This window comes from Myodes glareolus, chromosome 8 (genome assembly GCF_982192425.1).
Source record: "Myodes glareolus chromosome 8, mMyoGla1.1, whole genome shotgun sequence".
NCBI lineage: Eukaryota > Metazoa > Chordata > Mammalia > Rodentia > Cricetidae > Myodes > Myodes glareolus.
In genome coordinates, this window is record NC_142033.1 from 109,104,043 (window position 1) to 109,172,177 (window position 68,135).

The 68,135-nt window shown below is 53.6% G+C and overlaps 4 protein-coding genes across 12 annotated transcripts in view; 1 reads left to right on the plus strand and 3 right to left on the minus strand.

Moving 5' to 3' along the window:
* Nucleotides 1–7,908: 7,908 nt before the first annotated feature.
* On the minus strand, nucleotides 7,909–18,476 carry Misp (mitotic spindle positioning). Of its 2 annotated transcripts, none has more exons than XM_048459527.3 (5): nucleotides 16,967–18,476; nucleotides 10,839–12,547; nucleotides 10,307–10,437; nucleotides 9,086–9,124; nucleotides 7,909–8,452 (listed from the first exon to the last, which is right to left on the minus strand). In XM_048459527.3, exons 1-5 carry the CDS (start codon nucleotides 17,236–17,238, stop codon nucleotides 8,363–8,365), a joined length of 2,241 nt encoding a protein of 746 aa, XP_048315484.3. In that variant the 5' UTR covers nucleotides 17,239–18,476; the 3' UTR covers nucleotides 7,909–8,362. The 2 variants fall into 2 exon arrangements, with proteins under 2 accessions (XP_048315484.3, XP_048315492.1); XM_048459535.3 differs by lacking the exon at nucleotides 16,967–18,476 and adding an exon at nucleotides 15,497–15,589.
* Palm (paralemmin) lies at nucleotides 17,167–40,446 on the minus strand. Of its 4 annotated transcripts, none has more exons than XM_087909437.1 (9): nucleotides 40,291–40,446; nucleotides 29,419–29,470; nucleotides 29,022–29,102; nucleotides 28,698–28,828; nucleotides 26,693–26,843; nucleotides 25,400–25,421; nucleotides 22,436–22,495; nucleotides 20,880–21,011; nucleotides 17,167–19,073 (listed from the first exon to the last, which is right to left on the minus strand). In XM_087909437.1, exons 1-9 carry the CDS (start codon nucleotides 40,293–40,295, stop codon nucleotides 18,550–18,552), a joined length of 1,158 nt encoding a protein of 385 aa, XP_087765563.1. In that variant the 5' UTR covers nucleotides 40,296–40,446; the 3' UTR covers nucleotides 17,167–18,549. The 4 variants fall into 4 exon arrangements, with proteins under 4 accessions (XP_087765563.1, XP_087765564.1, XP_087765561.1 ...); XM_087909438.1 differs by lacking the exon at nucleotides 40,291–40,446 and adding an exon at nucleotides 29,937–30,077; XM_087909435.1 differs by lacking the exon at nucleotides 40,291–40,446 and adding an exon at nucleotides 29,637–29,752.
* An 11,442-nt stretch (nucleotides 40,447–51,888) lies between these two features.
* On the minus strand, nucleotides 51,889–65,441 carry Fstl3 (follistatin like 3). Of its 4 annotated transcripts, none has more exons than XM_087909445.1 (6): nucleotides 65,363–65,441; nucleotides 57,339–57,596; nucleotides 55,458–55,643; nucleotides 54,318–54,533; nucleotides 53,167–53,424; nucleotides 51,889–53,084 (listed from the first exon to the last, which is right to left on the minus strand). In XM_087909445.1, the coding sequence occupies exons 2-6, from the start codon at nucleotides 57,343–57,345 to the stop codon at nucleotides 53,041–53,043; spliced, it is 711 nt and encodes a 236-aa protein (XP_087765571.1). In that variant the 5' UTR covers nucleotides 57,346–57,596; nucleotides 65,363–65,441; the 3' UTR covers nucleotides 51,889–53,040. The 4 variants fall into 4 exon arrangements, with proteins under 4 accessions (XP_087765571.1, XP_087765570.1, XP_087765569.1 ...); XM_087909444.1 differs by having other exon boundaries at nucleotides 65,359–65,421; XM_087909443.1 differs by lacking the exons at nucleotides 57,339–57,596; nucleotides 65,363–65,441 and adding an exon at nucleotides 56,794–56,941 and having other exon boundaries at nucleotides 53,167–53,394.
* Nucleotides 65,442–65,745: 304 nt separating this feature from the next.
* Nucleotides 65,746–68,135, plus strand: part of Rnf126 (ring finger protein 126) — a 7,068-nt gene continuing 4,678 nt past the window's right edge. The window contains exon 1 of one of the 2 annotated variants that reach the window (XM_085692540.2): nucleotides 65,746–65,903. In XM_085692540.2, coding sequence (XP_085548666.1) covers nucleotides 65,829–65,903 — 75 coding nt within the window. In that variant the 5' untranslated portion in view covers nucleotides 65,746–65,828. Of the gene's footprint in view, nucleotides 65,904–68,111 lie in introns of those variants that run through there. The other variant, XR_015738638.1, reaches the window with a different exon arrangement.

Consider the following 68,135-nt stretch of genomic DNA (forward strand, 5'->3'; position numbering starts at 1 on the left):
GGATAGCCAGGGCTGTTACACAGAGAAACCCTCTCCAAAATCAGACAAACAAAGCAACAATATGTTCTCCTTTTTGTTGTTGTTGTTTTGTTTTGCTTTGTTTTGTTTTTGAGACAGGGTTTCTTTGTGTAATCCTGGATATCCTGGAACTTGCTCTGTAGACCAGGTTGACCTCTAACCCTGAGATGGATCCATCTGCCCCTGTCTCCTGAGTGCTGAGACTAAAAGCATGTGCTACCACAATCTGACACAATAAGTTCTCTTAATATCTGAGCCACCTCTACAGTCCCTATCCATAGGGTGGGAATCAAGAGGAGCAAGAGAAGAGGGGTTTATCACATGGTACTATTGGGGGAGGGTGGGAGAGGGTGGTGAGGGATGGGGAAGGGTGGTGGGGGATGAGGGAGGATGGGGAGGGATGAGGGAGGGTGGTGGGGGAGGGTGGGGGCTGAGGGAGGGTGGGGGAGGGTGGGAAGACAGTGGGAGGATGATGGAGACCCTGCTACCTCCTAGGTCTTAGCTCTCTCTGTCTTCTGAATCCTGCCCAGCCATGTCTTCATCCTGATGGCCTGTCCTACTTGCTGGACGTCACTATTTCAGCTTTGAATTCTCTGGTGTTGCTAAAATTGCCCCTTTGGTCCCTCTGTTGCAGAAACTCATGCAGATAATTCAATGGAGTTAGATCTTAATTAGCTGTATTGTTGTTGTTTTTTAAAATTTATTTATTATGTGTACAACATTCTGCTTCCATATATGCCCACACACTAGAAGAGGGCGCCAGATATCATTACAGATGGTTGTGAGCCACCATGTGGTTGCTGGGAATTGAACTCAGGACCTCTGGAAGAACAGTCAGTGCTCTTAACCTCTGAGCCATCTCTCCAGCCCCAGCTGTATTGTTGTTGTTGTTGTTTTGTTTTTTGTCTTTTCTTTTTCCTGGTTTTGAGGCAGGGTTTCTCTGTAGCTTTGGAGCCTGTCCTGGAACTAGCTCTTGTAGACCAGGCTGTCCTCGACCTCACTGAGATCCGCCTGCCTCTGCCTCCAGAGTGCTGGGATTAAAAGCGTGTGCCACCACCATCTGGCGTAATTAGCTGCCTTAGGGATACTTTAAAAGTTTAGACACTTTAAAATTTATTTTATTTCATTCTAGAAATGGGTCTCATGTAACCCAGGCTTGCCTTGAGTTTCCTTTGGACCCTTGGATGACCTTGAATTCTTTATCCTCCTTCCTCTACCGCCTGAGGGCAGTGCCCTGGTGACAGGCTGGCACATTTGATTTACACGGTGTGGGGGATGGAGGAGGGCCTCCTGCAAGGTAGGTGAGTCAGCTCACCCAGCTACAGTCATGTATGTGTGTATGTATGTATGTGTGTGTGTATGTATGTGTGTGTGTATGTATGTATGTGTGTGTGTATGTATGTATGTGTGTGTGTGTATGTGTGTATGGAGACTAGGTCTCATTGTGTAGCTGAGGCTAGTCTTGAATTCACTGCAAGTCTCCCTGAAGTCCGCTCTTGAGTTTTGGCTTTAGAAATACATACCATTATATTTGACTTAAATTTATTTATTTATTTCATGCGCATTGGTGTTTTGCCTACACATATGTCTATATGAGGGTGTCAGATCCCCTGGAACTGGAGTTATAGACATTTGTGAACTGCCATGTGGGTGCTGGGGATTGAACCCGGGTCCTCTGGAAGAGCAGCCAGTGTTCTTAAACACTGAGTCATCTCCCCAACCCCCTGACTTAATTTTTTTTTTAAAGTTCCTGGGCCTGGTGGTGTATGCTTTTAACTCCAGCCCTTGGGAGGCAGAGGAAGGTGGATCTCTGTGAGTTCAAGACCAGCCTGATCTACAGAGTGAGTTCCAGGACAGCTAGGGCTACACAGAGAAACCCTGTCTCAACGTCCTCCTGAAACAAAACAAAACAAAATAGGAGCTGGCTCAGTGGCTAAGAGCATTGGCTGCTCTGGCTTCAAATCCCCACAGGACAAAAAGAAAAATAAAATTCAAGAACAGCAAACATCAGGTAGCGAGGATTGTGGAGCAGGCAGTGGCGCTTGCTGTGTAAGTCAGGTCCGCGTGCCACCCAGAGAACCTGTGCCAGGCAGAAGCAGAATGCCCTCTGCTCCCCACGTCGGTCTGGCGTCGCGCCATCCCACACTAAAGACGAGTACCTAAAACTCAAGATCCCAAGAAATATGCTCCGGTACACCCTGCGTGCAACCCCAACCACATCTCCGTTAAATACTGTGACTTTGTACCTGGCTGACTTTCCTGTTGTCTGTGCAGCCCGGGCTGTTCCAGGCCCTGGCCGCAGCTGCTCCTCCTGCTTGGGTACTTGGAGGGGGACACCTTTCAGGCTCCAGAGAGGGAACTCTACCCCTACCCCAACCCCAACAGAAGCTCCTCCCCAGCCCAGCGGGAAACTATCTGCTGCTTGTGTTTTGCCTCCCTCTAGTGGCCGAGTGTAAACGCTGACTCGAACCCGGAGGCCAGAAAACCAGCATTAATTCTGCTCCGCCAGTGTGCGTGGTGCAGGGTAACCCCAGTAACATATCCTGAGAGTGGAGCGTAGTCACCGCTCCACACAGAAGAGGAAACTGAGTCTGGGAGAGAGGAGTCATTTGTGGGTGACTGGGTTCGGAATTTGTCCTCGACTTGGCCTGTGTTCTCAGACAGGGGACAAGAACCAATAAATCCTGTTTTGTCCAAAGCCAGCTTGAATTGTTTTTGGTTGCGTTGTCTTTTTCTTTCCAAAGACCTTCGAGTCTTCCCACATCTCGTGTCAGTATTCCTGCGTCCAGCCATAACTTCGTTACCCTAAGGGAATACCACAACCTACCTCTCTGATTTCCCGAGCATACTTCACACAGCAAGGGTTTCACGGAAGGCTGTTGTGGAGCATTATTTTAACTAGGCAAGGACGTGTTACATTGGTTTATGCCCCAGACTATTACTTCAACCGTGAAGAGGCGTGTTACACTGTTTATGTTGCTTTTATTTACCCATGTAAGGATGTGTTATATTTGTTTAATTATGAAAAGATGTTTGGCCGGGGGGTGGTGGCGCACACCTTTAATCCCAGCACTCAGGAGGCAGAGGCAGGTGGATCTCTGTGTAGTTTGAGGCCAGAACGAGGTTCAGGACAGCCAGATCTGTTACACATGGAAGCCCTGTCTGGAAAGGAAAAAAAAAAAAGATGTGTTACATTCGTTTATGAGTGGTATATTTGTTTAATGAGATGTAAAGATGTGTTGTGTTCTTTTATGTTGCAAAACTGTGTTACTCTGCCTGTCTAAAACACCTTGTTTGTCTACTAAAGAGCTGAACGGCCAATGACCAATAGTTGGACAGGAGAAGGACAGGTGGGGCTGCTGGGGGGAGAATAAATAGGAGAAATCTGGGTTCCAGAGAAGAAGAGGGGGAAGCGAGAAAAGGAGAGGAGGACACCAGGAACCAGCCACACAGCCAGCCTCGGAGTAAGAAGGAAGAAAGATATATAGAATAAAGAAAGGTAAAAAGCCCAGAGGTAAGGTGTAGTAGAAGAGAGGAAGACAGGTCAACTTAATTTAAGTTAGAAAAGCTGGCTAGAAATAAGTTAAGGCCGGACATTCCTAAGTAAGAATAAGTCTCCATGTATTTATTTGGGAGCTGGGTGATGGGCCCTCAAAGAGTAAAAATAACCATCTATAAAAGAGAGGGAGACGCTTGGGGCCAGCCAGGCAGCCACCAGCCAGCAGATGCAGAGTGTACAGAATATGACATATAGAAAGGAAGGAGAAAGCCCCGAGGAAAAAGGAAGGTTAATTTAAGTTAAAGGAGCTAGCCAGAACCGTGCCTAAGCTAGGCTGAGCATTCATGACTAATGAATGTCTCCATGTCACACACCTTTAATCCCAACACTAGGGAGGTGGAGATAGGAAGGGATATAGCTGGGCAGAGAGAGGAATATAAGGTGGGAGGAGACAGGAGCTCAAGGCACCCAGTCTGAGGATTTGTAGAGACAGGATACCCCTTTCGGCCTGAGGATTTTGTAGAGGTGAGAACTTTAGTGACTGGCTGTTTCACTTCTCTGATCTTTCAGCTTTCACCCCCAATATCTGACTTCGGGTTATTATTATTATTATTATATTTATTATGTATTCAATATTCTGTCTGCATGTATGCCTGCAGGCCAGAAGAGGGCACCAGACCCCATTACAGATGGTTGTGAGCCACCATGTGGTTGCTGGGAATTGAACTCAGGACCTCTGGAAGAACAGGCACTGCTCTTAACCTCTGAGACATCTTTCCAGCCCCCGGGTTTTTATTATTAAGACCAATTAGATTTTCGCTACATCTGGAACCCAACATGGGGCGTGAGTTCCTAAGGAAACTGCTTGCCTGTGGCTTTGCTGGAGCTACAAGCAGCTGGACTCACCACCCTGCCAGCTAGGTTTTCCTTTCTTTCCTCCTGGTGGGTGGTGGGCTCTCCCTGGACCCCGTTCAGCTGCCCTGAAAGCCCCTCAGGCTTCTCCTGTGCTATGCAGCAGCAGTCAGCCTCATCTTCACCGTCAGCTTCGGCATATTTGGGGAGAAAACTGGGAATTCTTTTTTTTTTTTTTTAAATATTTATTTATTTATTTATTATGTATACAATACTCTGTGTGTATGTCTGCAGACCAGAAGAGGGCACCAGACCTAATTACAGATGGTTGTGAGCCACCATATGGTTGCCGGGAATTGAACTCAGGACCTTTGGAAGAGCAGGCAATGCTCTTAACCACTGAGCCATCTCTCCAGCCCCAAAACTGGGAATTCTTAAAGGCAGGAATTAGTTAAAAAATAGAGGTTATTCCAAGTTCTAAAATGGGAAGCACTATTACGATGGAAAGAGTTGGGTCTCTGTATGGCTATACAATGCATGCTCTAAGAGTGGACAATCAGATGAAGAGAGTCAACCGGGACTGACATTTTAACTATCATTTTGATAATCTTCATTCTTGGTTTATCTCTAATAAAGTTGGTTGATATGAGTGCCAACATACAGGCCTTAGAAAAACTTAGATATTCAGATCCGGACAGAGGAAGTTTTTTGTTTTTGTTTTTCGAGACAGGGTTTCGCTGTAGCTTTGAAGCCTGTCCTGGAACTAGCTCCTGTAGACCAAGCTGGCCTCGAACTCACCTGTCTCTGCCTCGTGAGTGCTGGGATTAAAGGCGTTTGCCCCCACCGCCCAGCTTTGAACAGAGGAATTTAAAGGAGAACCAATCTCAGCGATATAGGGTTAGAGAGGAACAGCCTAAGGTTTTCAAACAACCAATCTTAATACATCCTTACAGGAACAACTGCCAAATGATAGATACCCCAAGACTGTTTAAGCACTCAGTGGAATCCTGTGGAAACATTAGATTAAGGAGATTCAAGGAAGCAATAGCCACATATGGCATGCATTCACCTGGTACATAAGGCAAGCTATATACTTGATGCTCATGGGATTAGGGTTCCTTTTGACATCGATGGATTTTTTTGGAATTAGTAGATACAACATGGCAATTGGAGGTGAAAGAACACCCCAGCCTCAGACGGCCCTAAGACCCAGGTTTGCACCTGAGGACACCCAGGGCCTCAAGTCCTCAGTTTCCTGTTTGTGACTGGGTCTCCGTGGCCCTGCAGGAAGAAGCACAAGAAGCTGGAACCCGAGAGGAGGGTTCAGTCATGTGTGGATGACAGTGAGGTGATGTCCCAGGGCTGGGGTGGAGATCAAAGTAGAGGCATAGAAAGAACACAAGATCGGGAGACAGGCGAGAGGCAGAGGTGAGAGACGCAGGGGCAAAAGGAGAGAATGTGGGCTGGGGATACTCTCTCCCCGGGCTGCAGGGTGGCAGGTGGCCCAGTCCTGTGTGCCCTGTGGCCACCAAGGAGAACGAAGCTGTGGCCTAAGTCAGGCTTGTGACATCTCTAGACAGGAAGGGCACTCAGGGGCCTCTGTGCCTCTGGGGCCTGGAGAGCTGACAGAGCCTGCTGTGGCGTGGGGAGAGACAGCATCTGTAAAAAGGCTGTGTGAGGCGCTTTTGTTTTTGTTTTGTTTTTCGAGACAGGATTTCTCTGTAGTTTTTTTGGAGTCTGTCCCGGAACTAGATCTTATAGACCAGGCTGGCCTCGAACTCAGAGTTCCGCTTGCCTCTGCCTCCCGAGTGCTGGGATTGAAGGCGTGCGCCACCACCGCTCTGCTTTTAAGGCCATACCAGCCTTGTGGACCCAGCACCACAGCCTTGGTCAGGTGCCCTGTGCAGGGCAACCTGTGCACCAGACCTTTTCATGTGTGTGCCTGAGTGTGCATGCACGTTTCTCATGTGTGGGTGCACCTGTGTCTGCAGGTCAGAATGTCTTTCTTGATGGCTCTCCACCTGGCATCCTGACACAAAGTCCCTTGCTTGAACCCAAAGTTCGTGGATCTGACTGGTCTAGCTGGCTGCTGGCCTGGCTCCTTTGTGTTAGGACGGCAGATGAGCCAACATGCCCACCTGGCATTTGCACGGGACTGGGCATGCACACATGGGTCCACACGTTTGTGTGGGAAGAACTTTGACCTCTCAGCCCAACTCAGGGAATCGAAGCGAAGGCAATGGTTGATCGATGAAGAAGAGGGGAGTCCAGACACCCTAGGAAAGCTCCAGAACTTCCACCACGAAGTCCTGGGCACCGGGGCCCTGTCACCTGCTGTGGAAGGGACCTGCAGATGAGCTCAAACTGAGGGCCTGGTCATGGGATCATCCGGGATCGTTCTCAGTTCAGGTCCCCACAGGTTACTCAGAGGGAGATGGGAGGGTCAGAGGCACAGAGACAGCAAGCGCCAGGCTGCTGAATCTGGAGAGTGGGGGAGCCAACGGACACAGAACCTGCCCATCCCACTCTGCGGGAAGAGGATGACCGGCTCCCTCGGGAGTGCCTCTGCCCAGATGCTGTACCCCGTCACCACCCCATTCTCAGCCCACCCAGGACCCCCCAGTCTCGGTCCGAGCTATTTCCAGTGCCCGCCCGCATCTGCCATGAACCTCATGTGGGAACCTTAGAGATACAGATCTCCAATATCTGCCATGGATAACCACCCGCAGCAAGGTTCAGGGACCAAGCAGGGCTGACAGTCTGTCTCCAGCTGCTCCTAGCAGTCCATCTGCATTTCTCTTAGGGCCACCTGGAAAGGTTACAAGCTTGTCCACTGCAGAGGGGACTTGGCCACGGCACCTGTCATGGCTGCTCTCGACTGTCAACCTGATTGTATCTGGAATGAACAATGATCCCAAAATGGAGGGCACACCTGTGAGAGATTGGGGGGGCTTGGTTTGAAGTGGGTGGATCCATTTCTAGACCTTTGAGGTGGGAAAGCAGAGTTTTAACCACACCTTCTGCTGGCAGCCTATAGAGGGATGCGGCAGAAGCACTCTCCCTTGGCTGCTTCCCTTCACCTTGCTGGCAAGTCCATTCCTTCTCTGGAATTCGAGTCTATCTGGGATTCCAGCCCATACTGAAGAGCAGCTAAGACCCCCCAGCCTCGTGGGCTGAGCAACCACTGGACTCCTGGACTCTGCTCACGGTTGTATATATTTTCACTCTCTAAGACGGTGCTCTGGAGAGTCCTGACTAGTGCAGCACCCCATGTTTTGCAGGTGTTGGGGTCTACCCTGTTAGATAGCTTGGGCCCTTTCTTCTCTGTCCGTGGACACGTCCTTGTCTGCGTCACTACATTAGCCTCCCAGATTCCCACAAACAAACTCCCAGGACCTGGGCCCGATTGGAATTCACGTCCTGGGAGGGACAGGACTGATGTCACCAGAAAGAATGGGCTGGCTGGAGGAGGGGTGAAAGTGAGGGGGGGTGGAGGGGTGGGAGGGGGTCTACACGGGGTACATTCTCTACTCCAGGCAGGCAGCTCATGGGAAGTTTATTAGTAGCAATACAGACACCAGACACGTGCAGGGTTGGCCAGACTGGAGTGGCAGGTCCCTAAATCAAGCCTCTTTCTGTCGGGTGGTGGATCTGGGCTCTGCCCGCACTGGCGCACCTTGCAGAGAGGCTGCGGGCCATAAGAGGAGAGCCCTGGACCCACAGTTTCCAGGGCATTACATTCCATGGTGGGCAGCCTGATCCTACCTTTGGACCCAGAGCATTTGGCAAAATCTTAGATACACAAAGAGCCGGCAGAATTATTATTTAGCCCCATCTGAGAACCACCCCTAAGCAGGAAATACTCCCCACCCCAGGAAAACAGAACCAGTGTTCAGGCCACAAACACAACTGGCTACAGAGTCTGGGGTGGGTCTGGCAGCTTCTACAGGGCTGGGGTTTGACAAAGGGGAGTAGATGTCCTTAGTTCCAGGCTCAGTCTTCATCCTCGCTGGCATAGATGTGTGCTTCCCAGCGTTCTGCCAAGAGGTTCTTGTGTCTTGTTACTCGCGTGGCTCCCAGGACCTGCACACAAAGAGGTGTATATGGACATACGGACATATGAGCCACCCCAGCTGCCTCCCCGTTGACAACGTGCAGGAGGGTCTGGCACAGAGCAAGGTGAGATCCTCCCCTCCTCTGCTTCACACTGTCTACTTCAAGCAATGTGGCGTAGGAACGGACTGACTTCTGTTGACTTCCACAGCAAAGAAATCACGCCCAACCACAGCCTAGAAAGGGTCACATCTATAATTTCAGCACTCAGGAGGCTGAGATTAAGGAAGGAAGAATGTGAGTTTGAGGCCAGCTTAGTTTGCTACATAGTGAGACTATCAATAATAATAATAATTATTATTATTATAATTTCTTATTTGCAGCTCTTCCTGTTGAAATCTCTGTCTTCTGGTTAAAAGAAAATAAAACAACAACAACAACAACCCCCCCAACAAAACCTCATTCAGATCTTTATCCATAATCTGTACCCATGGCAGACATCACAAGTAGATCACAGCACAATCTACCCCAGGCAGACTCAACCAACAGAGCAGATTGTCAGTGAAGTAGCATCTAGAAGAAAGGCCCCGAGAGACCAGTGCTATGGCAGAGGTACTGACAGGAAGGGACAGACCGCATCCCTTCCCTCTGGAGTTCTCTCACCTCTGAGTTGACACGGTCTGAGGAGTTGATTCCGGCATACTGCACGAAAGGAACAAGAATCAATGTTCACCCTTTCTGCCCAGGCCCTGCGCCCACCTGAAAGTCCTCTCACAGGGAAATCATCCTTCAGAGCCCATCTGTTTCCACATACCATGGGGTCAGGCTGTGAGACCGGGCGGGTAGGGTCAGACATGTGCTGTTCTCTGTGGTGTGCTTTGGACCCTCCCAGCACGGCCCGGGTACCTGGTACCTACACTTGAAATCAGACTTAGGGTTTTGTTTGTTTGTTTTTCTTTTTTTCTTTCTTTTTTTCACCACTATACTAACGAGGAATTTGTTTGTTTTTCTTTTCTTTTCTTTTTGGTTTTTCGAGACAAGGTTTCTCTATAGCTTTGGTGCCTGTCTTATAGACCAGGCTGGCCTCGAACTCGCAGAGATCTGCCTGCCTCTGCCTCCCTAGTGCTGGAATTAAAGGTGAGCGCTACCATCACCCAGTTTAAAATTAGACTGGTTTTGTGAGCTCAGTAGCTTTAGAAGTTTTGATGCCGAGACGAGATGTTGAAGCTGTGATTTCTGTGCATCCCGCAGGCCGCGGGGTGTGGCCGGCAGATCCCATGCCTGTGGGGGCCCAGATGCTGCCCTGAAAGTGTGAGGATCTGAGTTCGAACCCTCGGAGTCCACGTGAAGCTGAACGTGGTAGTGTGTATCTGTGATCCTATTGTTCCGTGGGGGCAGTGGCAGAGACAGAAGTGTCCCCGAAAGTGGTGGGCCAGTGAGCCTGGCCACACAGCAACAGAGAGAACTCGGTCTCCAGGAAGGTGAGAAATCTAACCAGAGGTTGTCATACGATCTTCATACATGCACAGTGGCACTCGGGTTCACATACACAGACCTTATGAAAATAATGGTGTCGAGCCGGGCGGTGGTGGCCCACGCCTCTAATCCCAGCACTTGGGAGGCAGAGGCAGGTGGATCTCTGAGTTTGAGGCCAACCTGGTCTACAGAGCAAGAATCTGTCTCATAAAGTAAAAACAAAAACAAAATGGTGGTAATGACCATTTGACATTTGTTTTCTTCCTCATTAGTCTTTGACCTTTCACCCCGAGAGTGACCCCACACTAAGTGTCCCCTCTTATGTGCCCTCTCAGACTAGAAACCCAGGGATTAGCAGAAACACCCAGTCCCCGTGGGCAGCAAGCGGCCACAGCTCTGTCCACTCACCCACACCTCCTTTTTTGTCTTCTGTCCCAGAGTGGCGTCCTCAGGGGCCTGTACCTTCCACACCAGGCCTGAATGCAGTTGCATGGGGGTGAATACTGGGGATTCTGACACTTCATAGCTGCCGGTGATGCCTGGGGGGTGGGGGCAGAGACGGTGTCGTCAGGGAGGGCGGGCAGGCTGTTTATCGTGCTCGGGTCTGGACAAGAATCTGGAGTCTTACAAAGACAGGTGAGCAGACAGGTGGACAAGCAGCTCACTGTGACAGACTGGCTGGAGTAGACACCAGGAGAGGTTTAGACAGACAGTGAGCCAAGGATACTGGGAAGTAAGGTGGGGAATTTGTCATTAACCAAGAGGAGCAATCAATCAATAAGATAAGCAGTCGCTAACCTATACGGGTCCAATAACAACATTCAAAAAATCTAAAGCAAAGATGGCATAGTCTCTCCAGAATCTACTTCCTGGGAGAGATCTACTTCCTCCAGCCCTGAGAACTCAGGACAGAGCAGCCGCCCTCTGGAACCCCGCTCACCAGATGCTCGGGAGGAACTCCGGGAGTCTTGCTCCTCTTGGTCCGGCACTGGGGAGAACACCTCCGGGAAGAAGGCATTTCTCCGCTCTTCAGCCACCTCTCGCTCCCTCCGCAGGACGTTCTCCACCTCCCTTTCCAGCAGGTCAGACTGTGACTTCTGCAGCCTCAACGCCGGGCCTCCGGCCACCTCCCAGCCCCAGGTGTGGGAGGTCGCAGCCTGCTGGGGGACATCTGGGACCTTGAACTGCAGCGGACGTAGGTGGAAATTCTCTAATTGCACGACACCCACATTGGCACGCAGAGGCTTCGAGTGCTCTTGTTTTGAGCTCGGAGACCTTCTAGAACATTCTGAGACATCCCTTGGAGATTCTGTTGCCTTCTGGAAGGCCACAGCTTTGGTGTCCTCTGTGGAGACACCATTTGGCTTGCTGTATACTCCAAAGGCTGAGAAATCTAGTTTGGGGGTCCCAGGGCCCAGATATGGCTGGTAGGCATCCGGTGGGATCCGGTTGACCTTTCTTGCCTCTGGAGCTGGGTCAGTGGCTCGGGCATCTGGGTTGAGGATGCAGTCGGAACTCAGGCTTCTCTGGAGTCCAGGCCGAACGTCCTGGGAGGACCAGTCGGGTGTGGACGCCCTGCCCACCTGCAGACCCTCCCGACGATGGTCTTCTTCTCGCTGTGTCTCCTGCACCATATCCCTCTGCACATACAGGGATGGGCGGCCCCTGTCTCTGCGCACGGGAGACTCGGTCAGGCTCACCTTGTTGAGCAATGGCCTACTGGGGATCTGAACCAGCTCCTGATGCCCAGCAGGCCGCCCAAGCCCCCTCTGTTCCCGCAGCTCCGCCTCACGCTCCTGGGCCAGTCTAATCTCTCTCTCGATGGGCGTCTCTTTGGGGGTCTCAGGAGACTCTGCTCGGGTCCAGTGGCCAGGGTCGTTAGCTGCACGAATGGGCTCAGCTGGGGAAACGTGGACAGTCTTCTCTGAAGTCACCTCCTTCGCTGGTGGCACAACAGGAACGGCATAGCCATTGACTAGGTGGGGCCTGGCGGAGGCCTTGGGGGCTTGGCTGACCCCTGGTGGGGCTTGCACAAAGGTCTCCCTGGTTGTGGGGCTCCAAGTAACGGGGTTCGTGTTCGCTTTCTCCAAACTCAGGAATTGTTGCCGAGCAGCCAGGAAATCAATCTGTTCCGTGTCCACCAAGATCTCATCAGTGGATTTGGGCCGGGGCTGGCCAGTGGGCCTGGACTCCCCCTGGAGTGTGGCCACCGTGCTGCCCTTCCTGATGGCCTGGCTGTGGATGACCGCCCAGCGCTCGGCATCCAGGTCCCTTGGCTGGCTGCGGAGGGCATCGTTGGTGCCATCCAGGTGGTAGGCCTCCATCTCTTCATCTTCATCCTCCAAGTACAGTGACCTCGGAGAGGACTGGCCGAGGAAGACTTGCCTGGCGGAGGACACACCTGTTCTCTTTACATCTGGCCTGGTCTGGTACTCAGGGGACCAGGTCTGCAGATCCTCATGGCTCCAACCGTCCTCAGGCCCGACACCCACCAGCTCAACGGTGTAGCTGGTGTTTTCATCCAGCACCAAGCTGGTGACACGTGCTGAATGGGGGTTGCTGAAGATGGGGTATCTGGTCACACGATCCATCTCAAGGAGTCTGGGCGTGCGCGACCTTCCTCCCAGGAGTTGGAGATCTCCAGGCTCACTTAGGGAGGAGAGGACACCAGGTCAGACAACCCAGAGACAGGGTCAGCTTCAGGGGACTGCAGGAGACCCTGACAGGCAACGCTTTTTTTTTTTTTTTTTTGATTTCCGAGACAGGGTTTCTCAGTAGCTTTGGAGCCTGTCCTGGAACTAGCTCTTGTAGACCAGGCTGGTCTCAAACTCCCAGAGACCTGCCTGCCTCTGCCTCTTGAGTGCTGGGATTAAAGGCGTGCGCCACCACCGCCCGGCAAGGCAACCCTTCTTGAAAACCATCCCAACCCCAACATGGCCTCGCCCCATAACATCTGAGCTCCTAGACGTCCCTGAGCTTCAGAGGAGAAATGTATGTTCCTGTCTGAACTCGGCATCCGCTCTTCCTGAGACATACTCTCACGTTGTAGGGCAGACTGTGTTAAACTCGTAACAATCCTTGTGCCTCAGCCACCCCACTACGTCTAAACAGTCTGCAGGCTGAGTGGCTGCTCCATCCTGCCTGCCAGCCACCCCCCTGAGTCTCTGCAGGCCTCCCAGCACGGATGCCTCCCCTCTAGCAGGCCGCCCTTACCTCACTAACTCCCAGACGGAAACTTATTTGCTATCTCTGCACTTGACCTTCACAGCCCTAGAGCTCTGGCCCTTGGAGACTAATGATGCCAGGTGGGCAAACTGAGGCTCAGAGAGTGTAGCAAAGGCCATTTCCCAGCACCTGGGACCTCTGTCCCATGAGTTCCTGGTGCCATCTTCACAGCACCTGCCTCAGTGCCACAAAGCCAAGAACCGGGAGTGTCTTGAACCTTGTCCCTGGACCTGGGTAGGGCTCAGAGCCATAGATGACACCCTGACCTGGTATCTAGGGTTCAGCCTTTCCCCCAGCTCCTTCCCTGGCACTCAGACCTGCTTTTGCTTTTGTGTCTTCGGTTTCCTGGAGTTTCCAGCTGCCCCCAATCAAAGCTCAAGGCCTGACTGTGCAATCCAGAGGGTCACCAAGCTCAGCAAGTGTGTACAACTGACCATGACCCCAGGCTCTCACTGGGGGATTCTAGGCGGGGCTCCACCCTGACCACGCCCCCAGCCCACTCACTGGGGGATTCTAGGCGGGGCTTCACCATGACCACGCCCCTAGCCTCTCACTGGGAAATTCTGGGCGGGGCTCCACCCCGGCCACGCCCCCAGCCCCCTCACTGGGGAATTCTAGGCGGGGCTTCACCCTGACCACGCCCCTAGCCTCTCACTGGAGGATTCTAAACGGGGCTCCACCCTGACCTGTCCCTAGCCATTTTTTTTTCCAAGACAGGGTTTCTCTGTGCAACAGCCCTAGCTGTAGACTAGGCTAGCCTTGAACTAATAACTCCACCTGTCTCTGCCTCCCCGAGTGCTAGGACTAAAGGCATTTGTGCTGCCATCACTGGCACCTCAAGTGGCATTTCCTAGCAATCCTCCTGTGGAGGGCAATCCCTCCCTGTGCCGCCCACACTTTGCTCTCCCTCCAGAGCCTTGGAGAATGGGAGGATTCCATTCTGTCTGGGTGGATATTCCTAATTCATAGGCAGGCATGTCATAAAGACTGACTCAATGAACTCCGCTACAGTCCCTGGGTGCTGTCTCCCAGAGCTGTTGAGCACCCATGTTCATGTGCTGACTAATGTGTGCACAGTCAGTCATGACCTCTAGAGAAAGGGTGTCATCCTTCCGCAAGGTGGGGACCTCATTCTTCCCCAGTGATTCAGGTCAGAGGGTGGAGCTCCTGGTTGGGATTCAAGGCCACTGGGCCCCTCTCTGTGGTGGGCTGGGCAGGGAGGAACAACCTTGCCAAAGATCTATAAACCTGAGTTCCGCTGGGTGTAGCAGCCTACTCCTTCAACCCCAATACTGGGATTCAGAGGCAGGAGGATCTCTGTGAGTTCTAGGCCAACCAGGGCCACATAGAGAGACCCTGTTTCAAAAATCAAAAACAATATCAGCAGCAGCAGCAACAAAACCTAATTTAGCCCTCCGTGCCTGGTATAAACACTCAGCAGATGCTTGTCGTGTCTGTAGATCTGATCGATGAAATTTCAGATCCAGCAGGGGTTTTAGGGTCCCCAAAGGAGCCACTGCTTGATAGTGGTTGGCAGCCAGTCTGCAGAAGCCCTGGTGGGGACAAAGGGCCCCTTCAAGGTATTCAGCTCTCCATAGGGGTCTGTTGTTAGTTCTGTCCTTCGAGGACAAGGGGGCCAATTTTGTCTCTGCCCCAAAGGGCACAGAGAGGTGGAGTTACAAGTTCCCCTAGCGGTGATGGAGCCCGTTCTTTCCCAGCTAGGACCTCCTCCTCCAGGAAGCCCGCTCTACCCAGCCACACCCTGGAACTGTGACTCCCTACAGAAACTGGGTTTATGGTCCCTGCAGGCACACCTGCTTGCTCTGGCTTCCTACCCACAGGGCAAAGGTGCCTTGGTGGGGCCAGCAGGTCACCTAGTAGGGTGGTGTCCTTAGGAGTCCTCTGTCCTGTCCCTCAGGGCCTCCTTGTTGCCTAGACAGCTAGCCCTGGGGACACCAGTCCAAGGCTGACCCTGACGCTAGACCCTGGGCCAGCCTGAGCATTCAGACCACAGCTTCTCTGGTGTCTGCAAGTCAGGCCCCGAATCCATGGGCTTACAGACCTCTGCCTGGGAGAACATCTATGGTTTCAGTCTCTTTCTCAGTGGTCTGGGGCTTGGGATTCTGACTTTTGGGGTGCAGGTAAAAGTCCTATCCACATAGGTCCAGGAATTATTTCGAGTTAGCGGGTAATAGCAAGTTCTCAGATCCAGGAGGACAATGTGGGGCCCCAGCCAGGGTCAAGGCTGGTGGAGGTAAAGACCGGGGGTAGGGGGGGAGGACGACTCCCTGTAGGCACCAACACTGCCAATAGGCACACCACAAACAGGTTCTTCATCTCCCCATTCCAGCCTCCCTGCTTCCCCAGCCTCACCTGCCAGCTCCAGGTGCCCAGGCCGCCTCCCAGCCTCAGGCTCTGTCCTCTGCAGCGAGGCCCCTGGGCTCTGCCCTGGCCTCGTGTTGCCAAGGGGACGGAGGCCCCACCCAGGAGCAGGTGTGTACCTCCTCCCCGTCCCCACCCGGACATGGGAAACAAAGTTCAGAGAAGACAGAAAAACGATACTCAGCCTACGAGGGCTGGCACGGTGCCCGCTGCGGGCCTTGGCCCACAGAGCAGGAACCGTGTCTCTGCCTGGCTTCCCCACCCTCCCCAGTTTTGCGAATGGGGGCTACCCCTGCCCAAGATAGCACAAAAGCTTGTTGCTCCCGTGGAATGGAGAGACCGAATCCCAAGCCTGGGCTGGCTCGTGGGATCCCTTTGAATGTGGATCTCTTCCAGTCAATGCCCCTTTGATGGAGCGAGACTGAAGGACTCATGTGGAGTCTCCAACCTCGCAGGCCTCGTGGCTGGAATTATGAAACTCGGGGTGAAGGTCTCAGGTCGCTGTTCTCTGGGAGGGGTCGGTGGGGCTTTGGATTGGATCCTAGCCAACTGTCTGAGCCTTATTTTCTCATTCAGGAAATGGGAATTCTCCAGGTCACACTCACACAAAAGTTCACATGAACTATGAAGCTTTCTGAGAGGCCCAGAGAAACCTCATACGGAGAAACAGGCCTGTTATCCCAGAACTCAGAAGGCTGCGGCTGTGGGATTGCTTTTAGTTTGAGGTCAGCCTTGGCTACACAGTGAGACCTGTCCCAAAAACTCAAAAACAAATAAAATGCCCAGGAACATTGGCCAGACAGGCGGGGTTTACACTCCAGGACAATGAGGAGATGCAACGGCCAAGGCCCTCACCATCGCCCTCTGGGTCCAAGTGGCTGGGATTCCCGACCCCCTACCCAGGGCTGGCTTGAGGGCCCCCACTGATTTTCTGTCCTTTCTTCCCTTCGGGTTGTGGGGTACACCAGCTTCTCCCAGGGTCCCTCTGGACCTCCATCCCTGTTAGCGGAAGTGAGCACATCCAATCCCACAGGTCAGGCAGGATCTGAATTCATAACTCTCTCCCCACATTTTGGGCACTCCCACAGGGAAACTGAGTCCCAAAGGGCCCCCAGCTTGAACCCACACACCTGACATCTTGGAAACCGAAGCAGGAGGATAGCTGCAAGTTTGAGGCCAGCTTGGGTTACAGACTTTTTATTCAGGCCTGGAAAACCCAGTGTGCTAGGAACACAGGGCTCCCAGTCAGCTCTTCCATACAGACAGGGAAACTGAGGCCAAAGGAGAAAAATTTTCCAAGACCACAGAGAGAGAAAGAAATGGGGCCTTTACTACTCCTTGGAATGTAGCTCAGAGCTTGTGGGGTGTCTATGGGGACCTCTCCGCCCCCAACCTCGCAGTCCAAGGACATAGCAGATATGAAAGCCAAGGCCCTCAGTGGCGTCCCGCAGGGCCCCTCACCTGTCTGAGTGCCGCAGAGTCCTGGGGAAGGTCCACCGTGAAGGGTGCACCCTGAAGGGTGCAGTGGCCGCAGGGGAGAGAAGGCTTCTCCTGTGTCCTGCTGGGCCTGGGCCTGGCCTTTTTATGGCTCCACCACCGGGAGGCCGCACCCCTTCCCGCCCAGATGAAACCCAAGAACTACAGCAACCTGGCTCTGCACACTTTCTTTTCTTTTCTTTCTTTCTTTCTTTTTTTTTTTTTTTAATTTCTTTCTCTGGGAAAGTCAAGAACATGGGGTGAAGGGTGGGGCCTCGTCACAAGTCAAAAGCAGAAGGGGGCAGCAAGGGCACTTCAGCCGAGGCTCAGGGCTCGAGGGACTCAGGCAGACTCAGAGGAGGAAGAGGAAGGGATATCATGACCATGGCCGTGGCCACGGGTCACCCCTCAGGGAAGAGCGCTTCTCCTCCGGGCCACAGGAAGGACAGGACACAGACCCTGTGGCCTCTGCGTGCCCTACTGCAGCTGCGGGTAGTGACAGGGCCCCACAGGTGGTCCTGCACCCTGCACACCAGGCTGGAGTCCCAAGGAAAGGGACCTGGACCGGGCGTGGTCCTGCGAAGCCAGTGAGGGAGGAAAGGGCTGAGCCAGCGCCTGTGTGCAGGGCAGCGCCTCTGGAACCAAAGTGGCTGCTGCTGCCTGCCCACAGGTGGGTGATCCCCTGCCGTGGCTCCTGTCTAGCCAGGTGGCAGATGGGGGATTCCCTTACTCCTACCTAAGGTGTGTGTGGGGCAACCTAAACCTGCCTGGAAATGCTAGGCTCCACAGCGCTGGCAGACATACCCCGATTGCTGGGTATGGTGTATGTGGGAAACCGAGGGCCCTGGTCCAAGCCAACTAGACAAGAGGGCAGAGGTGACTCCAAGGGTCCCAAAATTAGCACCAGGAAGAAGGGCCCAGTGTGTGCATGGTAGGGGGGACCCAGGAGAGGGACTGGCTGACTTGGGGCCTTGCCAACAACGACCCCATCTTGGGGGTGATGTTTCCATCACCAGTGAAGGGGTACCCCCGTTTTGAGCTCTGCTACTTACTGGGGGGAATCCACAGGTGCCCGTCCTCCACCCTAGGACTTTGAGTCTCAAAAGAAGTGTGGCCTCACCCCATCTTCCCACATTAGGCCGCTGGCACATTAGTCGAGGAGACCCTCTCTTTAGGTCCCCATCGGAGAACCCCCAAAAGTAGCAATAAGGCACAGACAGGCTGGCCTGGGGAGGCAAGGGGACACCAGGCTGAGACCATGATGGGTGTGGGTCGCCAGTGTAAACCTGCTGTGACCTGGAGTAGGGGGTCCCCATTCTTAGCAGATCTGAGATGGGTCGGCCTGTCTCTCACCAAGGGAAGACGCACGGCTCAGAGGTTTGGGGTGAGTGTGGAGAGCGGTGACGGACAGAGCGCCCCCCACCTGCGACTCGAGGTGCACAGGGACCACACACGTGTCTGGGGCCCGTGAGGCAGAGGGTGAGGGTGGGCAGGCGCCGGGGAGGGCCGGGCTGCTGGGTGGAGTGTGGAGCGTAGGACGGGGACGGGGGCGGGGGCGCCCCGACGGGTCACATGACAGAACAGCATCTACAGCGAGGCTTCTTCATGTCAAGATCCTGGGCATCGCTGGGAGTAGCTGAGGGCCCGGTCTGGTTCTCTTCCTTGGTGTCTGGGAGCTCAGCTGCACTGCCATTGAGGGGTGCCGGCTCCCTGGGGGTGGTGGCTGCATCTTGGATCACCAGGAGCTCAGCCTTGATGGTGTCCTGCAGGCCTAGTACCTTCTTGGTCTCTGCTTCATCTTCCACATTCTGATAACCCATGAAGACCATGGTTACTGGGGGCTCCTGACCGGGCTGGATGCCCGGTGGGCCTGATGTGGCCTCTCCTGGCTGAGCCGCGACTCCTGTAATCTCCCTCCTTGCCGGTGTGGTCCTGGTGGCATCCTCTGTGAGTCCCCGAGGCTCCGCTGGCCCGGCTGTGGACCCTGCCTCGCTCAGTGTGACCTCATCGGCCTTGTGAATGAGTTCATCCACCTCGGAGGAGCTTAGCGGCTGGATTCCATTCTCAGCGATGCCGTCCACGGCATGGACCACTGTGTGGGGGCACACGGAGAGAGTTAGCAGGGGAGATGCAAGGGCAGGGCAGGGCAGGGCAGGGAGACTATAGAAGATGCCTCACTGTGATAGCCAGTTCTTCTGCAGTCTGGCGTTCCAGCGTTCAAGGAGACTGAGGAAGGATTGCCACGAGTCCCAGCAATTCTCCTAGCCTCGGCTTCCTGTGTGCTGGGACAACAGATGTGCACTACAGGCCCGACTCGCTTTCTGAGTTATGGTGAGCTAAGGATAGTGTCTCCTCACCAAGGGGACCAACTGTCTGCAGCCCCAAAACACACCTGCTGAGGCCTGGCAAACTCCTGGATCCTAGACTGTGGGTGGGCGGGGGGGAGACAGGGTGGCCCCAGGGATCCAGGAAATTTCAGAGCTACCAACTCAATCAGAGCTACTCAGATGTCAGCTTCCCACCCCCTGGAAGAGAAGTCGCTGTGTCTGGCTAGCCTCTTGGTGATACTGGGGTGAAGAAGACAGGGTCAAACCTCTCCCATGGGCCTCGGCTCTTGAGATGAGAATCCATCAGTCTCGAAAAAAACAGAGCCCCTGCTGTTGCTAAGCAACCAGGGTCCAGTCTCGCTGGTTCTGGGTCCCCAGAGAGAGGAGAGATGGTGGAGTGGCAGAGGGTGGGATGTGAGTGGGACTCTGCAGCAGACACCAGCCTCAGTGTCCTTAAACAGACGCGCCTAAGACGCCGCGTGTGCTCACACAACATACCAGTACCGAGCACACAGCACGGTCCCTCCACGTGTCACATGGAGTATCATGCAGCCGTGAAAAGGAGGGAAGCTCTGGAATACACTGTAGACACTGTTCATTGAGAAACTCACACAGAAGGCCACATAGTGTGCGACTCCATGATGGGAAATGCCCAAAACAGTGAAATCCTGTGACCAGAAGCGGATGCATGAGTGATGGGGGTTGGGGACCGAATGGGGAGAAGTTTGTGGGGATGCAGAACTTCTTCTGGGGCAATGGGATGCTCTGAAAGCAGATAGAATTATTGTACACCAAGGACCAAACCTCATAAACCATACATTGTAGAAAGAAATACGGGATATGTATTTATTTCTTAAAAATCAGGTGGGAAGGGGACCAGTTGGACTTTATGGCTCCCGCTAAAATTGTTCCTGATTAGATGTGCCCTAGTTCCTTCAAAATGAATTCCCCACAGCTTAGTCCTGGAAAACACCTAGAAAACCAGTCAAGAAAGCTGGAAAGAACAGCCTACAATCCCCCAGTGAGGGTCTAGTGACGTGGTCAGATGAAGCCTTTCCCCAGAATCCCCTAGTGAGGGGCTGGGGGCGTGGCCGAGGTGGAGCCCCGCCTAGAATCCCCCCCCCCCGTGAGGGGACTGGGGGCGTGGTCAGGGTGGAGCCCCGCCTAGGATTTCCCAGTGAGGGGATGGGGGCGTGGCTTAGTCCTTAGCCTTGGCCTAGCATTCTGGAGGCCTGATTTCTGTCTCTAGCACCACCAGCACATAAAAATCCAGTCTCTTCTACAGCTCCCAGTACCCCTCCAGCCAGACTGCGGTCCCTTCTCCCCTGTAGCCTTTGCCCCAACGGGCTCCGGCCAGGCGCGCTGTTCCCTTCTCTTGGCTGGCAACTGTGGGCCTCTGAGAAGCTCCCTCCTCACCCTGCTCTGAGTGGCAGGTCTGAGCTTTGCGATGGTTGAAGCTGCCTCTAGGTTCCATTTCAGTGCCCAGCATACTGCCCAGGTTCTGAATGATGGACTGGGAGGGCGACCTGGGCTCTGCCGGTTGCCCCTGCAGGAGGCGTGGCTTCTCATACCTTTTGTTTCGTCCTCGTAGACTTTCACGCCCTGAGGGAGTGGGTCCCGGGGGAGCAGTGTGGTGCTGGATAGCACCCTGGTCTCCCCGGTCACCTTGTCCTTCTCCACCGTGATCTCCACCGAGTACATGGCTGACAGGAGAGGCACGGGGTTACCCTAAGGCTCATCCTCCCTCAGGCGCCCCCCACCGGGCTATGACCAAGCCAGGGAAGAAAGATAGCAGCAGAGCCAAGCAGCGATGCCAGTCACACTGGGGACACTGGGCACAGCACCCAGACGTGACCCTCTCCTCTCTACACCCTTCCGCAGCTCCTAATGTTAAAGGTTCAAGTCAGCATTCTGCTCAGAACCCACAGCCCGCGCTTCTGTCCCACCCAGGACCCCATGTCCTTGTGCACTGCTGAGCCACCAGACTCTGGCCTCGAACTCACAGAGATCCGCCTGCCTCTGCCTCCCGAGTGCTGGCATTAAAAGCGTGTGCCACCATGCCCCATGAGATGAATCTCAACAGCAACTGCCCAGGCAGGCACTGACCGTGTTCCCCACCAACAAGCCCCCTCATGGCACTATGAAAAATGCCAAGCCCTAACGGCCACCCTTAGTGTCCTAAGCCGACGTCACACTGACCCAGACAGGGTCCGCAGGGCTCCATTGTAGCCTGATGTCCATCTCCACTGGCTCGTTCTCTCTCACAGTCACCTCCAGAAACATCTAGAACATTCCCCTGCTGACCCACACAGCATAGTTCTCTGGCCCAGTGTCTGTTCTCCGCGCAGCCACCAGAGGGCACTCGTAAGCACGCAGCTGAGTGAGTAGTCCTACTCTTTCTAGAGAGGCCCTCCTTGCAACTTCAAGGCCCCAAAACAACTTCCTCCTTTTCCTCAGCAGGTTAATTGGACGGCCACTTGCACCAATCAGAATACCAGCTCCCCCTTTTCCATGCCGGGTTCCGTAAGCATTTGCTGAACGAATAACTGATTGTTAGTTAATCATTCATCTCTAAACCTAAATACCTACTTGCAAGGCAACCCCGCTCACTTGGGCAGGATGTGCACCACACAAAGTCACTGGCTGAGGAGATGTGGGGGGACGGGAGGAACGGCATCTGGTGGCACTTCTGAATTAAGAAACGTCCCTAGCCTTCTGAATTTGAACCCTGTGCAAGAAATTCTAGGCCTCCGGCGGCCCTCCCTCCCCCAGGACTTTGTCTAGAGTAGTTATCAACTAGTATTGCTGGGGTTTGGGGACAGAATACATCAGGTCCCACGTGAAGTCAGCGTGATGCCGGGACGGACCCCTGGAGCAGGCAGGAACTGACACAAGCGTGTTCAGGCATGTGGGAGCAAGTTCAGCCTGTGTGCCAGCTGAGGTTAGGAATGGAAGCCGCTGGGCACTGGGTTAGAGCCCCCATGCCGGCTGGTGGGTGGGTGTGCCGCAGCCAAGCAGATGGGTACTGAGGTCTGGGTGAACCCCACCCTGCCAGCCTCACCCTCCAAGACCCAGACAGAGTCTCAGACGGTGGCCAGACCAGGGTGGGGAGTAGGGGCTAACCCACCTGCCTTCATCATGGTGGATCCCCCCGGAGTCCGCACTGGCGTGGAGGACATGCGATTCTCTGCACCGGGCACAGGGTGGAAAAAAAGATGGAGTCAGAGACAAGATCACACGATCACCTCAAAACATCCCTCCAGGAGCTTGAATACAGACCCCTAAAATACCTGGTCCACAGACATAGCCAAGTCCCACACACAGACTAACATGTTCCGGAACCCCAGACGCTTGACTCGCTTGAAACCCCAGACCCCAACACATGCACCTGAACCCCAGACCCCAACACATGACCTGAACCTCAGACACCAACACACGCACCTGCATCTGCCAGACCCCAACACATGACCTGAACCTCAGACACATGCACCTGAACCTCAGACCCCAACACATGACCTGAACCTCAGACCCCAACACATGACCTGAACCCCAGACCCCAACACACGCACCTGCATCTGCCAGACCCCAACACATGACCTGAACCTCAGACACATGCACCTGAACCTCAGACCCCAACACATGACCTGAACCTCAGACCCCAACACATGACCTGAACCCCAGACCCCAACACATGACCTGAACCCCAGACCTCAACACATGACCTGAACCCCAGACCTCAACACATGACCTGAACCTCAGACACATGCACCTGAATCTCAGACCCCAACACATGACCTGAACCCCAGACCCAACACATGACCTGCACCCCAGACCTCAACACATGACCTGAACCCCAGACCTCAACACATGACCTGAACCTCAGACACATGCACCTGAATCTCAGACCCCAACACATGACCTGAACCCCAGACCCCAACACATGACCTGCACCCCAGACCTCAACACATGACCTGAACCCCAGACCTCAACACATGACCTGCACCCCAGACCTCAACACATGACCTGAACCCCAGACCTCAACACATGACCTGAACCCCAGACCTCAACACATGACCTGAACCCCAGACCCCAACACATGCACCTGGACCTGCAAGACCCCAACACATGACCTGAACCCCAGACCCCAACACATGCACCTGCCAGACCCCAGCACATGCACCTGCACCCCAGACCCCAACACATGACCTGAACCCCGGACCCCAACACATGCACCTGCCAGACCACAACACATGCACTTGAACCCCAGACTGTAACACATGCAACTGAACCCTAGACCCCAACACATGACCTGAACCCCAGATCCCAACACATGACCTGAACCCCGGACCCCAACACATGCACCTGCCAGACCACAACACATGCACTTGAACCCCAGACTATAACACATGCAACTGAACCCTAGACCCCAACACATGACCTGAACCCCAGATCCCAACACATGACCTGCACCCCAGGCCCCAACACATGCACCTGCACCCCAGACCCCAACACATGATCTGAACCCCAGACTCCAACACAAGCACCTGCACCTGCCAGACCCCAACACATGACCTGAACCCCAGACCCCAACACATGCACCTGCACCTGCCAGACCCCAACACATGACCTGAACCCCAGACCCCAACACATGCACCTGCCAGACCCCAGCACATGCACCTGCACCTGCCAGACCCCAACACATTCACCTGAACCCCAGACCCCAACACATGACCTGCACCCCAGAACCCCAAACACATGTACCTGCACCTAAACATCAAACCTGCATTCCCCAGACCTATGCATGCCCAGGGCCCCTCGCCTCATAGCTAGCCCAGCTGAACCCCACAGACTTCTCATTGTTCAGACAAAAATGATTATCACAAAATCCCTGAGAGGCCTGCGTGGATTTTCTTTTAATTATTAATTTTTAATTCTACAGCAAGACCGGGAGACAATCTCCCTATGAATAATTAACAGTAAATCAGGTCAGAGAGTCCTAAGACCGTATTGCCAGCCATGCCAGCTGCACTGGGCAGGAAACACACGCTCAATAGAGATCTCAGAAAATAGAGACCTGGGCTGGCGTGGTACTGCATGCCAGAGGCTGGGGAGCTCTAAGTTCAAAGCCAGCTTGGTCTACATAGTGAGCTCCAGGAAAGCTTGGGTTATGTGGATGAGGACTTTGTCTCAATAAATAAATAAATAAATAAATAGGGCTGTGTTGGGGCTCAGTGGACAGACTGCTCGCTTGACCCGCAGGAATTCCTGGTCCCGTCCCTGGCACCACACAGAACAGCACACTGACACTGTTATTCCCAGTTGTCCGGAGGATCTAAAATTCAGGGTCATCCTTGGCTACACACTGAGTTGAAAGCCAGCCTGGCTGTCTGAGCCTCTGTTTTTAAAAAGTGTATTTATATATGACACATGTGTGTATGCACACACACACACACACACACACACACACACACACACACATATATATATATATAATATATATACATACATACACACACACACATATATTTTTGGAACTTGCTCTGTAGACCAAGCTGGCCTCTAACTCAGAGATCCGCCTGCCTCTGTCTCCCGAGTGCTGGGATTAAAGGTGTGCACCACCACCGCCTGGTAACTCTTTTTTAACGTGTGTGGTATATAAACTTACTCCTGCGGTGAGTACAGGAGTGTGCATGTGCGGACGGAAGCCTGAAGCTGACACACTGTGCATCCCGCGACTGCTCTCCACCTTTTCTGAGTTTACTCTATTTTAACTAGGTGTATCTGTGCCTGCCTGTCAGGTCCCCTGAGGCTGGAGTTACAGGCTGCTGCGAGCCATGATGCTAGCTGATAAGGCTGTGCCAGCCAGCCAGAGAGCCCAGATCCTCCCGCCTTGGCGTCCTCCACACTGGGATGACAGATGTTAGCCAGAGGCTAGCTGTCCGGGAACGAACGTCACGGAGAGTGGATGTGAAGTGGTTGTCTCAGCATCCGCCCCAGCCAGCTTCCACACTAGCTCCTCCACACTCACCCGCCATCCCACCTCTGACCACCAGAGGGAACCAGAGGCCGCATTTTCCCGTTGGAAGCTTACCTTTCGGGGTGCCCAGTGGCATCTGAAAAAGAGAAGAAGGATTAGAGCTGCTCCGCCTCCCTCACTGCCCTAAGCTCCACCCACAGCTGAAGAGTGGGCCTGCGGGGCTGGGAGTCTTGGGGAGACGGGCTCAACCCCTAATGGGGTCTCCAGCAAATTCTGTCAATCTGTGCCTAAGAGCTCCGGTTCAACCTTCGGGGCCCGCCCGCTCTGGGAAGGCTGCCCACGCTCCTCTTGCTCCGGGGGAAGGGTGTGTGTCCCAGTGCCTAGGGGTCTCCCTTCTGTGCCCAGCAAGCAGGGGCCGGCGCTCAGATCCACACAGACCAGGGCTAGACAGCACAGCTCCTTCCTAGCATCCACGGGCTGTGAGCGCGTCCTCGGCCGGCCCTGCCCCTCCTGGCAGCTGGCCGACCCCTAACTCTGGTCCTCCCTCCATCAAACGGAGGTTTAAAAAAAATGATTTATGGGCAGGTGTGGTAGCTCATGCCTTTAAACTCTACACTCAGAAGGATCTCTGTGAGTCCCAGGTTACACAGCGAGACCTGGCTCTAAAATAAATAAATACCTAATAATAATAATAATAAATAATACAACAACAACAACAACAACAACAATAATAACAACGTGGCGCTCAACTGAAGCAGACACACGGTACCTGCTGGCCTCTGTGTACATACGCACCCGCGTGCACGCACAGACATCACACCCACACAACAGAGAAATAAAAAACAACTTGGCCAGCCGGGTGTGGTGGAGCAGGCTTGCCAAGGTGGACCAGCTTGAGCAACACAGTGAGAAATCGCCTCAAAAGATCCAAAACTCAGGTCAGCAAGATGGTGGCTCACAGGGCAAGGCTCTTGTCGCCAAGTCTAAAGACCTGGGACCTACATAAAGGTTAAAGGGACAGAACTGACCCCACAACGGGACCTCTGGCCTCTGTGGCATGTTCTCCAGGAGACTATAATAGATAAAATTAAACATACGAATATTCGGCTAAGAATGGATCAGTGTTGGTTACTACTACAGTACGACTCAGGTCCTGGGTTCAATGCACAGCACCACCGCCCTCAAAAAAAGCAGTAGATAGGAAAACTTGAGGGTGGGCTCCATTTGGGGCCAAGGCCTGACTGCTACGGAATCGCCAACACACAGGCACAGAGATTGCTTCCACACAGAGGCAACTGAACCCCAGAGAGTCCAAGCAATATCTCTCGGGTCACACGGCCTGCATTTTCTTGCACTGAGGAAGTGGTGGGTATCAGTCAGGATCTGGCTTCTCCAGGAGACTCTTACCTGCTGAGAATTCACCAGGGCATCTGACTTTTGTTCTTCCTTGGCTGGGCTTGCAGACGGGGGCCGGACTGGGCTGCGGGCTGCGGAGTTCTCCTCTGGGGCGGCTGGTGCTGCCTCTCCAAACTCCAGGACATCAATTTCTTTCTCGAGCCTTTGTAGAGGGAGAAAGGTCACACACAGTGGCTCCTCAAGTTTAGGGTTTTGGTGCCAGTCCATGGTGGCGCACGCCTTTAATCCCAGCAGTCGGGAGGCAGAGGCAGGTGGATCTCTATGATTTCGAGGTCAGCCTGATCTACAAGAGCTAATTTCAGGACAGGCTCCAAAGCTACAGAGAAATCCTGTCTCGAAAATCAAAACAATAAAAAAAAAATCTTAAAAAAAATAAAACAAAACCAAACAGGGTTTCTTTGTGTAGCCCTGGTTGTTCTGGAGCTTGCTCTGTAGATCAGGCTGGCCTCTGCCTCCCAAATGCTGGGATTAAAGGAATGCCAAGCTTTTCTTTCTTCTTTCTTTTTACATTTATTCATCATTACACAGTGTCTGTGTGTGCACACATGCACAGTGCAGTGTGGAGGTCACCATATGAGTGGGTTCTGGGGATCGAACTCAGGTTGTCAGGCTTGGCAGCAAGCACCTTTACCCACTGAGTGATCTCACGGGGTCTATGTTTTGTTGTTTTGTAGGCCTGGTGATTCTGTGGCTCTCCCAGCCAGCAAGCAGCAGGGCTGAGCCCACTGTGTGCTAAGTTGCTTCAAACAGACTCCCCTTCCCTGTTTTCCCACTTACAACTGACAGGAAGGGTGAGCTTTGTAGGGACAATGGAAAAATATGCGTCACTATCACAGCACCAGAAAACTTCGGTACAAACAAATCCCCAAAAAACAATTAGGGCAGAGGCAGGCAATGCTAGGTAGGCCGCTGCAGGAGGACTGCTGCCAGTTCTAAGTCAGTCTGCGCTATAGAGATCCAGATTCAAAATAGCAAAAACAAAGAATTTTTAAAAAAGGAGGGGGAGGCAGTCAGGGACTGGGGGCGTGGTCAGGGTGGAGCCCCGCCTAGAATCCCCCAGTGAGAGACAGGGGGCGTAGTTAGTGTGAAGCCCCGCCTAGAATCCCCGCAGTGAGGGGGCTGGGGGCGTGGTCAGGGTGGAGCCCCGCCTAGAAACCCCCAGTGAGGGGCTGGGGGCGTGGTCAGAGTGGAGCCCCGCCTAGAAACCCCAGTGAGGGGCTGGGGCGTGGTCAGGGTGGAGCCCCGCCTAGAAACCCCCAGTGAGGGGCTGGGGGCGTGGCCAGAGGCGGAGTCTCATCCTAGCCTCATCCTTGTCCTTGATTTCACCAGCCAGGCAAAAATCAAACCAAAACCTCAGAAAACACTCAACGGGATCCCTAACTGGTTCATAGGAAGGAAAACAGAAGCCCGGGGAGTTCGTTGATGGTACTTAGCTCCTTTAATGTGTAGGAAGGCCCCAAATGCTATCTTTACACCGCTCCCCAAGTGGACAGGGAAAAATCTCAGCTAACCCCACAGACAGGGTCTCTCATGGCCAGACTGAATTCATATGGGCGTCCCTTCCTTGCTGGCGGGCAGTGTAGAAGTTGGTAATTTCCTTCTACCTTGACCCCTCTTCTCCGGGCCAGACCCCCATCAGCCCCCTGCCGGAAACACTTGTATTTTGTTACAGCCCCCAGGGAGGAAGGCTGCTCTCCCTGTCCGGACCCCTCTTCGGCTTCCTGCAGGCCCAGCTGCTTCTGTGGTCTCTATTAGGACTGCAAGGGCCAGCTGGGCTGGCGCCAGGAAGCCCTCAGGGAGATTGGTGGTGGTACCTCCCTTCCTCAAGGACTCCCGGTGCCTGGGCCTCACACACACTCCTCCAAGTGTTAGGAAGCCACAGAGGAGGAAACCCGAGGCAGCTTCTCTGTCCACAGCCACACTGGCTGGGCGCTGTGGGACTCTCAGTGAGGCACCTGCCCATTATCAACCCCTGGCCCCCTCCCCTACTGCCCACCTGGCGATGGACTCCTCCAGGACCCGGGCCTTCTGCTCATCCTCCTGCATCTGCTTCCTCATGTCCCCGTCGCCCTCAGAGGCCGAGGACGGCGTCCCCTCCAGCAGCCAGCGTTCCCGCAGTGCCTTGGACTAGGGTGGCAGGGAAGAGGCTCAGAATCCAGGCAAGGCCACGACTGGATCAAAGTCAGGGTTAGGATTCATGTAAGGTTAGGGTGATGAATGCGGTCAGTCAGGGTCAGGCTGGAGTCCAGTGACCTTAGTCCCAAACCATCCCAAGGGCCACACATGCCAGCACCCTGGGGGCCCCTCCCCCCAGCCCCACCTTAAGGTGTTGCAGCTGTCTCCTGCCATCCTCCAGTTGTCTCCGTTTGCTCTCGATCTCTGCCTGCTTCCTGCGCTTCTCCTGCGAGTGTAGGACCAGGTCAGGGCCGCACCACCCGCCAGGTGGGATCCAGGGGACCCAGCCCCCCCCCCATGAACCATACATAACACAGCTAGAGGACCTGGACATGGGAGCATCAGCAGACTGTGGGCCTAGGCTGTGACAAATGTGCCTCAGTCCCCCCCCCCCACTTGTCTATTTTCATTTCTGGGGACCCCTAGGTAACTCTCTGCTTGCTGAACCCAAATTCTGAGCCCCAGACGGTGCATCAAGAATCCTGGAACCTCATCCTTCCCGACCCACTCACGACCTCAAACCCACAGTGGGAGGAACTCACTGCGATGACCTGAAGCCGCTCCTGCTGGGACACAGTGTCTGTCGCCAGGACCCTGCATATAGGAGACAAAGTCAGATGCTTTACTACCTAGGCAGCCCAGGACTGTCGCCAACCCTAGACCCCCAGGCCCGCCAGAGGCTCTGCCTGGAGAGCTGGGGCGTACAGGAAAGGGTGCTGTTAGGCTTGTTAGCAGCTAATAGAGGGAGCGGGAGCATCACCTCCCAGGAAAGACTAGAAGATCTATCAAGATGATCCCCAGGGACCCTCCTCGGGACCAAGTCACACACAGGGATGAGGAAGGATGCCCTAGCTCCCCCATCAGCTTCCCACCCCTGCAAACTAAATGATAGCCCAAGATTCCAGAGACAGCGTGCATTTCCCCAGAACGCACGGCTGCAGGGGTTATAGCGCCAGGCACCTCCCGCAGCCCCCCTCCCACTTCCCTGAGGCCTTATCTCCACAGACTGAAATTACAGCCATGCTCAACACCCTTGGCCTGCACTCAGGCTTCCCTGTACCTCTCTGGGCTTCAGTTTCCCACTTGAGCAACTCAGGAGCAGGAGATACATCCAGCTCTGAGTTTGTCCAGGACTGTAACAGGGAGGCGGTCCAGCAGGCCCCACAGCAGAGAGCTTTCACCCAAATCCGCCCAGGCAACCTGGAGCCGGTGGCGCCTCCCCAGCCCGCACTTTCGGGTTCAGTTTCGTGACCTCACTTGAGGCCTGTGAAGTGACCTGGCTCCCACGCCCCGGCAGGTGACCCTGCCCAGCTGCTCCCTTCCTGGCAGGAAGGACCTTCCCTTCTCAGTGCCTCCCAGGGGCCTAGGAGAGCGAGCATACACTGATTTATCTATTTTTACAGGCCTGGGGATGGAATCCAGGACCTTGGCCGTGATAAGCAGGGGATCCATGATGACCACGCCTTCAGCCCTGTTTCTTTTTTTGTTGTTGTTGTTAAATATTTATTGATTTATTTATTATGTATACAATATTCTGTCTGTGTGTATGCCTGCATGCCAGAAGAGGAGACCCCATTACAGATGGTTGTGAGCCACCATGTGGTTGCTGAGAATTGAACTCAGGACCTTTGGAAGAGCAGGCAATGCTCTTAACCTCTGAGCCATCTCTCCAGCCCAGCCCTGTTTCTTACTGTGTGTGTGTGAGTGGGTGGTACATGAATTTGTACACATGTACACATATAGGTATGGATGCCAGAAGCCAGTTCTGAGTGTCCTTCCTCAGTCACCACTCAGCTTGTGGGTTTCTGTTTTCCTTGTTTGTTTATTTATTTGTGTTTTATTAAACAGGGTTTCTCTGTGTAACAGCCCTGGCTGTCCTGGAATTCGCTCTGTAAACCAAGCTGGCCCTGAACTCGGAGATCCGCCTGCCTCTGCCTCCCGAGTGTTGGGATTAAAGGCGGGCGCCCCTTGCTTTCTATAGTGAGACACTGCCGCACTAAATTGCCCATATTGGCCTCAGCCTTCGAAAACCCTGCGTCACCTGGGTCACGCATTGGGCCTGACTCTCCTCTCTTCCCTTTATCCTCAGTGAGGCTCCATGCAGCTTGATGGGAGCTCCTCCCAACAACCCAAACTAACTTCTCGCCCAGCCCTCTCCTTCACTCACACACCCTCTTGAGACTCCACTTGGTGCAGCCTGGCTCCCTGCCCCTCCTTCCTCCCTAGCCCACACATCTACCTACCTGCTGGTTCCCCGCCCCTCCTTCCTCCCTCCTGCTCAGTCTATTCCAGCCACTGAGACTCAGGTGCTTCTTCTACCCAGACCTTTGCACCTCCTGGTCTCTGCAGCCTGGCGCGTTTTCTCCAAGGCCCAACGTTAACATCCAGAGGGGCCTAGGTGCTGCTCCTGTGGCACCCCACATTCCCCCCTCCATTCTAGGAAGAGGGCAGAGGTGAGAGGCCAAGACTCCCAGGGCTCCGGGAGTGGTGGCGCACATCTCTAATCCCAGCACCCGGAGGCAGCAGCAGCCTACAGAGTGAGTTCCCAGCCAGCCAGAGGCTCTGTTTAAAAATAAAATTGGAAAGATTCAAGACCCTCTGAGGAGAAATGGGCCACGAGGAGTTACACACCCAGTGTGCTATTCCCCCACTAAAGAATCAGGTGGCCATTCAGGCTGGGCACAGGGACAGTGGCTGCTGGGCGGGTAGAGACAAGGCACTCAGTGTCCTCAGCTGGACCTCCTGTCTGCAGGCCAGCACGGACGAGAAAGTCAGGTGGACATAGCCAGTCGGCATAGAGACAATGTTCTCAGTCGTCCCAAGAAGACAACTTCCAGCCCTCTGGCCCAACGGTCCCCAGATTGGCGTGGCGTGGTCACAAGTACAGGCGCGCAGCTGAGCCCCTCCCGTGACCCTCCCCACCCCCGGGCGCCACTGCTGTGATGGATGGCGGGCCCGCGGGAGGCGGTCGCCCTGGCAACCTCGCTGTTCCCATGGCAACGCGAGGCCCTGAGTGTGGAGGAGGGACCTGCGCTGAGCATCCACCCCCGGCCCAGTGCTGAGGGGCTGTAAGGCTTCCACTTGCTTTGGGAGGGGGGAGAAGGGGTGTCGACTGGAGGGTGGGAAGGCCTTTTCTCCCATTTTGGTTTTTGGCGTTCCCACACGTCTCTCTGGGAAAGGTCTGGACCAGGCAGTGAAGGTTAAGAGGGGAGAAATATGCAAATCATTAAACCCAAGTCATATCGAAGGGCCCATGCCGGTGATTTCAGCAATAGAGTCTGAGGCAGGAGGACAGTGAGCTCAAAGCCAGCCAGCCGGGTCTGGTCTCAAAACGCAGAATGAAAAGAGACCGGGACCGAAGCAGAGAGGGCAAACACTCCCCAAGCATGCGGGAGGTCGGGGTCCGGGAAGCAGCTCAAACCTACAGAACTGGTCTACAGAGGGAGTTCCAGGACAGCTACAGTTACACAGAGAAGCCGTTTTGAAGAAAAACATGCATTTGTTTTAGTGTGTGTGTGTGTGTGTGTGTGTGTGTGTGTGTGCAAATGGAGCTGGGTATAATGGCTGATGGCCGTCATCCCTGCACTTGGGAGCCGAGGCTAGCCCAGGCTACAGAGTGAGGAAACAGTAAGTCACTGAGAACAGCCCCTGCAGAATGACCAAACCGAGGCCGTATCCCCAGAGGTCTACGCGCCCCACTTGTGAGATGGACTGGGCTTCCATGCAGGGCTGTGTCCCTGGACAGATGACCTGTGGGCTCCTCTGAGGACAGCGGGCACTGTCTCAGGGCTGTTGACACCCTGCAGCTCAAGGAGTCGCACTTTCTGGGGATCATTTTAAAGCACGGGGGGTGGGGGGCTGGATCTGGGCTCCTCTGCTGATGTGTGGGTGGCTGAGGACCATGGAGGGCGTTGTCTCCTAGCTCCCGAGATAACTCAGCTCCAGATGAGATAATGGGAATCCAGTGACGGTGGAGCCCAAGCCTTGGCTTCTAGTTTTGTTTTTGCAAGGCCCAGAGAAGTTATGCAACAGGCCCAAGGTCACACAGCGGACAGGGTGGATCTGGCAGGGATAGGAGATGAGGGGATTGCTCATGCTCCACAGCCTAGTAGCCAGCAGGACAGCAACGAGAGGGATCGAGCTGGTCAGGCGTGGAGCCCAGCGCCCAGAACATTCCTGCAACTAAATGAAAGTGCTGGTGGTGACCTTAGTCAGGAGGGGGTGGTCACAGGGCAGGTGAGAGGGAGCAGCTGAGCACCCCCCCACCTTCCCAATCCACCTGTCTGTTGCCCCCTCTCTTGGGGTACCCTGTGTCTCCTGGGCTCCTAGTATTTGACAACTTCAGACATGAGGTTTCAAGCCTGCTCCAAGCCCTAACCTAACCTCAGCGGTCAGGGTCAGGCTGGCCTTCCCTGCCCTGAACACCTTCAGCCTTTCCACCTCCAAACTAAACTGGGCTTAGCCTCTTCCTCCTGGGAGTCTTCTAGCCTCCCGCTCCAGGATGCAGCAGCCTCGGGCCCCGCCAAGCAGTGCAGCAGACGGCATTACAGACCAGCAGACCAGTGCCAGAGCAACAGATGCATTGGCGGAGTGGCTGGGCCCTGCCCTGGTCCTCGGGGTGGAAGGGAACTCTGGCATAGTCTAATGTAGAGACCGGTTTCCAGATGCCCCACCCCCACAACACCTCCAGCAGTGTCCGCTGTGACCCCAGGGCCTTGGTTTGGTGCAGACTCCCCCAGATCTCTACAGGCCAGCTCCCAACACTTGTTACCCGCTCTGAACACAGCATGTTTTGTATCCACAAGCTCCGTCTCCAGCACGATGTACACAGCAGCCACTCAATGACTGCGGAGCGGCAAGGCCTGGTCAGGGGAGGTCGTCCACGGGACCCTTGTCATGTGAGCCCAAGTGACTGCTGGGACCCACATGTCTACAGCGGGGCCCGGATGCCCCACGGCCTGAGCAGAGCGGTACAAACTGACATGCAAACCATTAGTGTCCCTGGGCAGACGATGGGTATGCAGATTGGACTATCCACAGAGGAGCACTCAGCCGCAGAGAAGAGCGAGGCTGGGACCCTTGCCAGAGTGAGGAGAGGCCACGGTGACACAGAGGTACGTGGGACGACTCGAGGGTGCCGGAGGATTGGAGCGGGGTGAGATGACTGCTGCTGGGGGTGGGCTTCATTTTGGGGTGACGGAATGTTCTAGAGCAGTGATCCTCGCCCTCCCTAACGCCACTACACATTGATACAGTTCTTCGTGTGCGGTGACCCCCAACCATAAAATTACGTCATCACCACTGTAATGTGGCGACTGTTATATCTGATACGAGACCTGAGGGAAAGTGTTGTTTGACACCCTCCCCGGAGGGGTCACTACCCACAGGCTGATAGGGCTCTAGAGGAGACAGAGGAGATGGCTGAACAACTTGGCGTCAATATGTAGGTTGAATGCCCCCTGGAAGGAAATGGATGGGATCACGTCTAAACACAAAATGCCCTTGTCTCTCGCATATATTCAGAGAGCTACCTTTTCTTTGCGATGGGGTCCAGGTAACCCAGGACATCCACAGACCTCCTGTGAACCAAGGATGACCTCGAACTCCTGATCCTCTCTCTAGCCTCTGTCTCCCAGTGCCGGGGTGACAGTGTGTGCGGCCACCCCTGCTTTCTGTGATGCTGGGGGACGGAGCACAGGTCACATGATGCCAGGAGTGGTGTACAATGAGCCTCTGCCCTGGAGCCTCTCAAACCGTGCGCTGCCCACACCTGCCATGGGTGGACCAACACAGGACCAGGCGCAGAATTCTCCACTTGTGACTCTATCAGTGCTCAGAATATTCCAGAGTTTTAAAAGACATTTATAGCTAGGTGGTGGTGCACATCTTTAACCCCAGCACTTGGTAAGCAGAGGCAGGGGAATCTCTGAGTTCCAGAACAGCCAGGGCTACGCAGAGAAGCCCTGTCTCAAAAACAAAAACAAAAAGACCTATTTATTATGTTTTCTTATGTGTCTGTGTGAGTTCATGTGTACCACGCGTGTACATGTGCTGATCAAGGCGTTGGGTCCTCTGGAAACAAGGTTACAGATGCCTGTGAGCTGCCTAACATGGGTGCTGGGAACGGAATCCAGGTCCTCTGGACGAGCAGCTGGATGCTCTAACCCCTGAGACATACCTCTCCAGCCTATATATAAATTTCAAAAAATCTGCATGGTGGCACACATCTTTAATCCCAGCTGTCAGGATGATGTGGGATTTCTCCTCTGTATGCTGTGAATATGTTTTATTGCCATTGGTTAATAAAGAAGCTGCTTTTGGCCAATGGCTTAACAGAATAAAGACTGGCGGAAAATCTGAACAGAGACGTAGAGAGAGAACAGGCAGAGTCAGGGAGACGCCATGTAGCTGCCAAAGGAGACAGACGCCCAGAAACCATACTGGTAAACTGAGAGCCTTGTGGTTTTACAAAATAATAGGAACGGCTAATTTAAGATGTAAGACTTAGTTAATAAGAAGCCTAAGCTATTGGCCAAGCAGTGCTGTAATTAATACAGTTTCTGTGTGATTATTTTGGGTCTGGGCACCAGGAAAACGAACGAGCAGCCTCTGTCTACATCGGGAGGCAGAGGCAGGAGGATCTCTGAGTTCTAGGCCAGCCTAGCAGGGCTACACAAAGAGACTGTGTCTTGAAAAACCAAAACCAACCAAACAAACAAAAAAAAAACTTCAACAGATCATGGAGAAGGTGCTAACAGTGATTGTCAACTGGACAGGGTCTAGAATCATTGTCGAGACAGACTACAGGGCACACCCCTGAGGTTTTTCCACACTAGGTTAACTGAGGTGAGAAGACCTGCCCTGACTGTGGACTCAGTGTGACCAGCTACCTCCCGCTCCTGCTGCCATGCCCGCCCTGCCACGACAGGTGATGTGAACTGCGGTCAGAACACATCGCTGATATAACAATATGCTTATCAGCTCACATTTACAGGTCCAGAACCTTTCCTCTGATGGCCGAGCCAAAGACAGGCTGGGGTCCCCACCCACCCTCCTGGTCTTGCCCTTAGAATTCCTGCGGACAGAGGATTTGAACAGTGGAGCTGGGGAGACGGCTCGGCAGGTAAAGGGCTTGCGGCGCAAGCATAAGGGACCTGAGTTTAAATCCCCATCGCCCACATAAAGAGACCGACATGGTGGCACTGGCTTGTCGTCCCAGCCCTGGGGAGGCAGAGACAGGGGATCTCTGGAGCACACTGGCCAGCCAATGTACCATAAGTTCCAGCCCACCAGGCATGGTGGTGCATATCTTTATTCCCGGCACTCGGGAGGCTGAGGCAGGTGGATCTCTGTGAGTCTGAAGCCAGCCTGGTCTACAAAGAGACTTCTAGGACAGCCAGGACATAGAAAGACCTTCTCTCAAAACAAAAATGAAAACACTAGCCAAGCAGCAGTAAGAGAGAGAGAAAAAAGAAAGGACATGGTCTCTTTTCCCTGTGTTGTGTCACAAAACCCCAGTCTCTGCCCACCGCCCTCCCCTGCTCCCCCAGACCACCACATTGCCTCCTCTGCCTCTCTGCTGGGCACCCAGGCTGGGCCACACCCTGCACAGCTGGTTCCACGGGCTGCTTTCTCGCAGTCATTCAGGGCTGGGCTGGGGCTCCACCGCTACGCTCAGGTGCACTACCATGCCCTGACTGTCCCTAGTTCTTGGTGTAAGACTCAAGGAGACAGATGGCCCCTGTCGGCTCCAGACACAAGTCCTGGCTCCTTTGGCTCCCGGAGCAGGCGGCCTCTCAGCCCTGCTTGCCTTCCTTGCCCTCCTCGCCTGGCCCCGCCATGCCCTTGGTCCCTTTAGCACAGACATTGTGGCTCTCTCTGCAGCCTGTGGGGGTTGGGGTCCAAGCATAGTCGTAGAAGGCTGTCTCCCTGAGCCCCTTTGCATGCACTAGTCTGGCCAGCAGATGTGTCTGTCTGCCTCAGGTCCTGGAGAATCTTTGTTTGTTTGTTTTTAAGACAGGGTTTTTCTGTGTAGCTTTGGAGCCTGTCCTGGAACGCACTCTGTAGACCAGGCTGTTCTTGAACTTACAGAGATCCGCCTGACTCTGCCTCCGAGTGCTGGAATTAAAGGCGTGTGCCACCACTGCCCCGCTCCTGGAGAATCTTTTACAGAAAGGAACAGCGTAGAAAAGACCAAAAGAAAACAGAAAATCTTTCGTGGACTAGGAGACCGAGGCAGGAGGGTGACGAACTGGCCGTCAGCCTGTGTTACACAGCAAAAGGCTACCTTAGGGGGAAAAAGACTCTTTAAAAAAAATCTGAGTGTGGTGATACACCTCAGAAAGCTGAGGCAGGAGCGATGAAGAGGCTGGGGCAGGGATGGAGAAGCTGAGGTCTTCCTTGGCTATGTAGTGAGTTTGAGGCCATTCTGGTCTGCATGTCTCAAAAACAAAAACAAAAATAAAAAACAAACAAACAAACAAAAAAACCCATAACATTAAAATTGCAAGGAAAATAGGAGAATTCTGGAAAGATGGCTCTGCAGGTAAAGGTGGTTGCTGTGAAACCCGAGGCTTTGAGTTCGATTCCCAGAACCCACATGGGGACAGACAGAATGACCTGCAGGTTGCCCTTTGATCTTCAGGCATGCACCATGCCCCGCCCACAAAAACTAAACATAAAACTAAAACATAGCAACAAAATTCTCAAATTTTACTCACATTTCAGGGGCCAGCTAGATGACTCGGTGGGCCAGAGGGCTCGCTGTCACGCTGACAACCTGAGCTCAATCCCCAGAACCCACACGGCGGAAGGGGAGCACTGACCCCCAAAAGTTAGGCTCCTACACCTGAACCCATATACTCTTCCACACTCACACACAAATCATTTTTTTTTAAAGAAAAAAAAATAAAAGCCAAACCAAACCAGCAATTTCTTAAATTTCAAACCGAATTCCCTCGTATTGGAGACAAACACCCCAGAGTTGAGCAGGCTGACCCGTGAAGCAGAGTTGCAAGCCCAGCAACCCAACAGAGGCAGAGAAAACCAAAGCTGACTTGGCATTCAATGATCAGGGCAGACCTGGCGCAGGCACCAAGAGACTCACAGGCACGCAGGGTGGGAGGGCGGGAGTGGGGGCGGGGGTGGGGGGGTGGGGCTAGGATCCAGGTAGCTTTCCTTTTCTCCCAGTCTCTGTTCTGGTAGCTCATGCTTGTCACCCCAGCACTCCAGGAGGCTGAGGCAGGAGGAGAGGCCAGAAGGGGGCGTGGGATCCCCTGGATTTAGCATTACTGGAGTTGGGGGTCACCATGTGGGTGCTGGAGACCAAACTGGGCCATCTGTAGGAGCAGTGAGCTCTCTTACAGGGGGGCCATCTCTCCAGTCCTCTCCTTTAATTCTCTAATGCATACCTTTTTAGTTTGTTTTTTGAGACAGGGTTTCTCTGTGCAGCCCTGGCTGTCCTGGAACTCGCTCTGTAGACCAGGTTGGCCTCTAACTCAGAGATTCGCCTGCCTCAGCCTGAGTGCTGGGATTAAAAGTGTGTGTCACCACGCCCAGCTCTTTTTCTCAATTTTTTAAGGTGATTTTTGTTGTTGAGACAGAGTTTTTTTATGTAGCCCTGGCTGGCCTGGAACTCACAGAGATCCGCCCGCTGCCTGAGTGCTGGGAGACGTGGGCCGCCATGCCCTGATCTTTAAAATGCATGGTGAACACCCCTCTCCCTGGCCTTTTGACCCTCTCTCATGCTTTGAGCCTTCAGGGAAGTGAATTCAGCCCTTGTGGTAAAGGAGGGTCAGCCAGGACCAGATGGAAATTCCTCCCACCCTGTGTCAACTGGAGCTCCTCATTCACGGCCACACGGGGTCAACCTCCTGTTGAACCCACTCCAAATCCAGTAACCGACTGGGCGCCCAACCAGGGAAAAGCCACAAAAACGTTGCAGCAGGTGCTAAGGGCCTCAGTGCTGGGTGGCTCTGGTGCATCACCTAGCCCCCTCTGAGCCAGTGAGAAAGGAAGAGCTAGAAGAATAGGAAACAATAGAGGCCTAACCAGAAAAATGTTTTTCCTCTGCTGTTCTGGGTGGGAGGTTTTCTCACCTGTCAGTGAGCCCCTGGCCACTGCCACACCCAGGCCTGTCCCTGCTGTCAGAGGCTCCCGTGGGCCAGGTCAGCCGAACAGATAAACAAGCCAGGGGATGTGGGGCAGGCAATCCGGGCGTTGGCTCCCCTGAGACCCTGGCTGGGCTCCCGGAGCGGGGAGGGGAGCAGTCAGGCCTTTGTCTGGGCTTTCTGAAGTAAAGGACTGGGAGTTAGCCTTCTTGGCCAGCGAGGGATGTGACAGCCAGTCTCCACCCATCGGTGGGTGTGGTGGGTCACGGGTTAATCCCAAGAGGAAAGTTGTCTCATACAAAACACACCCAGAGAGGGAAAGGCAGGGGGAGCGGTCACCAGCCAAGCTGGCTGGACTTCTACGTCCCAAATCCTGACTGGGGTGAGGACAGGGGCCCTGCGTGGGGTGCCACTACTCCAGTCACCAAGCAGGCGGGTTTGTGACCTAAGCGATGTTTCCCCAACACCCTTCAAGCACCTACCCTTCCCACCTGTGGGAGTACGGGGTTTGGGGGACACCTTCACATCGCTTAGAGGGGTCTGCATGCCTGAATGAGCGTGCATGCTCTTTTGGCTCCCGGCTGTGTACAAAATCTTCCATTGCCCATCAATCTCTCTCACAGACCCACACAAATAGACCGCAGCTCACACCAGCCTGGGGTTGCGGACTGGGTACCGCCACTGTTTTCAACCTGAACCAGTTACCCCTTTGAGTCACACCATCAGGTTCCCCCCTTTTCCTGGCGGGGAGCATGCTTAGAGGGAAAGGGGGGAAATAGATTAGAGCCCCTGACAGGGAACCGCCCGACTAGCTCTCCGCGGAAATCCACCTCTCAAGCCAGTGGCAACTCAGGACCACATCTAATGGGCCGGAATCGGTTTGGCCAGGAGGCTACGGGCCCCGGTGAGGCCACGAGGAGGGCAGGACGCAGGAGGGACCGACAGAAGCGCCAGAAGCCGCGAGTCGAAGATGGGGGAGGGGAGGCGGGTAGCAGCTTGCCCTTTGAGGATGGGTCCCAACTACTCCCGAGATCCCGCAGGCTCTCGGGGGCCGCCCACCCACAGGTGGCCCAGCTTGGATTGAAGGGTCGTGCGGGAGCATGGGCCTCTCTTCTTTGCATCCTGCAAGCGATGTATGGATGCAATCCGGGTGCCCCCCCCCCCAAGAATGATTGGGGATCAGGCCTGGAGCGCGCGGCCCAGCTCGATCCCTCCCCTTTGCAGCTGGGAACGGTCTCCCCGCTTCGCCTCTGGGTCTCTGGTTGGGGGCCTGGGGCGGCGGAGCGCGCGTGGCCAGGTACTCACTCCATCTCCCGCGAGGTCCGTGGGCGGTGCAGCGCGGGGCAGGACCGACTCTTAGGGCCTGGCGGCCAGGGCTGCGCGGAGCCGGGGCGGCACCGGCGCGGGCATAGTCCCCAGCGCGCCGGGTATTGTCCGGGCGCGGCCGGGTGGGCTCGTGCGCGCGCCGCCTCTGCGCGCTCCTGCACCCCGCGCGCCCGCGCGCGCCTCCTGCTGGCCGCAGACGCCCCCCACCGGTGCAGCTGCACACCAAAGCGTCGCCCAGATCCCGGACCCAGTCACCCTGAGCTCTGGGTGGGAGAAAAAGAGTCCAGATACAGTTCAGGGCCTGAAATGGAGCCCCGAGCCGCAGGATAGTCACAGCTGCAGCTGTTGAGAGTGGGGGACTCAGCTCCCGGAGGAGGCCCAGCCTGGACTAACGGCTGGATATGGTCTACTGAACTCAAGAGTTTAGTCAGCCCAGCGATGCTGCCAGAGTGAGTGAAAAGGCAGCGAATTAACTCAGACTTTGCTCCTGTGTTCCTACCTGAACTGCAGCCCCTTGGCTCTAAACAGTTACTCATTAGGCCTTGGGGTAGAGCAGGGAGAATGTGTCACAAAACTCGCTTTTATGATCGAATAGTTGTCCTTCGACCGGCTCCCCTCCACAGGAGCCATTTACCTTGCTTTTGTTTTCTTTTGTCCGGGTCCCATCGTGTAGCCTAGGATGGCCTAAACTCACTGGAATCCCCCGCCTCGGCCAGGCCTGCGCCACCACACCTCTCTATTTTCCCTGGGTTCAGATCTGTGTTTTTCTTGACCTCTGTGTCTTTCTGTGTCTTTCTGTCCATCCCACCTCCTTAGGCTGCTGGAGGGTTAACAGCTCTTAGAACAGGGCCCAGGACACACTAAGGGTCCAGTGGACTTGGCGGGTTTTTACATTGCCAGTGCCAAATAGTCTGCATTGCAAGGACGGTTCTCTGTCAAAGGAGCTGGAGGAGACGTGTGGATGTGGTCGTGTGCCAATAAAACTTGATCAGTATTGATTGGCTATATGCTATGTGTCAAAACATTATTGACAGGTAGTGAAGGTACACACCTTTAATTCCAGCGTTTAGGAGGCAGAGGCAGGAGGATCTCTGTGAGTTCCAGGACAGCCTGGTCTACAGAGTGAGTTCCAGGACAGCCAAGGTTACACAGAGAAACCCTGTCTCAAAAATACAAAATTAATCAAATCAATAACTTAATTAACAAACAAATAACTACAAAGGAAAGAGAGAAAGAAAGCCCCAGTGGGCATGTGGGAGGGTTGAGATATTGGGGAACATTTCTCTCCCTCCCCAGCCCTATTACTCACAGGGTTCCCACATACCCCAGATCAAAACTGAAAACCTCCCTGCATTTCTCAAGACTATACAGTGTTCTTGGGGGTTGCTGTGAGCTTGGCAGTTGAGGTGAACACAAGATAGTTTTACATTTCACAACTGTTCACCGAAGCAGAAGGAAATAGGGAAGCAACAGCCCCCACCCAGTCTGCAGGCTGCACCTTTCCCTCGCTTGCTCTAAGTGGTTTTGTCTCCCTGTGTAGCCCTGGCTGTCCCGGAACTCGCTCTGTAGACCAGGCTATCCTTGAACTCACAGAGACCTGTCTTCCTCTGCCTCCTGAGTGCAGATTAAAGGTGCATGCCATCACCAGCAACTAATTCTGTTTTTTTATGATCTGGGTGTGCTCCTGTGTGTGTGTGCCATGTGTGTGCAGTGCCCACAGAGGCCAGCAGAGGAAGGAAGATCCCCTGCAACTAGAGTTGCAGGCTGTTGTGAGCCTCCATGTGGGCTGGGAACTGGACTGGGTCCTCTGGAAGGACAGCTACTGCTTTAACTGCCGAGCCACCTCCACAGCTCCTCCTTCTGGTTTTGTTTGTTTGCTTGTTTGTTTGGCAAGGTCTCACTCTGTAAACAGACTGACTTTAAACTGTCTCCAGAGTGCTGAGATTGAAGGTGAGCACTGCTGACGTGGCTGTCTTTCTGTCCCTGTCTTCGTCTCTCTGTCCTCCCTTGCATCTCTGTCTTTCTGTCTCCCTCCCGCTTCCTCTGCCTCACTTCTCTCTGTGCTCTGTCTGCCTGTCTGTCTCTGTTTGTGTTCCTCCTCTGTGTGGGATCTCTCCCTCCACTCCCCCAAGCCCTGCGTCTGCTGCCATTGCCTTCCCCAGCCCTGCCTCTCAGCACACTGTTCCTGACCCTCCCTTCCTCCAGAGCCCATGGTGCAGAACTCCATGCTTCACCCTCAGCGTGGTAGGAATGAGTCTCTTGGGGAAGAGGTAGTCAAGATAACCGTGCCCTTTCCCCGCAGGGTGGCCTTGCTGGCCCTATCCCCTCCCTTCTCTCTGAGCTGCTTGGAGGACCTTGCGGCCTGAGCACCCTTGTGTGTCCTGGGTTCACCCAGGTCAGTATGCCCCCTTCCAGGCCCCAACATTTGCATAAGCTTTGGGGTAGGTCTTACAGGCCAACTAGGGAACCAGCCTTCTGTGTCCAACTAAGCCAGGGCATTGGCCATCAAACAAGGACCAGAGCAAGTCCAGCCCACGAGAGGGAGTTTGAAGCTCCCACTTCGGTGGGGCCAGGGTAGCTCTCACCTGTCATCTCATCAGGTACTTGGAAGCTGGAGACCAGAGGATCGGGCGTTCAAGCCTGACGTGGGAGGTGACGGATGTTGTGAATGTGTTCTACTGTCATTGGTTATTAAAGAAGCTGCTTTTGGCCAATGACTTCACAGAGTAAAGCCAGGCTGAAAGTCATACATAGAGACGGCAGGCAGAGTCAGTGAGATGCCAGGTAGCTGCCAGAGAAGAAAGGTGCGAGCAACCAGTCAGAACCTCGTCAGCAGGTAGACTGTGAGCCCTGTGGTAAAATGTAAAATAATAGAAATGGGTTAATTTAAGATATAAGAGCTAACCAATAAGAAGTTGGAGCTAATAGGCCAAGCAGTGATTTAATTAATACAATTTCTGTGTGATTATATTGGAAGCCTGGATCGCCGGGAAACAAATGTGCAGCCTTCCCCAACAGATTGGCGCACCAGCATTGGGTAAAAATTTCCATGTAAGCTGGGCGGTGGTGGTGCACGCCTTTAATCCCAGCACTTGGGAGGCAGAGGCAGGCGGATCCCTGGATCCCTGTGATTTTGAGGCCAGCCTGGTCTACAAGAGCTAGTTCCAGGACAGGCTCCAAAGCTACAGAGAAACCCTGTCTCGAAAAAAAAATTCCATGTAAAGTCTAAGAAAGGGGCTGAAGAGATGGCTCAGAGGTTAAGAGCACTGACTGCTCTTCCAGAGGTCCTGAGTTCAATTCCCAGCAACCACATGGTGGCTCACAACCATCTGTAATGAGATCTGGTGCCCTCTTCTGGCCTGAAGGCATACATGGAGACTGAACACTGTGTACATGATAAATAAATAATTTTTAAAAAAGTCTAAGAAAATTTAAAAAAAAAGGCTTTTAGACCCACAAAAACAGGAACCAAGCACAGCTTCTTGGTCACAGTATTTTTTCAGATAGGCTGATTTGCCAGCACCAAGGACTCTGACTCTTTCGGGAGGTCTGGCTGTGGAGCATTTGAATGGGGTCTGTGAGCAGAGTGCTACAAATTGTTTAATGGCAACATAGACCTGCTGTGTGCCTGAAATGGAGCCATGTGCATGGCTCTCAGAGGCAGCGAACATGCTTCCGCCATGCTGGACTGGGCAGAGCCAACTGGCAGGACCCTGGAGGTGGTCCTAGCCATGCCTGCCTAGCATTTTTTAAAAAAGTGCTTCTGGTCAGAAAATAATAACAGATTGGCGTAGGAGGTTCTTCTGTCTATGTGTTGTTTTCATTGGTTGAATAAAGAAACCGCTTTGGCCTTTTGATAGGGCAGCACTTAGGTAGGCGGGGAGACAGAACTGAATTCTGGGAGGAAGAAAGAGAGTCATGCAGAGAGAGCCGCCATGGATACGCCAGGTCAGACATGCTGAATCTTTCCTGGTAAGCCATGACCTCGTGGTGACATACAGATTATTAGAAATTGGTTTAATCAAGATGTGAGAGTTAGCCAATAAGAGGCTAGAGCTAATGGGCCAGACAGTGTTTAAATGAATACAGTTTCTGTGTGATTATTTTGAGTGTAAGCTAGCAGAGTGGCCAGGACAAACAAGGGGCCCCTGCAATAAAGATAGACTCAAATGCAAAAGATCTCTGAATGGGTTGCAGTGTTGACTAAATTTACATAGGCTTGGGAAAGAGAGGAAAAAGAGGAAAGAGACAGTAAACTTGTAGAAAAATTAATAGAGTAAGAAGAATAAGCCACGTAAAGATGGAATATACACAGAGAGTCTTGATTATGTATATTATTGTATTTTATTTGAATCTTTTGACTGTGAAGGAGCTAAGTAAAGAGAGACATCTCATTGTAGCAGCTGCTAAACTAAACCAACGTATATACTTTGAAGGTATCTTGATTTCAAAATTTGGGTCTAAGGATATGTTGCTTTGGAAAAGAGGTTCTGCTTTTGTTTCCATACAGGATGAGAACCTGTGGATTTCTTCCAGACTAATGTGGTTTGATGGACCAAGAGCCCCTGAAAAGTCGCTGTGTACACCCCAAAAATTACTTTGCCCAATGAAAAGCAAGAAGCAGTTTGGAGAGAACTACACCCAAATTCCCAAATACTGTTTGTATTACATTGTATACTATTTTGTATTACCCCCAAAAATGTTTGTTTACATTTAAAGGGGGATATGCTATAGAGATCTGCATTGGTATGGATCTTGATTTATTGATACAAATTTAATATCATATATATATACATATATATATACATACATACACACATTCCTGTTCTTGATTAAAGTATTATGTTTGCACAACTCATTTAAAATGTAATGTATAATTATGAAATATAGGTTAATAGATAATCATCTATAATAGTCAAGCTTATAGTCATATTAGCTAGGTTTCCTAGATATATAGAGATATATTTCAGTTAGATAGGCATTCTTCAAGTCTTTCAGGGACCTTCAGAATATGGTATTTTAAATGTTTTAAGATTTTAAGACTTTTTATGACAATGAGACACATCTGCTCCTGGCAGCACCAATCCACTTCAAGAGAATGATGGGCACCAAAGAGGCTCCTCATGGAGTTTGTTTGCCATTTGGGCAGGAAACTGCTCTTGCCTGGAGCTGCTGGACTGGACCTGCAGGACCCACAGAGAAATGACGGCTGAAGCTGCCTGAGGAAGGTGAGACCGTCCTTCAGGGCTCCTGCTCCATAAAAGAGTCTGCTAGACATTCTGCAGGACGCAGAAGAAAGCATCTACTGGGCTTTTCCATTGCAAGGCAGAACAGATCTTAAAATTTCCTGCTTCGTGGAAAAGTCTGCTGGATACTATTGTCCTGAAGGCTGAAAATGGACGCTCCAATGGTACAAAAGAACTTTGGGTGACTGTCCAGACAGCAAGATGTCTCTGTCAGTTCTAGAGTTTTGGAAGTTGTTTACGATGCACTTCCTGTTAACTTAGGTAATAGTATATCCTTCTGAAGTCTTTGATGGAGTTGAAGAATAGATAGTTATAATTGTAATTTTACTTAGTTATGATAAAAGATAAAGTAGATATAAATATTGTAACTGTAATTCTTGCTTGATACCTGTTTTGTTATATGTAATTTTATTATGTTAAACTTAAAACCTTCCCTTTTATTAGACAGAAAAGGGGAGGTGATGTATGCTGTGAATGTGTTTTATTGCCATTGGTTAGTAAAGAAGCAGTTTTTGGCCAATGGCTTAACAGAGTAAAGCCAGGCTGAAAGAGATATAGAGAGAGTAGGTGGAGTCAGGGAGAAGCCAGGTAGCTACCAGAGGAGAAAGATGCAAGCCGCCAGTTGGAACCTTACCGGTAGGCCATGAGCCCCCTGGTAAAATATAAAATAGTAGAAATGGGTTAATTTAAGATATAAGAGCTAGGGCTGGAGAGATGGCTCAGTGGTTAAGAGCATCACCTGCTCTTCGAAAGGTCCTGAGTTCAATTCCCAGCAACCACATGGTGGCTCACAACCATCTGTAATAAGGCCTGGTGCCCTCTTCTGGCCTACAGGCATATACACAGACAGAATATTGTATACATAATAAAAATAAATATTTTTAAAAAATTAAAAAAAAAGAAAAAAATATTAAAAAAGAAGAAAAAAAAGATATAAGAGCTAGCCAAGCCGGGCGGTGGTGGCGCACGCCCTTAATTCCAGCACTCAGGAGGCAGAGGCAGGCGGATCTCTGTGAGTTTGAGGCCAGCCTGGTCTACAACAGCTAGTTCCAGGACAGGTTCCAAAAGCTATAGGGAAATCTTGTCTCAAACAAACAAACAAACAAACAAAAAGAGTCAGCCAATAAGAAGTTAGAGCTACTAGGCCAAGCAATGATTTAATTAAGACAGTTTCTGTGTGATTTACAGTGGAAGTCTGGGCGGCCGGGAAACAAACGAGCAGCCTCCCCCAATGCAAGATCATCCTCAGACACATATGGAATTTGAGGCCAGCCTGGGGTTCATGGGGGACCCATCTAAACATTCTCTCCCAGAGGTCCCCAACATGAAGAAATCCAAGCCTAGCGTATATCCTGCTAGGTGATCTCTGGACCCCTGAACTTCGCTATATTCCCAGTTCTTCCAACAAAGTCTGGTACACAGTGGGAGTTCACTAAATACAGCAGAGTCAGCCGAGACCTGCAAAGGGTCAGCTTCCTCACAGACGTGAGGTTCATGATGGGGAAACTGAGGCCAAGGGCCAAGGTGCTGACCCTGGGCTATGTGACCACGGACAGACGAGTAGGCAGGGCTGGCACTTCTAGCATGACTGTGTCCCCTGGGATGGTCTGAGGGGCAGTCAGCCTGGCTGGAGCCAGGTGAACCTGTCGGAAGATGCTGGAAGTGTCTGGGCCGATTATGTGGTCTTCTGGGCTTTCACGAGCAGTGATCTTGGGGAAATGGGGGAGTTGAATCGCCTTCCCTGCTTCCCAGAAATACCTGCTCTTCGCCTTGACCACAGACCACAGCTCCCGCCCCATGCCTTCTTGTTCCTACTTTTGGGGCTGGATCGTTGGCGAGGTGCCTCTTTCACCTGCAGACCTTGCCAGTGAGTTGCCATCCTGCCGCTGCCATGCCCAGGACTGGATGCTGGGGTTGCCTACTGTTGGAAGTGGCAGCTGCCTGGGTGAGAACTTCAAACTGCCATTAAACCCTACCCAAGGTGACTCCGGTGACTCCAGGCTAGTCTAACTGCTGAACCAGGAATGGGGTTGTGGGCTCCTGGAGGGATCTCAGCCATCTCAGGTACAGGCTTGTGGGATCTGGGTTCCCTTTCTTTATGTTTTTATTTTTACATGTGTGTTTTGCTTGCATATCTGCATGCATGCAGTATTTGAGGAGGCCAGGAGAGGGCACCAGATCTCCTAGAACTGGAGTTACAGACAGATGTGAGCCACCGTGTAGGTGCTGGGAATTGGTGCTGGGAACTGAACCCGAGTCCCAAGACTAGCCAAGGGTTTTAAATGATGGACCATTTTTCCAAGTCTCTCTTTTTCCTCTCTCTGTGTAGTTTTAGAGGCTGTCCTGGAACTCACTCTGTAGCCCAGGCTATCCTTGAACTCACAAAGATCTGCCTGCCTCTGCCTCTGAAGTTTTCGAAATTCTGGGATTAAAGTTCTGAATGCACTACCACCACCTAGACTGACCGTTTTTTTTTTTTTTTTTTTTTTTTTTTTTTTTTTTTTTTTTTGAGACAGGGGTTTCTCTGTAGTCCTGGCTGTACTGGAACTCACTCACCTTGTAGACCAGGCTGGTCTTGAACCCACAGAGATCCATCTGCCTCTGCCTCCCAGTGGTGGGGATTAAAGGTAGCCTTCTGGAATGCTTGGTGAGCACCACCACACCCAGTCAGAATGCCCAAGCCCCCCCCCCACCTCTCTCTCTCTCTCTCTCTCTCTCTCTCTCTCTCTCTCTCTCTCTCTCAATTTAGGGAAGGTCTCAACTATGTAGCCTTGGCTGTCCTGGAACTTTCCATGTGGACCAGGCTGGCTTTGAACCCACAGAGATCTGCCTGTCTCTGTCTCCAGAGTGCCTCTGTTTACCCCTTTCCTCTCAGCCCAGACTCCACCCCTGCTTCTTGCCAGGGCTGGCCCCCACTGGCCCATCTCCCTATCCTGGGCGCTCACACAGCCACACCTATCCCAGTTTGTTGTGGGGCCAGGAAGAGACACCACATTTCCAGCACTACATGGTGTCTGCTTCAGTGGCTGTCACCACTGGGGAGGCTGTCTGCTTCTCGTCAGCTGTCCACTGCTTCAATACAGGTGACATTCTGGGGCCACTAAGGGATAAACTAAAGGCCATCAGAAGCTAGAATGTGCCAGACAGGACCAACTCCTCCCCCTGGGGCACTTTCATGTCACTGCTGGGAATAGCAGCACTGTCTGGGAATTTCAGTTAGTCAGAAGACTGGAAGACTGAGTCAGGATGATAGAAAATTGAAGTTAAATTTTAGCTATAGACTGGGAACCTGTTTCAAATAAAAACAAAGAAACAAACAAACAAATAAATAAATAGTTGAAGTTGAATAGTAGCTGCTATCCCTAGAATCCCCCAGTGAGGGGCTGGAGGCGTGGTCAGGGTGGAGCCCCGCCTAGAATCCCCAGTGAGGGGGATGGGGCGTGGTCAGGGTAGAGCCCCGCCTAGAATCCTCCAGTGAGAGTCTTGGTCCGGGCATGGTCATGGGTAGAACACTAGTCTAGCAAGTAGCTTGAAGCTTTTAGTTTCATATTCAGCACTGCAAAGTAGTATCATGGAAATAAGAATTATAGCAAATAAGTCTGTGCTTAATAAATAAATAAGAACTGTGCTCAGTTCCAGCGTGTTTTTTATAACTCTTTAAATTGATATGGCAAGGACTGGAGCATCGCAGGAGTAGAGAGCCCGATAAACCTGCAGACAGGGAGGGGCTGCATGAGCTCCTGACACAGCGAACTGGTGATCTTACCCGCTTGTCCCCCACACGACAGCATCCCAGTTCCCAGCCTGCCATGCAGCTGCAGGAGGGTGACTGGCAGACCCGGGCCCACCTGACTTCTGAGTTTATTTCATTTTCTTGTGGGTTGGGATGAACTCTTTTCATTTCTAGACAGAGTCTCACTGGAGCTCAGAAATCTGCCTACTTCTGCTTCTCAAGTGCTGGGGTTCAAGGCGTGTGCCACCACACTTAGTCTGAACCCTTTTCCTGCATTCTGGGAAAGGGCTCTGTTACTGGTCCATGCCTGTGATCTTGGAATTCTGTTTGAAAATGGCTGGCAGGACCTTGGATTTCTGAATCCTGTCTTTCACCTCCACTGCCCAGAACCCTCCATAAATCCTGCCTCTGTCAGAATCAAAATCAAAGCCAAGAGCCCCGAGGCCCTGCTTCTCAAGGAAGTTCTCAGAACTGGCTGACAGCTGAGTGAGTGTCTTAGGATGAAAAGGAGGGAATGAGGGCTCCATCTGGGGTGAGGTTCCCTAAAGCCAACTGACATCTAGTACAGGTGGGGAAACTGAGGTAAAGGTGCAGCTACTTGGAGTAGTCCCTCCCTGGAAGTCTGGTCGTTCTGCCCTCACCTCAGTGAGCGTCGATTGGCAGGAGACCTCGCAGAGGCTCCCTCCCGATAGCTCCACAGCTGATGGGTGCCGGTTCCTGAAGGATGATGTCTCATGTTCAGGAGCCCGGCGTGGGTGGGGCTGGAATGGTGGGCCTTCACCCCCGAGGACATAGGGAGTTATGGAGAGCTAAGGAATGGAGGAAGCTGAGAGGTAAGGTGGGGTGTCATATCTCTGGTCCAGGACGGAGATGCCTGAAGAGGAGGCGAGGGTCCTGATGGTGGGTGGACCACAACTTGTACTGATTCTGTTTATTTTATTTACTTACTTACTTACTTATTTATTTATTTTTGTTTTTGGAGACAGGGTTTCTCTGTATAGCTTCGGAGCCTGTCCTGGAACTCTGTAGATAGATCAGGCTGGCCTTGAACGCACAGCGATCCACTTGCCTCTGCCTTCCGAGGACTGGGATTAAAGGAGTGTGCCATCATTTCCTGGCTTGCTACTGATTCTTGACAGGGCCTGTACCTTGGTGTCCCTGAGGGGACCCTAAAGGAGGAGCGGGTGGCTCCCCCAGCTGAAGGGCCCAGCTGTACTGGGCCCTGCTGTGAGGCTATTGTTATTGCCACCGCCGGCAGCCGCCTTGTATCCTGCTGGGGCCTCTGCCAGGGCTGATGGAACTGAGTGTCTGCCATGCTCTCTACCCACAGTGGGGACCGCCAGTGGCGTGGTTTCTGCTCCTATGATGGCTTGTGTATGAGGAACTGAGGCCACAAGAGGGGTCCAGGCCTGGGTCCCCCTAGCGTTTGACTAAAGGGAGAACCGAGCCCCAGGAAGGGGAGCGGTGGCTGAGAGACGCACGGAGTTGCTCCGTTCAGGAGCAGGCTTTGTCCTGGGACTGTAGGTATAATCATACGAAGCCCGCCAGCAGGGGGCAGAAACAGCTGCGCTCTCAGCAGCTCGACTCCTAAAAGCTGATTCTTCACTATGGTGGGGATTTTCACTGAAAAGAGAGCCCGGGAGCCGAGATTTAACAGACTTCAGCTGTTTCGGGAGACACTGCTAAGCAGGCCGTGTATTGCTCAAAAACCCAGACCTGTCTGTGTATAAGAGACTCCTTTGGAGGACACAAGCCCCCAAGAGTGACACCTAGCTCTAACCTTATTTCTCACTCCAGGTAGACTCTGGGGGACCCTTCTTGGTCTGTGGGAGCCCGGCCCATGACTTTGTCTCCTTCTCAGGTCTCTGGTGTGGTGACCCCAAGACTTCAGATGTCTATACTCAGGTGTCTGCGTCTGTGGCCTGGAATGTGGTTTGGAGAAGTTCCTCCCCTTGTTCTAGATATTCTGTGAGGGATGTTGGCCTCTCAGCCCCCACTGGAGTGGAGATGGATGGCTAAGAGCTGGCCGGAGAGTCCTGGGAACTTGGGGCTTGGGCTGCAGGCATCCATACTAAGTGAACAGAGGCACTGAGGGCTAAGAAGGTACATGGTGTACGGCCGATGTGTGCCCTATAAGGAGCCCACTTAGCCAAGGCCCTTCCACAGCTCCTGCACCCACCAGGCTCCCACACCATAGGCCCCCTGTTCAGGTGGCCCCTGGGCCTTTGTGCGTTCTCTGTTCCCTTATGGGCAGCAGTCTAAACCCCACTAACACATACACAGGGAACTAATATATATAGTGACGACAAAAAAATAAAAACGGTATCACTCCGTCCCTGAAATCGAAGATGAGCCTGGCCTGCTATGCTGAAGTTGCCTCAACACAGTAATCATTGTGTCAGCCTTCACTCCTGAGCCATCTTGTCCCTGTACCTCTAAGACCCAGAAGGGCCCACTTCTCCCTCCCCTCCACTTGCCCCATGCTCCCCAGGAACCCACGAGCACGTGCCATATCTTTGGAAGCTTTCATAGGTGGTCCCACGCTCTACCCTAGTCTCCAGGCTCAGAGAGAAAAGGCAGGTGGTCCTGGTCACCACAGTGGTTTTATCATCTTTATTTCTTTTGTGAGGCAGAACCCCAGGATGGGAGAAGCTGCCTCGGCTGCCTGCTAAGGACACTTTTTGGGATACTGCAAGAAAGGCCCAGCTGAGGACTTGAGGGAGGATAAAAGACCCTGGGAAATCCTTTCCCCCACATGGGGGGCTCTCGCATGCTCCTATGATTCTCGGTATGTGATTGAACATTTTGTCTTCCTTTTTTAAGTATTTATTTATTTATTTTGAGACAGGGTTTCTCCGTGTAACAGTCCTGGCTGTCCTCGAACTCACAGAGATCCTCCTGCCTCTGCCTCCCAAGAGTTGGGATTAAAGACATGTAAAAATATGGGCCTGTATAATATGGCCCTAAACCACCCGATCCCTTTTAAGTTTTTTAGAGATATAAGGTTTCAGTCTGGCCTTAAACTCACTGTGCAGTCAAGGCCGAGCCTGTACCCCTGATCACGCCCATGTCTGTTTTACATGTGGGAGCTGGGAAGCACTCTAGCCACTGAGCTACAGCCCCCATTCTTCGTGGTCTCCTTCAAGGCACATGTGGGTAATTCTGAGTGCAGCTGTCAGAGGGAAGGGTCATGCCCCAGGCAGCACCTGACTGATGGGTAGGGCTGGGTGGGCACTGGGTAGAAGCTGATTCTGGTGTCTCCAGAACAGGGCAACAGGCACTAGAGTGACTGTGGAGCGCTCTGGGCACAGTGAGTCCTGGCATCCACTGGCTACCCTGGGCCTGCCAGTCAGTCACGGCCTGGTGGAACGGATAGGGAAGAACCCAGTGTTTCTCTGGGCTGAGGCCGAGAGGCCCTGTGTGAACAGCAGTTGTGGCGGACACACTACACTACCACTGACCGTGCCCTGAGACTCAGCTCCAGTCTGGAAAGCAGGCAGAGAGATCAAGCAGGGGTCTCTGTGAAGCTGCCCTCCTTGGAATCCTAACTTGATCCTTGTACCTGGTGATGGCACATACCAACTCTTATAAAACCTCCCTTCAGTCCTTGTGATACATGCTCAGGATCCTAGGGGACCCCAAGTGCTTTCAGGCCAGGTTTGGGGAATGTCCATGTGACATAAATTAGAATCTTTTCTGTGACAATAAATAATTGGGACGGCCTCAAATACCAGGCCCAGCTGCTGCAGCTCACAGGAAGTTCTCCTCCTCCTCTGGTGGTACTTTGGGGGCACCTGCAAGGGTGGAGGAAACGGGCAAGAGTGAGCGCATGTGCTATCCCTTGGAGGACCAACGCCCAGACCCACGGAGTCTCACCTGTGCAGATGCCCGGGTGGCGAACTCCAATGGAGCGACCCAGGAAGCAGGTGGCCTGGCGCAGGTGACACGAGGAGATGTAGGTAACGTTGTTGTTGCCACAGAGTTCCTGGCCGGGGCTGGAAGGCACCGGGCAGGGGGCAGAACGACACACCACACAATGAGCGCTGCCGGTCTGGTCCACAAGGCACGACTGGGGGCGTGGGCACACTACGTGAGCGCAGGACTCTGTGGGCCCGAGAGAGGGCGGGTCAGGTCCTGGATGAAGTTTCCACTCAATGAGTCCAGCTACCCTTAGACTAGGACTCCACTAGAAAGCCCCATTCCTAGGACTTAAAGGTACCGCCACTCTTCAAGCCCCGCCCTGGAACGCCAGCTCCAAGCTGCTGTCAAGACCGGTCCCCTTGAAGACAATCCCCATCCCGGCTGTATTAAGCCCCACCCTAAAACGCGAGTCCAGCTCACCTCCGTCAAGCCCAGTCCTTCAGAGACAAGCCCCGCCCCCAGGACAACGCCCCATTCAGCCGTCAAACCCTGCCCCGGTCTGCCAAGCTCCACCCATCAGGTTGACTTCATGGCTCCACCCACGTTCCCCCTCCCAGTCCATCCCGAGCCTCTTTCCCTGGCTGCGCAGCTTCTCCCGCGCCAGCACTTGTGAGGGCACGCTGGCCCGCAGGGCTGTGGAATGCTACGTGCTGCTGCGCACAGCCCTGCCCCCGGACACGCCCGAGAGTTGCAGTTATCCCGGGGCTCGGGCTCAAACTCTGAAGCCAGCCTGGCGACTTTGACACCCACCTGACCTGACCCTCAGGCCCCTCCGTAGAAGACGGCCGTCGTGGCCACGCCTCTACAGAGCCCATTTACCAACATTTGCCCCCCACCCCGTACAGGTCACGCCCTTCAAGGCCCTGCCCGGAGTAGCCTAAGCCCCACCCATTTCAGACCATGCCCTTAAGTAGGCCCAACGCTCCCCGAGCGCCTCGGCTCCAGGCTCCGCCCCTGCTTGGTCACACCTCCCCTAGTCCCCGCCCCTCAGCTGCCCGACTCCACCCATCATCATGCACTACCTCCCCGTCTTATCTCCCGAAACCCCGCCCCCAGTCCCCGCTTTCATCTTCATGGCCCCGCCCCTCCACGACCGCGGCCCTTACTTTGGCAGCGGCCTCTGTACATGATGCGTAGGTCCGGGTGTCCACGGCAGCGCGCCACGCGCAACTCGCACTCGTCCCGGTAGGTGGCGCCATCAGAGCCGCAGACCTGTAAGCCCGTGGGAAGCCCCTCGCAGTCGGGTGCGCACTCGCAGTGTGGACGGCCCCCCACCATGCGGCACGCCTTGCCGGGTCCACACTCCACGCCGTCGCAGGAATCTAGGGACACAGGACGTGCACAGGTGTGCTTCACACGTGCCACTGGAGTCCAGGTTCACCTTAGCGCACAACGACTGAGTGAACGTGCCTACAGGGCTCCCACTTGGGGGAGTGGAGAAACTGAGACTCGCCTAGACAAAGTCTTGTGTTGGGGTTTCCACCTTGCCCCACACAAGACTTTATTTTGTTATCTTGAGACAGCTTCTCCAATAGCCTAGGCTGGCCTTGAACTCCTAATCCTCCTGCCTCCTACTTCCCAAGTGCTGGGAATCTGGGACTGCACCACCACTCCTGTCCCTGTGTCCCTTTTAATACGTTGTTCAGCCACCATTTTACAGATGGGAAAACTGAGGCTGTTATGGCTCCAAGTACAGGAGGACTCCAACACATCTTAGCTTGAGAACAGCAAGATGGACTCAGAATGGACATCCTTCCCTCTCCCAGGTCAGTTGCTCTGTGGGTCTGAAGAACAGACATTGAACTCACTGGAGGGAGGTACATTACAGGGCCCGCCCACCCACCCACCTGTGCTTCGGGAACTGACCCTCTAGCCAACTTGAGGAAACCGAGGAACTAAAGGGGAGGGGCAAATTCCTGTCCGCAGGACCCAGGGATGCAGGAGGCTGGAGAAGGCAACCATAGGCCCTTAGGCCCAGGTCAGGCCGTTCTGGCCGTGTATCCTCTTCCCAGAAGCTAGGGCTGGGGTCTGGAGGAGGGGCGCATGGCAGTGGGCTTGGGACACAGCCAGGCTGATCTGACATTAATCCTATCCCAGAGGCCAGTGCGGGTCTGCAGCCTTGACTCCTGGATAAGCTGTCTGTGGCACCCGGCCCTCCTACACACAAACTCCTAATACCCTCCATCTAACCCCAGCACTCTCCCCAGGCCCACAGAGAGACCACCGGGACCCCACCCCTCACCTACCTTTGCAGGGCAGGCAGTGCACCAGGCCCAGGAAGCCCAGCAGGCTGATTTTATTGCCCGGGTGAGTGAAGTTGGACCAGGCTGTATTGATGTTGCTGGAGGAGCAACACTCCTCCCGACTGACGTCTGTCTTCAACACCAGGCTGCAGGTGGCCTCTCTGTCCTGCTGCAGCCAGCACACACCACCTATGCGGCAATGGAGGAGGAGGGTGACCCCGGACCCCAGCTCTACCTATGAATTATTCTGTGCGTACGTTCTTTGTGTGGCAAACTCCTAACCAACCCCCAACACTCCAGGACTAATGCCCCCTCCAATTGAGAGATGCCCATTGCTAATCATGGATATCCTGCCCCCCAACACGGGAGAAAGGCACAGAAAGCCACAGTTATGGTCCTGACTCTGCTCTGTGGGGAGCCCTCCTCCTCTGAGTCGCACCCCAGTGCTCCACCACCAGCTCCTGCCCAGCCTCCGGCCTGAGAACTGGCACCCTGCCCAGCCCCTTCAAATGCCAGGCACTCGGCATGTGAGGGTCTGTGGGCCTGCACTGGCTTCCCGCCTCTGCCCTGTCTAGACAGTGCCCAGGGCAGCCGAGCCCCCGGCCTGCAGCCCCCCCTCGCCTGACCCGCCTCTTACTCACTCCAACTGGGGAACATTCCCTCTGCGTGAGCTCACTCCCCTGGGATGGGACGGGGGACGCGGCCCTAGGGAAGGGGGCTCGGCTCCCCTGGAGGCCAGCAACCCTGCAGGGCGGGGTGGAGGCTGGAACGCAGAACCCTCGGCTTTCTTCACCCTTAAATGGGGACAGCTGCATCCCCTCATCCGTGCTCGGGAGACACTACCGACCGCCTTCCTCGAACTGGGCCCCAGCACCTCAGCAAACATTTTTCAAAAAAGGGAAACTGAGGCTAGAGCTCTCCCAGCCAGATGCAGGTACACCATTCCAACAGAGGCGTTCCATTTAGGGGATCCTGAAACCCTCCACCCAGATGGCATTAGTAGGTCCAGTCACCCAGAGATGTCTCTCTAAAAGAGATGTCTCTCTAAAAGAACCACCCACAGTGCCACTTACAAGGTTCATGACCCCAAGCCTCAGTTTACCCATCCTGAGAACGGGGATGGAAAAAGTACCCACAACTTTGGGTTCTGTGGTCTCATGGGAAAGGAGGTAAACAGTAAGAGCTTAATAAATAAATGTCAGTCCTCTCTTGAGGCTGGAGGTGTGGAGCACCCCACTCACCTACCCAACCAGAGCGCACCCCCAGACATCCCCCTGCCGCATTCCGCAGGCCACGTGGGTGGCCCACTCTCCCGCCCCTTCCGCCCAGCCCCACTCACCGGGCGCGGAATCCCCCGAGCCCATCACGGCACCCACGGATCCCACTGCCCAGACCAGGGCTCCCCAAAGCAGCGGCCACAGTGCCCCAGGACACATGGCGAGTGTGGAGCAGCGGGGACTCTGTGAGTGCGGGCGCCTCGGCCTATAAAAGCCCAAGGCGGGCGGGGCCGGCGGCGGGCGGGGCGGGGCGCGGCGGGACGGACGTGTCCCCTAGGCGCAGGGCCCGGGCCTGCGCGGGGGTGGCCGCCGGGGGCAGGCCCTGTCCCATCTGGGAACCAGACAGTTGTCTAGAAAGAACAGTCCACAGTGGGGTCAGGTCACAAACTGCGGCCCGGGGGCATGATCTGGGAGTTGACTAAGGTGGACACCTCCAGGTGTCTGTGTTCCTTTGGGGTCTCCACCTGGTGAGTGTCTGGAAGTACGGGCTGGGCATGACAGTGAGGTTGTCTGGTTTCTTTAGCCTCTGGTTAGACCTTCACACTGACAAGCCCCAAGGAGGCAAAGGGTGCCCCTGAGCTGTTCCCAGCTGTTCAAAGGCTCATACCTCTCATTCTAGCCGTTGGGAGGCTGAAGCAGGAGGATTGCTGTGAGTTCCAGACCAGCTGGGGCTTCAGAGTGAGTCAAACTGTAGTCGAAGTCATCAGTAGCGAACTCGGTGGGCAGAGGGCTTGCCCAGCATGCACGAGCCCTGGACTCTGTGGGCACGATGGTGCACACCCTCCTTTCCACCTCGCAGGCCTACCGGAAGGCTGGAAGATCAAGGTCAGAGGGAACTTCAGACCAGTCTGGGCGACCCGAGATTCTGTTTCAAAAAGGACAAACAAAACCCAGGAGTTAAGACTGACTGCCACATAAACAGGAGGACCTGTTCAAAAACTCCAGCACCCGTGAGAGACACTGGAGACCGGAGGGCTCGCTGGGCTCCCTGGCTGAGAGCCTAGCTCCAACTTCGGAGGGAGAGTCTGTGTGGAAGGGTTAAGGCCAAGAGCACTAGAGCAGAACACCTGATGTCCTCTGGCCTCGGTGGGTGCATTTGTGTATCTGGACACCCCCCCCCCCCAGAAATCATCAGGCACGGAGGCACACCCTAAAATCCCAGCACTTAGGAGTTTCACAAGTTCAAGTCCAAACCGGTCTGCCTAGGGAGTCCAGAGCAGGAAGACCCTATGTCAAAGCAGGCGCTTGGGAGGCAGGGGCAGGCGGATCTCTGTGAGTTCGAGGCCAGCCTGGTCTGCAGTCACCAGGGCACGGTGAGACCCTGCCTCAGAATAAGCACAGCAGAAAGATGGCTCAAAGGGTGAGGTGCTTGCAGCCTGAGAACCTGAGTTTTGTCCTCAGAACACAGACACTCATGGCAGGAGACCTGATTCCTTCAAGTTGTCCTCTGACCCCTACACCTAGCTGTGGCACATACACAAAGAAATGTGTGCTGAGGAGTGGGCGACTGTCTGCTCCTCCTCTCAGGGAGAGCACTTAGGATTCCGGCATAGGTAGAACATAGGTGCCATGGGATTCCCACAGTCCGTAAGGGTAACTGTTGAACCCAGAACCTCCTAGATGAGGGCCTCCAAAGTAGCCAGGTTACTCTTCCTTGAAATGCCCTTGAGACCTATGGAGTCATTCGTGGAGTTGAGATAATTAGTGGGCAAGCCGTGGTGTTGGGGAATCCCAGTGACCAAGGCTGATCTAGTACTATCCTCACCCAGCTCATGGTTTAGAGAAGAAAACATACCTATGAGGGCCTGCAGAGAAGACTCAGCAGGTAAGAGCACTGACTGCTCTTCCAGAGAAGTGGGGTTCAGTTCCCAGCACTCACATGGAGACTCACAACTGTCTGTAACTCCAGTTACAGAAGATCTGACACCCTCTTCTGGCTTCTTCAGGTACTGCACACACATGGTGCATAGGCATGGCAAAAGAAGCACCTATTCACATAAAATAAATATATTTGAAAAATACACAGATAAATTAATCTAGAACTAGAAAATACAGAGGCTACTATAGGGAGCACTGGGTTTCCTGAGATCACCCCCATCCTCACATCTACTCCAGACCCCTTCAGGTGACATCTTCCCCCCAATGCTTGGCGCCCTGAAGTTCCTGCAGATCCATTGGCTGTAGAAGGCATCCTTTTCCTCACCATAGCTGTCCTGTGCCAGTGAGGAAGGATACTGACCTTGGTCTGCCCCCTGGAAGTCCCCTAAGGGTGTTCCTAGGTTGGAGTGGGGCACAGGACCCTATGTCCTCACCAAGAGTTTGCAGGAGGGAGTGGAGGGGGTGGACAGCACTGACCTTGGCCGAGGCCTGACCCCTCATGCTGGACTGCTGTGGCCTCGCCCGGGTGAATCAAAGGACCATTGTGTGGTTGGCACAGGTTCAGGGCCCCTCTCCGTCTTGCTCCCACATACTGGAAATCCACGGGTTCCCCAGGGACACCCTTGGCACAGTGTCCCCAGCTCAGCCTTCTCTTCTGCTGCCCACTTCTGTTCCTGACTCACGCCCCGTGATCTCTGCTCGGCTTCCCAGGTTTCTCTCTCACCCAGACCCAGGAGCACAGAGGAAATGACAGGCTCACGACCCTGCGACCCCTGACAGCCAGAAGAGCCCGGAGGGTGAAGCCATGCTTGAGATCAACACAGGAGGCCATGGCTGACTGAGGAGAGATTTGTGTGTGCGTGTTTGTGTGAGTGGTGGCCAGAGGCCAGGGCCCACACCTGATTGCTCTCCCCCTTATACTTTGAAATGGGGTCTCTTAGGGACACTGGAAGTGAAGTCACTAATTCAGCTAGACTGGTTGGCCAGAGCGACCCAGGGATCCTTCTGTGTCTACCTCCCCAGTGCTGAGTTATATCCACACACCCAGCTTTGTCCATGGATGCCAAGGATCTCAACTCAGAACCCCACGGTTGTGTGCCAAGCGTTCTGCTGTCAGCCACATCCCAACCCTCATTTCTTTTTGACAAAAAGTCTGGCTCTGTAGCTCAAACTGGTCTGGGCCTCCAGATCATTCTCCTACAGCTAGGCACAAAGAAAGGATCTGTTGGGCTTAAAAGTCTGAATGATGTGCCTCGAGGCACACAGGACAATTTTAGTGGGGCAGACAGGACAGTGGCCTCTAGTTATCCAGGTCTCTAACCCAGAGCCTGGGGATCTGTCCCTAGTTACAAGAAGCTATCCAGCTAAGGACCTTCCAAGTCTTGAGTGTGGTGTCGTGATGCTGCACACGCGTTCATTCCAGGCTGAGGCAGGAGGATGACAAGCTTTGGCTACTCCCGGCTGCACAGAAAGACAGGGCCAGTCAGGTGTGGTGGCATGCATCTTTAATCTCTGTGGTTTCAAGACCAGCCTGGTCTACTAGAGTGGTTCAGGACAGCCAGAAAACAATGACATTTAGAAACCCAAACAGATAAACAGAGTCACAGCTCTAGCTCCAGATGTTGGAGGGGCAGGAAGTCCTGGGCTCCACCCCGGCAGACCTGAGAGACCAATACTCAGAAAGGGGAAGCCAACTGCTCTCCCCCTCCATCCTGGGAAGGCTCTGGGAGTCCAAAGTCATCCAACACTATATTTTTTAATTGATTTTTATTGAGCTCTACATTTTTCTCTGCTCCTCTCCCTGCCTCTCCCCTCCCCCTTCAACCCTCCCCCAAGGTCCCCATACTCCCAATTTACTCAGGAGATCTTGTCTTTTTCTACTTTCTACCTCCCATGTAGATTAGATCTATGTAAGTCTCTCTTAGTGTCCATATTGTTGTCTAAGTTCTCTGGGATTGTGATTTGTAGGCTGGCTTTCTTTGCTTTATATTTAAAAATCACCTATGAGTGAGTACATGTGATAATTGTCTTTCTGTGTCTGGGTTACCTCACTCAATATGATGGTTTCTAGCTCTATCCATTTTACTGCAAAATTCAAGCTGTCGTTATTTTTTTCTGCTGTGCAGTGCTCCATTGTGTAAATGTACCACATTTTCCTTATCCATTCTTCAGTCGAGGGGCATTTAGGTTGTTTCCGGGTTCTGGCTATGACAAACAAAGCTGCTATGAACATAGTTGAGCACATGTCCTTGTGGCACGATTGAGCATCCTTTGTATATATACCCAAAAGTGGTATTGCTGGGTTTTGAGGAAGGTTGTTTCCTAATTTTCTGAGAAATTGCCACACTGATATTCAAAGGGGCTCTACCAGCTTGCATTCCCACCAGCAATGCAGGAGTGTTCCCTTTTCCCCACAACCTCTCCAGCATAAGTTGTCATCAGTGTTTTTGATCTTGGCCATTCTTACAGGTGTAAGATGGAATCTCAGAGTTGTTTTGATTTGCATTTCTCTGATGACTAAGGGTGTTGAACACATTTTCTTAAGGGTCTTTCAGCCATTTTAGATTCCTCTGTTGAGAGATTCTCTGTTTAGGTCTGTACTCCATTTTTTATTGAATTAAGTGATCTTTTGGTGTCCAATTTCTTGAATTTTTTGTATATTTTGGAGATCAGATCTCTGTCTGATGTGGGGTTAGTGAAGATCTTTTCCCATTCTGTAGGCTGTCGCTTTGTCTTGTTGACTGTGTCCTTTGCTTTACAGAAACTTTGCAGTTTCAGGAGGTTCCAATTATTAATTGTTTCTCTCAGTGTCTGTGCTGCTGAGGTTATATTTAGGAAGTGGTTCCCTGTGCCAATGCATTCAAGTGTACTTCCCACTTGCTTTTCTATTAAGTTTCAGTGTGGCTGACTTTATGTTGAGGTCTTTGATCCATTTGGATTTGAGTTTTGTGCATGGTGATAGATATGGGTCTGTTTTCATTCTTCTACACCAACACTATATTTTGAGTTCAAGGTCAGCCTGGGCTGCAGGAGCCCTGCTCCCATATTTTCATTTTTAGACTCGGCCTGGTCCACTCCCGTCTAACTTGCTGGATTGGAAGGCTGAGCCCACAGCTGCAGGCCGCTCCTGCCATGGCCAGAAAGAAACCAGCCAGGCAAGATGCAGAGCCAGTGGGGGCCCTGGGTTCAGCCTGAACTCCTTCCCTGTAAGTTGAAGACAGTCATTTCCTGGGCTTGCTTCAGCTTCCAGGATGTGGGTTGTGGCTCTCTGCAGGACGTTCTAGGCCTTCCACTCTGGAGATGAGAACTTGAGGCCTCCCCCTCCAGGGAAGAAGAAGTGCTGCTCAGAATGGAGCAGAGCCTAAAGACTCCACAGTGACTGCCTCTAGGTCCACACCACCCGTGGTTTTCTATAGCCATAGGACACATCCAGGTACAACCACCTAAGCTCCAGGTCCTTCCTGTTTGCATCTTCATGTCAGCCCTTCCCCATAGCAACTCTCCTCTGCTGATAAGGAATCCAATCTTTAAACAAAAAGGTTTATTTTAAATTATCTGTATATGTCTATCTGTGGGTAGGTATTTACATATGCATGTAGTTACCCCCCCCCAAAAAAAAGGCCAGAAAGGGGCCAGAGCTTCTGAAGCCGTGAGCTGCCTCACATGAGTTCTGGGAACTGAACTCCAGTCCTCTGCAAAAGCTATACATATGTGTTGTTAGTCAGAGCCATCTCTCCAGCCCAAGGGAATCACGCAGTCCCGTCTGTGACAGAGAGCAGGTCTGTCCTTGGTGACAGTGGTGAGTCTGAGTTAGCGGAAATGGGTCACAGTGTCATCAGTCATCCCGGGAGATGGAGTGAAGGTCCAGCCTGCAGTGTCCGCACAAGTGTGGTCTTCTGTTTGCTACAGCAACAAAGTTGCGAGCTGTATTTTCCTTTCTATTCTGTGGCAGTTTTGAGGACAAATCCCAGAGTTCTGCTGTACTGAATCCAGTCCGTCTGGGCTCTTTTTTTGGGGGGGGGAGGGGCTCTTACAGTAATTTCTACCACATTTACTTGTGTGTGTGTACATGGGTGCATATGTCATAGTGCGTGTGTTTGTAGAGGGCAGAGAGCAACCTGGATCCCTCTTTTCACCAAAAAGATTCTGGATATTGAACTCAGGCCATGAGATTAACCCAAAGAACCATTTTACTGGCCTCAATTTTGGCATCTTTTTGTTTTTCTAGCACTGAGGATTGAGGCCATATAATGGACATGACCTGCCTCTGAGCATCACCCTCAGCCCCTCATGGGGAATTCTAGGCGGGGCTCCACCCCGACCACGCCCCCAGCCCTCACTGGGGATTCTATGCATGGCTCTACCCTGGCTGGCCATGCCTCCAGACCTTCATTGTGAATTCTAGGCAGGTGCTCCACCCCTAAACAGCCAGTGGTCCCTAGATCCTCACTGGTGTTTCTGGGAGACGGGACCCTCTAAACCATGCCCTTGGCTCTTTGGTTTTTATTTTAACACATGGTTTCACTAAGTTGCCCAGGTTGGACTAGAGCTCACTCTGTAGCCCAGACTGGCCTTGAACTTGTGATGCTCCTGAGTCAATGTCTCCTGGAGCTAGGATGACTTGTCCTCCAGATACAGTAATTGAACAGGAACCTCCAGAGTTCATCTCAGAGGCGCTATTGCTTAATGGGGTGGGGTGTTGAGCAGCTGGGCTGTGTGCTGGGAGAGCTGGGTGAGGAGTTCGAGTCACTGTACCACAGAAAAGGCTTGAGCTGTCCTCAGAGGGGGACATTCATCACATAGGTAAGACAAGCTTAGGGAGGAAGCGTGCCTCTGCACATGATTTCTCAGGAACACACAGCTTGTATCTTGGGCTCCATGGTCTGAAGAAGGAAGAGACTTTTGCAGTGAGGTTCACAGGCCCAGGAGTAAAAGACCTAGGAAGTGCCTGTGCCTCTTGTTGATCAATGGGACTGAACCGAGGGGGTCATTGGAAGCCTCATGATATAGATGAGGCCCTCCTTCCCAATCTGTTTCACCAGTCACCTGTTTACCAGTGGACCACCTCAGGCCACAGCTCCCAGGTACAGGACTGGATGTGGGCCTGGCTGGCCAGTGGCAAGCAGCAAATACAGGGGAATGAGGTTCCCACGAGGTAAGCCCTGTCATGGTTCCGAGAAAGGTTAAACGATCTGCTCGGCGCCAGATAGCAATGGCCTGGTGGTAGGTCAATTCATGCCCACTGCCCAGTAACTTTTATCAACAACCCTGAGCTGCCCCATGGAGGGTATCTCCAATGAACGTCGTTGTGTTTAAATGACTCTGGGGCTGCTTTGAAGTCTCTGCAGGACCACCAGACTTGGCGCTATAAAACTAGGTCCCATTGATGTGGCCCATGCGCCCTCTGGTGGTCAACGCCGGAATGAATGGAATCGTGGACAGAAAGATGGCTGGCTAGTGAGCAGGTTGAATTTCCCCTTTTTATAAAAATCCCAACTCCATGGAACTCCTATCCTTTCCTCAAAACTTTGGTTCCAATGCACCCTCCTGGCTCTCAGGAAGTCCTTCTTGTGCCGTCATACACATCTAAGGTCGGTCTAGAATCCTATCCTTTCCCCTAACCTCATGGGGTTGGGGTGTTTGTGTGCATTTCGTGGATGCTTGATGAATGCTGAGTGAATAAGAAAATAAATACAGGAACTAGCTTCAGGAATATTCTACCCTAAAAGATAACGCAGGTTTCATCCTCTCTTCAAGGGTCACACAGACATACAGACTGGCTTCAAGTTAGAGGTTCTTCCTTTGACCAGAGAATAGGTTCCTTCGCATTCATATCTCGAGTTGTGTGGGACGCCTGATGTGCACCACCCAGACATAATACTCCTTTCTGCCTGGCGTTGTCAGTTTATCAGGTGCACATAATTGTATGGAGGAGGGCAGTGGAGACCAGGGGAGAAGGCGACATTGGAGCTGAGACTTGGACATGAGAAAGAAGGACGCACTGGGAATTCTGGGGGACTGTGCATTTGGAGAGACACAGACAGTGCGAATAAATGCCCGGAGTCGCCTCCGTGCTGGCCTGGTGGATCAGAAGGGATAAGGACGGAGGGAAAAGAGGGCTTGGCAGATCGAGAAGAGGAGCAGACTCCTAGGCCCCGCCCATCAGCCGCCTCCAGGGGTGAGCGGTTGCCAAGGCGACTAAGCCCCGCCTCTCAAGCGACTGGGCTTCAAGCGGCTGTACCTGGCTTTCCGAGGGCTCTCCATCCAATCCTGGTTGCCACAGAAACTCAACCCTGTTGACTACAGCCCCTCTCCCGAGCTAGTCACCCGCTTTCAGGCTCCGCCTCAACCTCCCAGGCCGGTTGCCAAGGAGACGGACCTGCCCGACGCGGACCACGCCCCGAGCGCCTAAGCCCGCCTCCAACCGGCCCAGCTTGCTAGCCGAGTACCCAAGGAGATGAGCCCGGAAGCTTGAAACTTTGGCTCCACTCCAAGCTCCTAGGCTGTTTCCACGATTGGTCAGGTCTCCGATCCTCCTTACCAAGGAACCCTGGCCCCGCCCTGCACACCGTACAGCAACCGTACAACCGTACCGTACAACCGTACAGCCGGGCAGCCCCTTGCTCGCGGCGGCTTCCAAGAGGCCCCGCCCCACCTAGGTTACCAAGAAGCGTCTCCTCCCCAAGTAACTCCTCCGCTCGCTTGTCCCCCGTCCCTGACTTCTCCCTGCATCCAAAGCCTGACTTCACCTACGAAAGTCGTCGTCAAGGAGACCCGCCTTCGCGCCGTTCCGGAATTTCCGAGATCTTCAAGCATGACTCCGCCCCTACTCCGGTTGCCAAGGCCTCACAGCTCCGCCCACTCCTGATAGGCCCCGCCCCAAAATGCTCTGCTGTCCCGTTACTGCCCACCTCCGCCCCGGTTGCCAAGGAGATTAGGTTCCGCCGCCCGGTCGGGAGGCTCCGCCCCTCTCGCTCGGCCCGTGTCTCCGACTTCCGGCCGTACCTAGTTTGTCCTAGTGCGGCCACTGTCCTCCACGAGGCAGCCACCCCCCCCCCGCAGCGCGTCGCCCGCGTCCCTCCACGAGCCCCACGCCTGAACGTGCGTGCCGTGCGTGCTATGCGTGAGCGTGCGCGGGCGCGTCGGCCGGCGAGGGAGCAGCAAACGGCCGGCGGCGGGCGCCGCGCGGGGGGCGGGCGACGCGGAGGCGGCGGTGGCCATGGCCGAGGCATCGCCGCAGCCCGGACGGTACTTCTGCCACTGCTGTTCGGTGGAGATCGTGCCTCGCCTGCCGGTGAGGTCCGGACGGGAGGGCGGCGGGGCTGTGCGCGCGAGGCGGGCTAGGGGGGAAGCTGAGACCCGGTGGCGTGCGAGCAGCGTGGCGGGCAGGTCCGAGGACCCCGGGCTGCGGCGGGGGGGTCCCTCGGCGGGACGTGTGGCGTTGGTCGGACTCAGCGGGGATCGGGACGCTGAGCTCCGCGCCGGGGACGGTCGCCGAGCGCGTGGCCAGGACGCGGGGACGCGCAGCGCGACCTCGAGCGCTGCCCCGGGCCTCGCAGCTGCGCCCATAGAAGCTACAAATCCGACGCCGCAGTCTGGGGGGGTCTGGTCTGTTCGCACCGACACCCCACCTGGTTGTAACAGGCCTTGTGCTACTGCTTCAATGTGGCTTTGGTCAGCTGCACCCCCAGAGCCCTACCCGGGTGTCCCCAAGCTTCCTGCTGTTACCTGGTGGCTTTGGGTAGATGTATCCCGAGGACCCCACCAGAGTATCTCCAAGCCTCCTGGTTCGTCAAGGTGGCTTTGGGCATGTGTACCCCGAGGACCCTGCTTAGGTATCTTGGGGCCTCCTGCATCCAGTTCAGGGTAGTTTTGGCCGTGCCTCCCAGGGTTTTTGCAAACCTGTTGAGAGTGATTGACTACTTTTGTGTCTGGTATCAACCAGATCTCCCCTTTACCCAGGTCTGTCTGTGCAAACCCTGGTGGGTAGCTCTTAGGTTCCCAGGGCAGCATCCTCCCAACATCCCCCACCCCCATCATCCCTTGTCTCATACCTAGGTTTGAGGCTCGCCCTCTGGAGGGTTCATCACCCAGTATTGAAGCCTGCTACCGCCTTCCCAGGCCAGGCGTGGAGTCAGCTCCTGCTTTTTGAGAAAAGGAAGCTTGGGTAGGCCCTTTGAAGCAGTACCTGGTCTGGTGTAAGTCACACTGCCATTGTGAAGGTGATGGAGTGGTATCTGGATCATGCATGGGCAGTCCGGGTGAAGTGAGAGTTGGTACAGTTTCTTCGTGTCTCCCTGCACACTGCCCCTGTGGGTAGTGACAGTGACTTTCTTCAGAATTCAGTTTGACCAGGCTACGTGGCTCATGCTTTCAATCCTAGCACTAAGGAGGGGCAAGTGGAGTTTAGGCCAGCCTGGTCTACATAATGGATTCCAGGACAGCTAGGGCAACACCAGGAAACCCTGTCTAGAAAAAAGAAAACAAAGCAAAACAACAACAAAGCAAAGCAGGCTGAAGGGAGAGTGGTGTCTGCAGTGCCCTGCAGACTTACGTTGTGGGCATCTCCCTGATTGTGATTTCTGCTTCTCTGCTGAGCTTCATCCCTGTCCCCCCAGCTCTGCCTGGACTGGGGGCTGTGCAGCCTCCTCACCATCCTTGTGAATTCTGGGAACAGAGCGTGGGTCTTGGGTCTCTCTGCTAGGAGATGGCTTGACCCAGGCGCACACCTTGCTGTCGCTGCTTCTTACTGGGGCCAGCACAGCTCCAGGTGCTGACCCTGTGGCTTTGGACACGGAGGACCCTGACCTCTAATGCCACCGTGCCTGGCAAGGGCCCTCCTGTAAGTCCCAGTGATCTAGCATGGTCTTTGTTCTTACAGGGTTTGTAGGCCGCCAGGGCGTGACAAGTGCTTAGACGGCGGCATGGGTGATTTTTGTATGAGCAGGTAGCATGCTAAAGGGAGCTGGGGCCAGGTCTACATTCCAGGGTAGGCCACCCAGGAGAGGACCTGCCGTGTTCACAGTTGTAGTGACAGCTACTGCTCTAGACACCTGAGTTGGATGCTGTAGATCCCACTTCCAGCGGTGGCACCTTCACAGATCCTGGGCTGCCCTGTGTCATCAGCTGTCCAATGTGCTGCCCACTCCAGACAAGTGAGCAGCATCCTGGTCTCCAGCGCAGAGGCTCTCAGCCTTCCTGATGCTGTGACCTTTTAATTCAGTTCCTCGTGTGTAGTAACCCCAACCGTGTGTAGTAACCCCAACCGTAAGATTATTTTTATTGCTACCTTATAACTGTTTGCTATTGTTAGGAATTGTGATGCAAACATCTGACACTCAGTGTCTGATGTGCCCTGAGAAAGGGCCGCTCAGCTCCCAGGGGTTATCCCGACTCACAGATTGAGAACTGCTGCTCTGACAGGCAGTTTGTCTGTCGGTGCCCGTGGGGCTGTGACTGCCAGGCAGTGGCAGAGCTTCAGGGTGCTGGACGGGTAGTTTGCTTGGTTGGGAATGTATCAGTAGGG

Excerpts from the sequence above, each read along its gene's own strand:
- Misp (XM_048459527.3), bottom strand. The coding sequence starts at position 17,238 with ATGTTCTTGACTTTCCCAGAGAAAGAAATTAAAAAAAAAAAAAAAGAA. Across the intron at positions 10,438-10,838 it reads GAGTTCCTCCCGAGCATCTG|GCATCACCGGCAGCTATGAA; the intron begins GTGAGCGGGGTT and ends CCCACCCCCCAG. Across the intron at positions 8,453-9,085 it reads CAGACCGTGTCAACTCAGAG|GTCCTGGGAGCCACGCGAGT; the intron begins GTGAGAGAACTC and ends CTTTGTGTGCAG.
- Palm (XM_087909435.1), bottom strand. The coding sequence starts at position 29,737 with ATGGGGGAGCTAGGGCATCCTTCCTCATCCCTGTGTGTGACTTGGTCC. Across the intron at positions 25,422-26,692 it reads CCCTGGTGAATTCTCAGCAG|ATGCCACTGGGCACCCCGAA; the intron begins GTAAGAGTCTCC and ends TCTCTTTTTCAG. Across the intron at positions 22,496-25,399 it reads GCCACTGGGCACCCCGAAAG|AGAATCGCATGTCCTCCACG; the intron begins GTAAGCTTCCAA and ends TGCCCGGTGCAG.
- Fstl3 (XM_087909442.1), bottom strand. The coding sequence starts at position 56,890 with ATGTGTCCTGGGGCACTGTGGCCGCTGCTTTGGGGAGCCCTGGTCTGG. Across the intron at positions 54,534-55,457 it reads GCACTGCCTGCCCTGCAAAG|ATTCCTGCGACGGCGTGGAG; the intron begins GTAGGTGAGGGG and ends CTGTGTCCCTAG. Across the intron at positions 53,425-54,317 it reads GTACAGAGGCCGCTGCCAAA|GACCTGACCCGCCCTCTCTC; the intron begins GTAAGGGCCGCG and ends AACTTCATCCAG.